Source organism: Helianthus annuus, chromosome 11, assembly GCF_002127325.2.
Source record: "Helianthus annuus cultivar XRQ/B chromosome 11, HanXRQr2.0-SUNRISE, whole genome shotgun sequence".
In the NCBI taxonomy this organism is placed as follows: domain Eukaryota; kingdom Viridiplantae; phylum Streptophyta; class Magnoliopsida; order Asterales; family Asteraceae; genus Helianthus; species Helianthus annuus.
In genome coordinates, this window is record NC_035443.2 from 45,997,337 (window position 1) to 46,069,425 (window position 72,089).

The following is a 72,089-nucleotide window of genomic DNA, read 5'->3' on the forward strand; positions in this document are numbered from 1 at the left end:
ACGGACGGACGCTAAAAACGATCCAAATTACGCGACGAATGGAATTTTATCAAACCAAACACTAAAATAAAATATTTTAGTGCTTACATAAATATTTGGGTGTCCGGGGATATTCAAAATGCAAGATATGCGCGAAAATGCAAACTTGTGCATTTTTTGACACTTTTAGTCCCTGCATGACTTAAAAGTTTGTTTTTGCGCACCAAACACCTCTAAGCCTATCTCTAAGCTATATAAAGAATAAATATGGTATGGTTAACTCATGGGCGTATTCCGGAAGGTCCGATACCCTACGAATAGGTACACTTTTGTAGTTTGACACAATTAGTCCTTTAATTGCGCAAACTAGCGCGGAATGTCGTTTAATGACATCCAAGCCTTACATGGCCAATAATGGGTATTCCCGAGCATATACTTAAATATTACTACGCTCCCGTTCCCTTAAATGGTCACCGAAAGGCGTAGATTCAAAAGTTGACGCTTTAGGCCCCTCTATTGCGCAAACTTGCGCATCTCATCATTTAATAGCATTGAAGCCTCATCTAATCCATATTAGGCATTCTTGAAAATACTATTAAACATCACGATGCTTCGGGTTCGCCATAAGGTCATTCAGAGGTATAATTAAACATATTGACACTTTTAGCCCTTCTAACTTGCAACGTTGCGCGTAACTTTACTTATAGGCATAAAAACCTTAGACGGCCATCATTTGGCATTCCCGAGAGTATAATTAAATATCATGAAGCTCTCGGTTTGTTAAAAGGTCACTCAGAGGTTAGAATTAACATGTTGACGCTTTTAACCCTTTATTGCGCAAACTTTCAATTAATTACGCAAACGGCTACACTTATTCATCAAGTGGCACATTTGTGAATATAAACATCGTAAGAGGTTATTTAGAAACTTATTTTAGGCATGCTAACACTTCCAGTCCTTTCAAAATCAAAGTTTTCAATTTTTCAAAAAATTAGTCCCTAAATTTCAATATTGGACTTTATTAGGGTTTATTACACGTGTCAATACATCACTGGTCGTGATTTTACGAGGTGTTACAGAACAAGTTCAAAAGGCAGTCAATATAAAACTTAAGTCTGATATAACCGATGAATTAACAGAAAACATTGACGTCACTTTCACATCGTCTGACACTGATCATGAGTCTGAGTTAATTAAAAAGGTGGTCGATCAGGTGTTAGATACAGATGAGGAGTCTGAGTCAAAGTCTGAGTCTGGAGGTTCAAGTTCGTCAGTAAACAGTCCAAATACATTGGTTAAACGGGCTTACAGTAAAGAGTTTTTGTTATCAAAATCGAATTTGAATGATGAAACTTTTGAAGTACCATATACTTTGAATGATTCTGACAAATTATATTCTGATAAAGAGTTTCCAATAAGAAGTGTTAGATTTGAAATGATCAACAAGGTTTTCAAAATGACAGAAATTAATATTTCTGAAATAAAAGATTTAAATCTTACTGAAAAACCTAAAAAATACACTTCAAGAGTTCAACAGCGATTAAACAAGAAAAAAGGTTACAATTCTGGTTCTGATTTTCAAAAGAAACCAAACCATAATGGTAATTTCAAAAAGAAATGTCTTGGTTTTATTTCATCAGAAAATTATAAAAATGATAAAATTTCTAAAACAAACACAAAATTTGTTTCAGGAGGAAGTGCTGAGGAAGAACAGAAGAAACCTTTCTGGAGACAATCAAACCATGAGTTTCTTGCTGAGAGGAAAGGAACTGGAGTTTTTCATAGAAAGGAGACTAGAACCTGTTACAAGTGCAATGAAGTTGGTCACATTGCATGGAATTGCTCTCGAGCTACAAAGACAAAACAGGGAGTCTCTGAAAAACTTAAAGAAAAAGTTGTCGATGTTGAACCACCAAGTGAAAAGTTCAAAATTTTTGAAAATTCAACTTATGAAGTTGGTGAGTGTTCTAAGAAAAAAATTTACAAAAAGAGAGCCAAAGACAACCAAATGTGGGTTGTTAAGAAGTCTGATGTAAAATTCGACGATGAACCTGATTCCACAAAATCGGAGGAGCCATAGGTTGAGGTTAAAAAGGAAAAATCAGTGCCTCCAATGGATGATGTTAATTTTCCACCATTAAGGGCTGAGAATTTTAAATCAAAAGTTGGTAATGTTGAGATATCGAATCAATTCTATTCTGAAAAGAAAGAAGTTTACGTCGATAAAGCATTTAATGGAAATGTGAAAAAGATTTTTGGAAAAATGGTTGATGGTAAGGTGAAAGGGGTGAAAGAATTTTATGAAACAAAGAAGGCAACATACACCCTGACTGAAAGTGAACTTGATAAGCTGACATCCAAGCTTGCTGAGGCTTGGATGTCTATGTTTAACTGAAAAAACGGACATGCCGGAGATCCCAAGTTTGTAATTGTGGATCAAGAATCGGCATCATTCTTGTTGAAATAGTTTTTGTGAAAGATTTTAAAATGGTTGAAATTTTTACAGGTTGTGGACTTGCTGGAGCTTCCAGGATGGTAAGTGTGAAGCAGGAATCGACATCTTTATTGGTAACATGAATTTGTGTAGAATTGGTACAGATGGTAATTTTTACAAGTGATTCGTCAAGGTCATTAAATTGAACTTGATGTAATCCTCATACATGTGGTTAAAAATGGACAATGTGATGAGTTTACCCCGAACCTACAAGTGGTTAAAACAAAACTTATTTTCCAGAAAAACCATTTTGATTAAAACAAACTTGAGTGTTTTGAAATCTTAATGGGAAAATAGTTTGTTGAAAGGGAGAGTTCTGATTATTTATGCCTAGTGGATGGCGAATTAAAGCGATGTAGTGTTATCCCTCGGATCATCTTGATTCTACTGCTTGAACTTTGAATATGAAGATTGAATATGAATTATGAAGATTAATACATCTGTTGTTGAACACAAATTTAATTGTTTAACATTCAAAGAAATCTAAATATGATTAAATAATAAAGTCAGCCAAACCGCCTTACTGTTACTGCCGTTCATTATTGGATCATTATTAATAATAGGCATATTGAAATCACTTTTTTGTTGATTTAATTGGTTTATTAATAGGCACAATGAGTAAGGATGTTATGGCACGATTTCTCAACAAGAGGAAAGCGGTTGAAATTGAATCATCTTCCGATTTTGTTGATGTGAATGATCTTCCCTCGGATCCTCATAGAGAAAGACTTGCCTAAGAAAGTACCTCTAGATGATGTTTTTGATAGATTTCAAAAAATGAGAACCCGTAGGGCGACATTTTAAATATGTTTGTAACAACGTTTGACGTGTTTTTGATGATTATATAAATTTTAGTTTGATGTTCTTTTTTTACATGACCTGACCCGAACCGACCCAACACGACCCGAACCGATTTTTATGTATATATCTAGATGCCTAAAATTTTTAAAAATTTTCCTCACCCTATGGAAAAATTCCTGGGTCCGCCAATGGAGACTAGATAAGTCTAGGGAGGCTTGCCCTTTAGCTCCAGTATCAGCAAAGCAAGTGAAACCAGATTGTAGATTGTGAGCTAGTATCTAAGACTGAGACTGAGACCTGAGTGAGCTGCATAGTTGGCTTGTGGCATCACACTTGATTGATTAGGCTGATTCTAGCACTAAGATGAGAGATGACCCATGCCACAATGGTTGCAATGACTATAAACCATATTTTGAGTGGAAGCCCAAGCAAATTTTCACTGTGTACCATTATTATCTTGGGTATGATTGTTGCGGTTGGCACGATTGTTTCCTTGTGAAGACCCTCGAGAACCACCGTTGTTGTTGAAGGACCGGGAAGTAAAGAAGGAATGTGGTTGTGAATTTGAAGGAACCATAGGGTTAAGTTGGTACTGTTAGTGCATGCATCTGTCGACTTCGTCTTGTATCGAGTCTTAGTCTTAGAATACTAGATTAGGGCACGTTTTACGAGAAAATATAAGAGTGTATGTGTATTAGCTTCTGATTTCGCTCATAGGGTCATAGACAAGAGATTTCGCTTATTTGGACATGTATGATTTCGCTCATAGGGACATGTGGTCCTTGGAGCGAAATCATCAACACTATATATAGTGTTCTTGAGCGAAATCAGTTAGACGTCTTCTTGTTTTCCATACCGAGGTGCTGCCGGTGTGAGATTTGGTTGTAAACGCTGTAATATCAATCAAAAGTGTGATTTAAGTGAAGATCTAGCTGTGTCTACATTGGTTACTTGTTTTCCACACCTGTAACTGATCAAGACTCCTCTGATAGACTCGTTCGGGTCAGAATACGATCCTACAAGTGGTATCAGAGCTCAGGAGGAGGAGTTCTACAAAGATTTGCTGGATTTCATCATAAATTCTTACTTCTACACCTTCTTTCTTCATCAGAACGAGTTTTTACGGTCGAAACCTGTTCAAATTTTCACAGACTGTAGGAAATTGATCACAGACAAATCCCTGAAAGTTTGAGCTTAAAATTCACAGTAAAAATGGACCAAAATGCTTCCCGAGTTGATTTCGCTCATAAGAAGATTACCTGATTTCGCTTTTGTGTGCACTTTAAACCCCTGATTTCGCTTTTCCGGACATCCTTAAACCCTAATTTCGCTTTTAAGGACACACCATAACCCTGATTCGCTCAAAAGGTTCACCAATAACCCTGATTTCGCTCATAGGTGCAACAAAACTCCTATTTCGCTCATAAGAACACTGATTTCGCTCATAAGGTCCATACAGAACACTGATTTCGCTCCAAAGTCAATCCAGAACCCTGATTTTGTTCCAAAGCTGATTATTGGTTAATTTCGCTCCAAAGTGCCTGTGTTTAAACAACGTGCATTGAAAAATGGATACTGAGTTCTACAACGCTTTTGCTACAACCCCGACTAATCCATCCGACATTGCTAAGACCATGACAATGGAGAATGAAACCGGAACAATGCAAAAACCCCCGAAACTTATGGGAATTGAAGATTATCATGGATGGAAGAAACGGTTCGAGAATTGGGTTCAGGCGAATCATTTGAAAGCTTGGGAAATATTGAAACTCAGTATGAGAGGCCACAGAATTCAGTGGGAGTCGGTAAAATTATTTCAGAGTTCACTGAGCAAGAAAGAGAGAGTTATAAAGCAGAAAAAATGATGATCAGTCTGTTACAACAAGCTGTTAAAGAGGATATATTTGTGTTGCTTCCACATGATGAAAATGCTTATTCTATCTGGGAAGCTCTTAAAAAGAAGTTTGAAGGAAGTACTGAGATGCTACAGAGTAAAGCAGCATTGCTGAAAAAAGAGTTTGAATTGTTTACGTGCATGCCTGGTGAAACAACAAAGACTCTTATTGAGAGATATTGTCATCTTGTACGCACCATGTCACAGTTGAAGATTACAAAAACTCCAGCAGAATGGGTTGAAAAGCTTGCTGACGCCTTACCTCAAAAGGAATGGGGTACATATCTGATGATACTGAAGAATTCCGGACAGTTTAACAGGTTATCAATTGCACTGTTTATTGAGAAGCTGGAGGCACAGGATCTTGAGCAGCAGAAAATTGCAAGAATGAACAATTCAAGCCATCAGCAAGATATCAAACTGTATTATAAAGGAAATGTTCAAACTGCTGAAGTCAGTCCAAAAATTCAAACAGCTTTTAGTGCAGGAAACTCATCCGGAACACCTAGTCCAAGCTCGGTCAATACTAGTGGATTTTCAAGTGTGAATCCTCCAAGTGTTCAAAGTGCATCTGCTGGAAATGGGCATTTGATTCAATGCAATGTAGCTCTACATCTTCAAAACAGACAAAATTATTCTGAAGAAGTTGTAAAGCATCATATGGGATTATTGGTCACGGCATTAGAGTCTTATGAAGGGTTGATTGCTGGAAGAATTGGCAATCCAATGCTCACAAAAGAAGATTATGACCAAATTGATGGAGAGGAGCTGGAATTGATGGATATTAAATGGGCATTGGCGAGTGTTTTGAGGAGAGCAGAAAAGTTTAGATTGATTACAGGAAGAAATGACTTCTTGGATGCAAATCTTTCTAATCTAGGATTTGATAAATCTAAAGTTGTCTGTTTTCGTTGCAGGGGGGAATGTCATTTTAAAAGAGAATGCAAGAATCAGGAGCCGAGAGGAGCAAAGGAGTCGTCTGGGAAAGATGATTATTATAGGAAATCCATTTATCAGCAAATCACTCATCAACCGCATCAACAAAAAGAAGCTCAAACAGCACATGGAAGAATGATCGAAGATGCAAACAGGAAAGCTTATTATGGCATCGTTGATCAAGATGATGAGAAAATGGCTGAAGGTTTTAGCTGGGACAAGTTTATTCCAGCTGATTTAAATGTTGAAGCATTTATTGCACATATTGTTCGAAAGCCAGAAATGTTGAAGGATTGGATAGATGTGTTATCTGATGAAGAGAAAAGTGAAGATGAAGGATCTGTTTCATCAGAAAACAGTTTATCAGAAACAAGTGATGATGAAGAGATGGAACAGATAAATCTTGGAAAAACGCATTTATCTTCTGACACTTTTGAATTTTATTTTGCAGAAAAATTGAAGAAACTGAAAGAGAGGAAAGCTGCAAAAGATTTGAAAGAAGTCAAAGTGATTGAGAAAATTGTGGAAGTTGAAAAGATAGTTGAAGTCGAGAAGATTGTTGAAGTCACAAAACCCTGTCTTACATGTTTAGAGTCTTGTAAACAATGTATAGAAAAAGATGAGAGGTTTAGTGAGTTAGAAAAGTTGAAAGAACAATTGTTGTTTGATATAAAGAATTTGAAAAAGTCGTATGATGTATTGAACAGAAATGTGAATAGTCTGGAGAAGACTAACTCTGAAAGAGAGAAAGCTTTGAAGATGATGAATGCTACCATGATGACAAAGCAGAAAGAGATCAACTTGTACATAGAAGAATGTGCAAAGTGGAAGAAAGAGTTAGATAGTGAAGCAGCTGAGAATGAAAGAATCAGAAGATTGCTGCGAAGTAACACAAGTTGTGACTACATAATCGATAGAATTTATCCAACAGTTGAAGGATTTGAAGCGTTTAAAGGTGAAGAAACAAAGTCAAAGAAGAAGAAGGATACTGGTAAGAAACAGGGTGTTTGTTATAATAAGTGTCCGCCTCCGATTTGGGAAGGGTATTCGCCTAGAAAACCTAACGAGGAAGAACTAAAACAGGCAGTCAATATTAAGTTAGAATCCGAGATAACCGATGTTTTACCGGACAATATTGACGTCACGTTCACAACGTCCGACACAGATCATGAGTCCGAACTGATAAAACGAGTGGTCGATCAGGTGTTGGATAAGGATGAGGAGTCAGAGTCAAAGTCCGAGTCCGAAAGTTCGTGTCAGTCAGTCGGGAGTTCGGGTTCATCCGAAAAGAGTTCAAAATCATCGGGAAAACGGGTTTATAGCAAAGAGTTTTTGCTGTCAAAATCTAATTTGAATGATGAAACGTTTGAAGTTACATATACTTTGAATGATTCTGACAAATTATATTTTGATAAAGAGTTTCCAATAAGAGGTGTTAAACCAGAAATGATCAAAAAGGTTTTCAAACTAACAGAAATTAATATTTCTGAAATAAAAGATGAAAATCTTACAAGAAAACCAAGATCTTACACCTCAAGAGTACAACAACGATTAAACAAGAAAAAGAGTTACAATTCTGGTTCTGGTTTTCAAAAGAAACCTAACCAAAATTGTAGCTACAAAAAGAAAGGCTTAGGTTTTATTCCACCTGAAAACTATAAAAATGAAAAATTTACTAAAAATACAAAATTTGTTTCAGGACCATCTGCTGAAGAGGAAAAGAAGAGCTCATTCTGGAGACAATCAAATCAAGAATTCCTTGCTGAGAAAAAGAAGAATGAAGTTCAGAAAAGAGAAACCAGAACCTGTTTTAGATGCAATGAAGTTGGACATATTGCATGGAATTGTCCTAAATCAACCAAGACTAAACAGGGAGTTTCTGGAAAACTGAAAGAAGTTGTTGTTGATAAAACCGAACCACCAACTGCAAAATTTAAAGTTTTCAAAAATTCAACATTTGAAGTTGGTGAATGTTCGAAAAGATTTTACAAGCGAAGTGTGAAACTTGACAACCAAAAATGGGTTGTTAAGAAATCTGAGGTAAAATCTGGTGATGAATCTGATTCCACAAAATCAGAGGAGCCAAAATTTGATGAGAGTGATGAAAACTCAGTTCCTTCAATGGATGATGAGAATTTTCCACCATTAAGGAATGAGAATTTTAAAAGAAAAGTTGGAAAGGCTGAAAACTCAAATCAAGTTTATTCTGAAAAAGATAATTTTGATGTTGAGAAAGCGTTTAATGGGAAAGTTAAGAAGATTTTCAGAAAGATGGTTGATGGGAAGGTGAAAGGGGTAAAAGACTTTTACGCTAAAAAGAAAGCAACTTACACCCCCAACAAAATCTGAATTGAAATCACCCAAGACTGGTCAGGCTTGGGTGGACATTTTCTTTGCTTGAAGCACCTGACTTGCCGGAGATCCCAAGTTTGTAATCGTGGATCAGGAATCGGCATCATTCTAGTGTTTGAAAAATTTGTTTGAAAATTTTTGAAAGTTGTTAAAATTTTACAGGTAAAGGACTACGCCGGAGCTTCCAGGTTGGTAAGTGTGAAGCAGGAATCGGCATCCTGATGTGTTGTATGTAGATGGCTCATTCCTACAGTTGGTATTGTTTGGTTATTTTTTTTACAAGTGGTACAGGTTGCTTAATTGCAAAATGGTAAATCAGGGACATTAATTTGTACTTGATTTACTACACATGATAACACAAAGAACAAGATGATGAACCATATCCCCAAATTTTAACATGTGGTTAACCTACAAGTGCCTACAAGTGGTAAAAACAAACTCATTTTCCGGAAAAATCATTTTGATTAAAACAAACTTAAGTGTTTTGAAATCTAAATGAGAAAATGGTTTGTGAAAGGGGGAGTTCAGATTGTTTATGCCTAGAGAATGGCGAATTGAGGCGATTTGATATCGGTTGTCAAAGTTTCTCTATAGTTTGTTTTGCATTTTATGTTTCAAGTTGGTCAAGAGTTTAGTTTTGTTTTCAAATTTCTTTAATGTGTTTGCATTTTAGGGGGAGTAGAAAATTTCAGAAAATCCAAAAACATTAGAAAATTTGAAAAAGCCAAAAACATGATAAAAATCAAAAATGAGTTTCGTTGAGAAAAGAGGAAATGATAGTACATCAGTGGACTGTTACAACATGCTAAAGAATTGGAGAGTTAAAAATGTGATAAACAATCTCATTGCGGATATGCCAGTAGGTTTTTGCACATTTAGTAGATTGTGACGAGATATAAACCTAAAAATTCGAACTTGCTTGTTCTGTGGGTTAACAACTGCTTGGATATATAGGTAACCCCTGAAATCTTGTTTGAAAGGTCCCTTATTCTGAGATACTAGGTCTTTATGCTCAGTGATATCTGGGGTATTATCCCGGGACTTCTGCTGTATGGAAATACTGACCTAGTCCCCGGATAATGCTCTCTGTAAATGCGTTGAAATATAAGCTCGCCCTCAGCAAGCTGATGAAACAATAAAATTGATAGTCGCTGTTGTTGAAATCAAAAGATCCTCTAAAGGGGACACACCGAAAAGTCGAAGCTGTCATCTCTCTGCGTATACGGAAGTATCGACTTGAGCTCTCACGGCCCTCGCAATTTAACCCCGGACAGATATCATCTGTGGTATACTCACCTGTAAGACTGAATATTGGGATCTGGATACGGGAGTATATTCAAGTAGTGGGACACACGAATAAGTTCAAGAGCTTAAAACATTAATATCGTATCTCGGAACAGTTGAACTTTGTGTGAAAATTTAAGTGGACCAATATACTGACAATCTAAGTGAATTGTTTAGAACTTAAAATGAAATAAAGCTTAACGGTGTTGGTGACTTGTCTCAAAAACTGATATGATCATCTTACACGAACTCACAAAAATATTATTTGTAAATATTTCTTTACTGCATTACATTTTCTTTATTACAAAATCCAAAAAGATTTTCAGTGTGTTTTAGCATAAAGTTTCAGAAAATCCAAAAAGATTTTTGACAACTGGTATTGAAAAGCTGATTTTCAAAATTCTGAGTGCTAAACATGATGAGTATAATTTGAGGGGGAGTTTATTTTTAAAACTGGTTACTTTTGATTAAACCTTCAAGTGGTTCATCTGATTGAAAAATCATTTTCTTTGGGTTTTGAAGAAGAGTCTGAGTTAGTGCAAGTTTATATGTTTGAAATATGTATGTGAGAGAAATTTACTTTGAGGTAGAGTTTTTGCAGGATAAGATGAGTCAGGTTATTCGTTCCTGAGATCTGAGCTAGATGACAGCCAGGTTCTGATACCTGAGGACTCTGATTGGAGGTAGCCAGGCAACGATCTTGGAACATGAAGAGCCAGGCTGATTGATCTTGAGAAGCTGTGAGATGGAAAGCCAGACAACGATCCTAAAGCTGATGATGCTGATGAACTGCAGAAATGCCAGCATATCGCAAGGGGGAGTCTAAAGTCCTGCGAGAAAATATTGAGAGAGTGAAGCCCAGAGACAGATCAAGGCTGAAGATGCGAAGACTCGACGCTTAAGACTCGTCAACATCTGAGGGGGAGTCTGTTAGTGCATGCATCTGTCGACTTCGTCTTGTATCGAGTCTTAGTCTTAGAATGTTAGATTAGGGCACGTTTTACGAGAAAATATGAGAGTGTATGTGTATTAGCTTCTGATTTCGCTCATAGGGTCATAGACTGTAGGATCGTTTTGTGACCCGAACGAGTCGTTCAGAGGTAATTCTATCAAATACAGGTGCGGAAAACAAGTATTTGATTCAGGAACAGCTAGAATATCACTTTAAACACTCTAATGCATTAAGATATAACAGATTACAAGCTGTTCTCGATCCGGCAGCACTTCGGTATGAGTTTTATCCAACCCTACAAATGATCCGCTAATGGGACTATATATAGGGGTTGCTGGTTCGCTCCAAGGAACAAGACCATAAAAGCGAACCCACAATGATCATATAAGCGAACCCCACTTTTGACACATAAGCGAACCTGTTTAAGTCCCTAAAAGCGAACCTAACATAAAACACCTATACAATATCCTATTTTCTCGTACAACGTGTCCTGATCTAACATTCTAATACTATGACTCGATCCAAAACGAAGTCAACAGATGAAGTGCACCAATAGACTCCCCTCAGATGTTGACGGAGTGCCATCGAGTCTCCACACTGTCTTCAATCTTCTGTCTTGACCAGTCACTGGGCTTTTCTCTCTATCTTCGTCTCTTTCTCTTCTCATCAACAGACTCCCCCTCACAATGAGATTGACAACTTTTGAGCTTATCAAGTCCAACTTGTACTCCCCCTCAAATGTTACATATTCTCTCTCAGATGTTGAATTTCCTGCATAAACTCTACCAAAAACATAAGATTTATGACAACATTTAAGCATATAAACATGCACCAACTCGGACTCTCTCATGTGCACCAACATTTAACTCCCTCTCAATTCTCTATCTGTATGATGAACCACTTGAAAAGGTTAGATTATGAAAACATTTTTAATTTCACACACACACTCCCCCTCAAATATTGCTCATCATGTTTAGCACTTTGAATTTTGAAAATCAGCTTTTCAACATCAGTTGTCAAAAATCTTTTTGTGTTTTCAAAAACTTATGCTAAAACACATCAAAACTCTTTTTGGATTTTTCTGAAAGAAAAAGAAAATGTAGAAATAAACTATTTACAGACAAAATTTTTGTGAGCTCGTGCAAGAGGATCATATCAGTATATGAGACATATCACTAACACCGTTAAGCTTTAAACATTCTCAGTTCTAAACAATTTACATAGATTGTCAGTATGTTTGTCCACTTAAATTTTCACACAGACTTCAATTGATTCGAGATACGATATTAATGTTTTAGAGACTTAAACTTAATTGTGTATCACTCCACTTGAATATACTCCTGTATCCAGATCCCAAATATTCAGTCTTACAGGTGAGTATACCACAGATGATATCTGTAAAGGGGTAGATGCGAAACCGTGAGAGCTCAGGTCAGAACTTCCGTTCAGCAGAAAGATGACGGCTCGACTTTTGGTGTGTCCCCTTTAGAGGATCTTTTGATTACAACAGCAGCGACTATCAATTTTATTGTTTCATCAGCTTGCTGAGGGCGATGCTATATTTCAAGCATTTTGCAGAAAGCATTATCCGGGGACTAGGTCAGAACTTCCATTCAGCAGAAGTCCCGGGATAATACCCCAGATATCACTGAGTATAAAGACCTAGTATCTCAGAATACGGGACCTTTCAAACAAGACTTCGGGGGTTACCCATATATTCAAGAATAGTTACCCACGAATCAAGCAAGTTTGATTTAGGTTTATATCTCATTTCAATTTACTAAATGTGCGAAAATCTACTGACACATCCGCAGTAAGATTGTTTATCACTTTTAAACTTTCCAATTCTTTAGCATGTTGTGATAGTCCACTGATGTACTATCATTTCCTCTTTTTCACAACAAAACTCATTTTTGATTTTATCATGTTTTTGGCTTTTTCAAATTTTCTAATGTTTTTGGATTTTCTGAGATTTTCTTACTCCCCCTAAAATGCAAACACATTAACAAAAATATGAAAACAAACTGTACAGAAACATGACAACCGATATCAAATCACCTCAAATCGCCATTCACTAGGCATAAACAATCAGAACTCCCTCTATCAACAAACTATGTTCCCATTTAGATTTCAAAACACTTAAGTTTGTTTTAATCAAAATGGTTTTTCTGGAAAATAAGTTTGATTGATTTTACCACTTGTAGATTTATCAAACAAATGTTCGGGGTTATGGTTCATTATCTTGTCTTCCAACCAGATGTAGGAAAATACAAGTACAACTTAATGTCCTTGATTTACCATATGCAATCAAAACATCTAACCACTTGTAATTATAACCAACAAATATAAACAAACCTCTTTACCGATTGTATGATTGACGTTACCGAATAAAATTCAAGAAAGATGCCGATTCATGCTCCACGCTTACCAACCTGGGAGCTCCGGCAAGTCCTGAGACTTACTGTTCATAATATGTACCATCCCAGTCACAAACCAGGGATGGTTCAACCTTTTCTTTCGTTGTTTTCTTCTCATAAAATTCCTTAACCCCTTTGACTTTTCGGTCAATCATCTTGCCAAAGATGTGTTTTACCTTGGGGTTAAAGACCTTCTCAGCATCAAATTCCTGTTCATCATGATAAAATTGGTTAGAAATTTCAACTTTACCAATTTTCTTTTTATAATTCTCAGCCCGCAGTAATGGAAACTCCTCATCATTAACAATCGGAACTGATTTATCAACTTTTACATCAGCTTCACATTTTGAAACAACTTGTGGCTCAACTGACTTTGTGGAATCAGTTTCATCGCCCGAAGATAGCTCCTCTGATTTTGATCCATCAGAATCATTGCTAGAACTTTCACCAACCTTCTTAACAACCCATTTCTGGTTGTCAGATTTGGCTTTCTTCTTGTAAAACTTGTTCGAACTCTCACCTATTTCAAAAATAGAATTTTTAAACAATTTGGTTCGATCAATTGGTGGCTTAAACTCAACCACTTGTTCTTTGAGTTTGCGAGATACTCCCTGTTTTAATTGTATCGCCTTAGAACAATCTTTGGTAATATGTCCAACATTGTTGCACTTGAAACAGGTTCTCGAGTCTCTCTTCTGCTCAACTTGCTTCTTCGTCAGAAACTCACTGTTTGATTCTTTCCAGAAGTTTGTCTTTTCTTCTTCATCAGTTGATGTACCTGAAACAAATGACATTTTGGATTTAAAATCACGAACATATTTTTCATTTTTCTGTTTTTCTGTAGGAGTAAAACCTAAACCTTTCTTTTTGAAATTACCGTTATGGTTTGATTTCTTTTGGAAACCTGAACCGGAACTGTAATTCTTTTTCTTGTTTAATCTCTGTTGAACTCTTGAGGTGTATTTTTTAGGTTTTTCATTAAGACATAAGTCTTTTATTTCAGAAATATTGATTTCTGTGAGTTTGAAAACCTTGTTTATCAATTCAGTTTTGACACCTCTTATTGGAAATTCCTCATTAGAATATAATTTGTCAGAATCATTCAAAGTGTAAGCAACTTTAAACAATCCATCATCCAAATTAGATTTTGATAACAGAAACTTTCTATCATAAACAAATTTGCCCTGTTTTTCTGTTTGACTCTGTGTGCATGACCCAGACTTTGGCTCTTCAACATCATCACTCTCTAACACATGATCCACGACTTTCTTCATCAATTGAGACTGTTGATCAGTGTCAGATGATGTAAATACAACATCAATATTTTCTGGAAGATTTACTGACGACTCTGACTCCCACTGTAAATTTGTGGACTTTTTGACTCTTTCATCGTTTGGATATCTAGGCAAATATCCATTTTTCAACGGGGGTGGACACTTGTTATAACTGACACCTTTCTTCTTACCAGATGGCGTCTTTTCAGTGTCTTTTTTCTTGTCATTCTTCTTCTTGTCAGCAGTCTTTTCATGAGCACCTTTTCCAACTTCTTTCTCTTCAGTTACCTCATCATCTTCCCATACCTTCATACTTGCAACTGTCGGATAAATCCTGTCAATAACATAAGAAGTACATGAGTAACTTTTTAACAAGCGATTAACTCTTTCAGTTTCAATTCTTTGCAGCTCAAGCTTTTGTTCCAAAGCAGCACATTTCTCAATGTAATTGTTCACAACTTTCTGCTTTGTCATGAATGCTCCCTGAAGTGTCTTCATAGCAACAGCTTGCTCTTCACTAGTTTGATTGTACTGATTCATTGTCTTGTTCAGCACATCATACGACTCCTTCAGACTGTTCAAGTTGTAAATCAAAGTGCTATTCTGCTTCTTCACAGCTTCACAATTTTCACACTTTACAGGAACTTCTTTTGCATCAACTTTTTCTTCAACCTTAAACTTAGGCACTTCTGTCACCTTTTGCCTTCTTACCACCGGCACCTCTTCATCATCACTACTCACCGGCGTTTTGATCTTCTTTTTCTTCTTCTTGACTTTTTCATTTTCACTATCACTCTCAGCAACCAACTTCATATCTTCTCTATATTTTCTAGCCCAATACTCTGTATCATCATCACTATCATCTACAATCTTTGCTGTAAAAGCAGTGTAAGCTGTAGTTTGATCAGGAATGTAATCATCCCAAGTGAAATTTGCCCAGCTAAAACCCTCTGCTAGCTTTTCATCTTCTTGATCAATCAAACAAGCTTTTCCATTATCTGGAATATATTTATCCCAGTTAAACGACTGCTTTCCGTCTTGATTTACCACACATGCTCTCTTTCCTGAATCTTCAATCACATCCCTTCCATGTGCAGTTTGAGCTTGATGTTTTTGTTGTTGAGATGATTGACCAACTTGGTGATAGATGGCTTTTCGATAATAATCATTGTTGTTGTTGAACGGATTTTGAGCTCCACTTGCTTCTCGGTTTGTGCACTCTCTCTTGAAGTGTCCTTTTTCCCTGCACCGAAAACAAGTGACTTTAGATTTGTCGAAACCTAAAGTAGAAACATTTGCATCACGAAGATCATCTCTCCCCGTGATTTGTTTGAATTTCTCAGCTCTCCGTAACACGCTAGCCAGACACCATTTTATGTCCATCAGCTCAATTTCTTCAGCATCTATCTGGTCGTAATCTTCTTTGGTTAACATTGGATTCCCGATACGACCTGCAACAAAACAAGTGTAAGATTCCAAAACCATTCCTAACAAAGACATTTGGTTTTTGGCAACTTCCTCAGAATAATCTTGATCATTTTCAAGATTTAACACAATGTTACACTGTAATTTTCTCCCGTTTTTAGTTGCAGAAATGTTTGGATCATATGTTGAAAATGAAGTAAAGCTGGTTTTGCTGTTGGACCCCGATGATGGACTTCCAGATGAATTCTTGGCACTGTAAGCAGTTTCAACCTTTGGAGATAAATTTGAAGACTTCTTCTCGTTCACCCCTGCCTTATAATACAGCCCGATGTCCTGTTCACCATCGAAATCTTTCATTCTGATCACTTTTCTCTGTTCCATTTCCTGAGCCTCTATTTTCTCAATGAACTTACTAAGCGTCAGATTACTGAAACCTTTCTTGTTTCTGAGCATCATCAAATATGTGCCCCACGTCTCATAAGGCAATGCATCAGCAAGCGTCTCAATCAGCTCATCAGTACTCTTTTCAATACTTAACCTTTTCATATTTGCAAGCAGATTACAATAACGTTCAATAATCTCTCTCGTACTCTCATTCTTCAACCCTCGAAACAAATCAAATTCTTTCCTTAGAAGTGATGTCTTGCTCTTTACCATCTCCTCACTTCCTCTAAACTTCGACCGTAACGCTTTCCAGATCGAATACGAAGTTCCATTATGCTGTAGGAGGACCATGATATCTTCCTTCACTGCCTGTTGAAGAAGACTAAGCATCATTTTCTCATCTTTGTACTTCTTCCTAGCATCAGCAGAAAGATCTTTGATTGGAACAGGTTCTTCATCGTCATTCAAAGGTCGAACATACTTTATCTCCACGCATTCCCAAGCATCAAGATAATTTGCTTGTACCCAATTCTCAAACCGACCTTCCCAACCCTTATACTCTTCAATGTTCATGAGTCTTGGTGGTTTTTGCATCGTGCCCGTTTCGTTCTCGAGCATCGTATTTTGCGCCAAAGTGATTGGGGTTACCGGGGTAGCGAATGCGTTGAAGAATTCTTCGTCCATTTTCAAATTTTTGAAAATATTACACTATCAGCCGAAAAAGCGAACCAGAATGTTGAACAGTTACACAAAAGAGAATCTGTGAACTGACTAATGAGCGGACCCAAGTAAGTCTATATGAGCGAACCGGAATGTAGACTGGATCTAAAAGCGAACCAACTTAGACTTTGGAGCGAATCTATAAGGTAAGAATAAGCGAACCACTTTTGGTTCTATGAGCGAACCAGTCTTGAAAAATGATCACACGAGCGGACCAGATTATGTCTGTAAAAGCGAACCAGACTAAACCTTTTGAGCGGATCTGTATCACAGTGTCACTTCGAGCGAACCTGACCAGAACTTTTGAGCGGATCTCTGAAAGTTGTATCCAAGAGCGGACCAGACACAACTTTTGGAGCGAACCTTGTTTGAAACTGTAACTTCGAGCGGACCAGTTGTGGTCACAGAAGCGGACCTATGACCTGTTCAGAAAAGCGGACCACATTCGGACATCAATTTGACCCATTTTTCCTTCTAATTTTAACACCAAACTTTCAAGGGTTTGTCTCTGTGTAGTTGCGCACAATCCCTGAGATTTTGAGCTGATTCTGACCGTTGAAATGTTTGAAACAGAAAAAGAAGGTGTAGAAGATAGAAATTTTGAAGAATCTCAGCTATTCTTTGTAGAACTCCTCCTCCTGAAGCTCTGATACCACTTGTAGGATCGTTTTGTGACCCGAACGAGTCGTTCTGAGGTAATTCTATCAAATACAGGTGCGGAAAACAAGTATTTGATTCAGGAATAGCTAGAATATCACTTTAAACACTCTAATGCATTAAGATATAATAGATTACAAGCAGTTCTCGATCCGGCAGCACTTCGGTACGAGTTTTATCCAACCCTACAAATGATCCGCTAATGGGACTATATATAGGGGTTGCTGGTTCGCTCCAAGGAACAAGACCATAAAAGCGAACCCACAATGATCATATAAGCGAACCCCACTTTTGACACATAAGCGAACCTGTTTAAGTCCCTAAAAGCGAACCTAACATAAAACACCTATACAATATCCTATTTTCTCGTACAACGTGCCCTGATCTAACATTCTAATACTATGACTCGATCCAAAACGAAGTCAACAGATGAAGTGCACCAACATAGACAAGAGATTTCGCTTATTTGGACATGTATGATTTCGCTCATAGGGACATGTGGTCCTTGGAGCGAAATCATCAACACTATATATGGTGTTCTTGAGCGAAATCAGTTAGACGTCTTCTTGTTTTCCATACCGAGGTGCTGCCGGTGTGAGATTTGGTTGTAAACGCTGTAATATCAATCAAAAGTGTGATTTAAGTGAAGATCTAGCTGTTTCTACATTGGTTACTTGTTTTCCGCACCTGTAACTGATCAAGACTCCTCTGATAGACTCGTTCGGGTCAGAATACGATCCTACAGGTACCCAAACTAAGCAACAATAAGTTGAAGGTTACTGAGTTGTTGTTGAATAACATCCAGGTTGGGTGAGGGGAAGGGTGTGGTAGTTGTCGTAGGTGTAGTAGCAGACACAAAATCCTTAGGTGTGGGGTAGCAAGAGGCACACCATGAAGCTCACTGAATTGGAGGAGACTGTGCCAGTAAGTTAGCCTTGAGACCATTGTATTCTTCATGAAGTCTATAATAGTTAGCATGACAAGGTCTTTGTCTTTCATTGGTTCACCGATGTTGGCTAGAGCAGTGGCATATTCATGAGCCCAACTTAAATAATCAGCAGGTTTTTCATCACCTTTCATGGTGATTCTAAATAGTTGACTTTTAAGGGTAAATTCATGGGTAGAAGAAACTGGTGCATAAGCGCGTTCTAGTGAGAGCCATACCTTGCGAAAAGTTCGGCCTTGAACATGTTGAAAAGATTCTTTAGATACCGTTTGAAAAGATACTTTAGATACCGTTGAGATTTTGAGCATACGTACTTTGGCATCATTGGAAATTCATCACTACTAGAAAACTGCTATTATTCCTACCAAAATTTCCTACGCATTTTTACGAAAGAAAATGCTGACCCTTTTCTACGAAGATGTATAAGAAAGGGTCTTAGTTTTGTGAAAAAAAAAAGACAAGTTGATTTGCATAGGAGAAGTGTCGGAAATTTCCAACAGATTTCAGAAATCCATTTTCATTTTAACCATTAGTCGGAAATTTGTGGAAATCGGCATGCGTAGGAAAAGTGTCGGCAATTTCTGACGCAATCCGTTTTCATTTTAATCATCGGTAGGAAGTAGGAATCCAATTTGTCATAAAAAAATATTCATAATAAAATGAAACAAATAATATTAGAACAAAAAGTTTTATTATTTATAAAAATGTATGTTATATTTAGATTAATTTATTAATATCCGTAGGAAGTGTGTCAGAAATGGGATTGTACCATCCACATAACTGAAAAGATTGTGAGAAGCAAGGGTTCGACCATTGATCTTCGGTAGCCATAGTTTGTGGGTTTTAGGGTAGCGAATTTATGAGAGTTGTGGGTAGTCTTTTTCTGATAGCAATCGGATGGAGATTAGCTGTTTTCATGGAGTTAATTGGCTCTGAGAGTTGACTGGATTTTTGGCTGGAAGTTGTGTCGGTAGTAGGGTTGGCGGCCAGCATGGTTAAGGTTGAGAAATTTGGAGGGAAGTTTGATACACTCTCATACCAAATCAAAGCTTTTGGTATCTATATATACTTAAAAATTTAGCTATATCAACTTTTTTACAACCTTCATTATGAGCCTCTTAAATACATTTGTGTCTTTCAAGTTGATTGTAAAGCAGCATGTACAAGTGCTTAAAGCCATTTGAGATGGGGTAATATTGCAAGTTCTTCAAACTTTTAAGACACTACAGGGTTAAGATTGAGATTTCACATGGAATTCTAAAGGAACCCTAATATAATAGCACGTAAATGAAGAGCTTCAGTTAGATCGTTTCAATTCCTTTTTCCTCGCGAATAATCTGACCCTTCGTTCCAGTCTCCACCCTTGAATTGAATCCACACACACATGAGAGCGAGAAGGGATCCAGAGGAGACGATGACAATGATTCAACGGCGGCAAAGGATCAAACGGTGGCGACGATGGTTTCAATGATTCAACAGTTTGAAGTGCGTTTCTGTGAGAAGAAATCTGCTGTATCTGGATATGGTGGGACGTCAATACGATTGCTTGATTAACCCTCTCGGGGCCGTCCGATCAACGTTTGAGAAGGCGGTGCCAACTGGTGCAGATCCGACATCATTTGACGGTAAAGATTGGGGCGTATCAGATCTATTTCGAGAATATCTTTTTCAAAACGAAGCCGTCATTCAGGTAATTCTAGGGTTTATGAATTTCAAAACGACGACGTTCTAGGGTTTATGATTGTGACTACTTTTTTAAATCACTCTGCTGTTTTGCGGGTGCTGATTTTATTTTAAATATTGTTGATTGATTTGAGTATTTGATGATAATTTTTTAGGTTCCTATTCTGACTCATTCAACGGTTAAATGGGTTCAAGCGAATTTGTTAGTTCGGTTTCGTGGGATGATACAAGATATGTTAGGAAATGAATGCTATGTTGGTCCTTATAAGGTACGATTCTGAATTAGAACGGGTTCTAAAGAGTTGCTAATTAATCAAAGGTCCCACTTTTGAATCTTGTATTAAATTACGATTGTTGTTATTATAATTTATCTTTTGTAGAATGAAGGCACATGGAATAGCAACAAATTCACAGATATTTCTCAATTTCCCATGGGTCATTCACAGATATTTACAGTTTCCCAGTTACACTCAATTAAGGTTTTGTTTAAGCAGTCCCTTATATCTGTAGAAACAGTAAAAGCAATTGCCAAAACAAGTAGATCATTGATACAGAATGGTAATTGTCAGTGGACTGAGAATCTGTCAGTGTACATTTGGGTTCCTCATGATGATGCTTCAAAACGGCACGGGCAAAGCCTGCATAAGCTTCTTATTTCCTATGTTTTGCATTTCCATCTCATGTTTTTAATTAAGTTTGAATTTGATTACATATATGTTCGCTGACATGCTTCTTGTGGTCTATTATTATTTCACTAATAATGTATTGTTATGTTGTGTGGCAGGGGTCTGGTAGATCAGGCATCCTTGGAGAAGTTACAGTAAATTTGTCAAGTCACTTGAGTTCTGAGACTTCGACTACTGTTGCGGAACCACTAAAAAACTGTAGTTATGGGACAATCTTACAGGTTAGTCATTATAAGATGCTTTAAAATTCCTTTTGAAAAACTATAATTATTCTTCTAGATTCTTATGTGTCTTTTGATGACAGGTTTCGTAAACATGAGGCTTCTGATGCATTGACAAGTACAAGATCCACAGGTATGAAACCGGGCATTTGTTTAATAACTTTGTAACATTATGACTATGCTAAAAAATCCGTACATCAAAACTTTACAATTAAGTTATTTATTTCAGGTTCGTGGGCCGAAATGTGCATGCAGACTTGCAACATGGTACTAACATAATCATGCTGGAACGTGGTTATAATGTTTGGGAAGCATCTGGTAAACCTGTTCGTCGTTGCAGTGGAACGACCTACAAAGGAGGGTGATAAATCCAAGCCTTGATAACATTATACGCTATTTGCACTATTTATTATACATCATCTGATAAAAATATCATTGGATATATGATAGCTCGCGCGTAAGGAAGACTACCCTTTGGAGCTAAATATTCCTTAATTCTTATAGAAGTCTTCTCAATTGACCATGGGGGCTCTACTTTTCCTTACTGAATAAACTTGGTCTCGTTATAAATGGAAAGGCAACAAAAAACTTTCAACTATAATTGATTGATTTCCATAAACAATGTAATTGTGCATATTTATTTTTAGATAACCGTCTACATAAATGTTTCGTGCTTTTCCTTCGCATGCCTGCTTATGCAGATTCGGATTCAGAAGAACCAGTTGACAGTGACCCACATGAAAGGTATACCGTCTGCACTTAGTGTTAGTAATGAAAACCCGTACACCCGTACTACTTTTCGATGCATATATACGTAAACATAGTATACCATTTTTAATAGTTTTCTTTTCGTTATTTCACTGCAGTCAGTTTGGCTGGTGATGGGATTGGGGATGATGGTGGCATGCGTTAGCTAAAGTTTGGTCTATGTGTTATCCAATAAGATAGGAAGGCGTGCGAGAGTTTATGCGTTTTTCCTTTATCTGTTTCATGTTTTTTTTCTTGGAAGACATCTTTTTCCACTTCTTTTTGGCCGGCAAGTTTTGCCAAGGAAACAACTTATGGTCCATGGTTTTATAAAGTTTAAGCACGCCCCTTTGTAGGTGTATCGTCTTACATGTTATGCACCGGCCGTGTCAGACGTCTTACCACGAACAAACAATAGCTATTATGCATGTCGTGCATCGCACGGGCTTTCTCCCTAGTTCATAATAATAGATTACAATTGATCATATCTATAAATATGCACAATTCAATACCCTTAATAATAATCTACTTGACAACTAAACACTTAGGTGTTGTTTGTTTTCTAACAGGTAAAATGTATGCAGTCTGCGGATCACATCTACAAACATCTGTAGAAGAAGAGGTGGACTAAACCTCTGTAGTGTGCAAGAAGAAGGTTGTTTGTTTTCTAATGTATGCAGATTTCTAAAATAAACTGGTGGTGGTGTACGGACGGTGGTAGTGGGTGGTGGACATGGACGGTGGGTGGTGGTGGTGGTGGTGGACGGTGGTGGTGGTGGTGATGGTGGACGGTGGTGGTGGTGGTGGTGGTGGTGATGGACGGTGATGGGTGGTGGTGGTGGTAGATGGCGGTGGTGTGTGGTTGTGGTTTTTAACCCTCTGCGGACCTTAGAAGATTTAAGAAGTGACTGGGCCAATTCTGCACCAAGAAGAGCTCACGCAGATGTCTTTTTGATGAAACGTCTTCGGAAAAAACAAATAGTCTGCAGATGGTAATGTCTGCGCGTAGGCTATGCGGCGCGGACAGAAGAGCCTGCGCAGATCTTTTTAGAAAAACAAACACCACCTTAGTCTAATAATGCTTGAATCGATATGATCGTATCAGACTAGTTAAATAATTATCTTATCTAGATAGGTATCCCACTGTGTATCAGACTAGTTAAATAATTATCTTATCTAGATAGGTATCCCACTGAGATGAAGATTGGTTATGAAGATGATGGGTATTTTGTTTTCTGTAATAGTTAGTTCGCACCAGCATCTTTAGAACTATCTTGTTTCCTTTAACGTAGTGCTCAGCGGAAGGTGTTATCAATCACAAATTCATTCAACCATTTTCAAAATTAACAAATTACAGCCTAAATTTAGAGATTGCTATCAGAAATGTAAATGGCATCTCTATTGGTATGTCATACATATTAACTCCTAAGAAAAATAACACAAAGGGATTATCCATGAACAAACTATGTCATCACCATCACCTACCTTCTCCAATGATATTATCAAGCATCAGCCCGGAATCATGATTAGGTGTGGTTGTTGAAATAGTGGATTGACTTGTACTTGGTATAGAATTTGTACCTAAAGTTGAAGCAGTACTGTTGAAGGTGGTAGCATCTTTAAAATTAAAGCCAGTCAAATACTCGGGCCGAGTAATGACACCACCTGCTTCTATATCTCCTGAAAGCATTGCCACCACTCGCGACATTGGTGGTCTTTGCATTGGTGAGGTTTGGGTGCATAGAAGGGCGATTTTCGTCACTCTTTTTACTTCATTCTCATCAAATTCAGACAATTCTTCATCCACCAATTCAACTTCACTATTTGCTTCATGTAGGTTCCATGCCTAAAAAATACACCAAATTGGAACCAACCAGATAGAAGTAATTGTCTATTAATAATACAGATATTCTAAAATTATAAGGAATAATTAACAAAATGAAAGATACCCATTCAAGAAGATAAACTTGCTCATCTTCCAAAGTTGAATCAGAATTAGGCCTTCCACTAACAATCTCTAGAGCTACAACTCCAAACCCAAACACATCAGCCTTTTCTGTAAGGTGTCCACGCATTGCATACTCTGGTGCCAAATACCCTCTACAAATACAAATAAAATCGTAACAACTTCGAAAAAGTCGACTGATACACGCGCACACATAATATTATCCAATATCTTACATGGTGCCTGCAACACGAGTACTCATGTGTGTTTTCTTGTCATCATAAAGTTTGGCCAAACCAAAATCTGAGATCTTAGGGTTGAGATCAACATCAAGTAAAACATTGCTAGCTTTAACATCTCTGTGTATAATCCTTATTCGAGATTCCTCATGCAGATATGCAAGACCGCGTGCTAGCCCAAGGCATATTTCAAACCGGGTTGCCCAATTAAGAGATATCCTGTTGTCTCCTGCATCATAGACCCCGAATGTAACATTATAGTTTTATACTCTGCAATTCATGTCTAAAAATGGCAGTTATGATGAACGTAAAGTGATATATCTTACCGAATAATGCTTGATCAAGACTCTTGTTCTCAAGATACTCGTAAACAAGAAGCCGTTTGACTCCTTCAATGCAGCATCCATATAACTTAACAAGATTGCGGTGTTGGACAGCGGATATTGTTGCTATTTCAGCAATAAACTGAGCCTTGCCCTGGTGGGAGGCTACAGAGAGTTGTTTAACAGCTATTACTCTCCCATCATCAAGTGTTCCCTGTTTACAATAAAAAAATTAAAAACCAACTATGGCTAATCTTGAGTTTATGAAGAAAAAATGATCACTCATGAAAAGTATGGAGTACCTTGTAAACAGGTCCAAAACCACCCTCACCAAGCTTATTTGCAGGACTAAAACCATCAGTAGCATCTCTCAGTTCTCCATAACTAAAGGTATATGGTTTGGCGTCAATTCCCAAAAACTCTGTAAATCAGCAGAAGCATGCAAGTTTAGTTAGAAAGCGTGACAAATATGATTACAATCACTACACTATTTCAACAATAATCTGACTTATGCATTATAATAGACTTTGGGTGATTTTCTACCCATTTGACAAGTTTAGTTTTAAGCTATCTTTTTTTTTTCTTATTTTACCGGTTAAAGGTTAAACATAAACCGAGTTAACCATGCAAAAGTAAATGGGTTGCAAATTCATTTACTCTACAGTTCTATGGAGTTGTTTGAGTGTGTCTTTAGATTGTTTTTGCAAGCATTACTAATTTGTATTTATGTAATCAAAACAAAAACTAAATGTGCTACATATGAAAATGGAAAATCTTTCATCTATATTAAAAACAAAATCCAGAAAAAAGTACCTTCATAATTGTCAGATGCGTCCTGCTTTTTCCTCCACTGACGAAAAATATATAGGGCTAATAATGACAGAAAGCTAACAACTGCAATAGGAATCCCAACAATTAAACCTGTCCTATTCTTCTTCTTTGTGGAAGGTGGAGTGTTGCTCACAGTGGGGCGGAAATCTGTACAAAAAGAGAAGTAAAGTATAAGGTGAAGGGTAGTAGTTGTCAAGTATCAAGAACTCGAGAAAGAATTTTAGTACTTGGAGTGGCACTGATCGCTGAGATAAGAGGTCCAAAAGTCCCTCGCATAGGTACACAACAAGTCCCTTTTCCAGACCAGAATAAATGAATCTCAAGGTAGTTATCTGTAACCTGGACTGATGCTTGCCTTTGAACAGGACTAAAGGTAGCCCCCCCTGCTGCCCTTTTTATATCGAAATCTTGAAACACCCGGTTTCCCTGAAAGAAATAAGATTAGAGAAACTAGTGATAGAAATTAGACAAAACAATAACACTATACTTCATACTAGAGGTGGAAAGAGGACTGCGTCAGGCAGGTTGGGTAACAATTTGAAACGGGTCAATCTTGGTATGGGTCAAAACATGCAGAGCCAGGCCAGATTGACCCATACCTTTTTTTTCTGAGATAATTGATGTTCTGAACTAAAAATAGACCTTGGATGACTCTCAACCCATTTTGAATAACAGTCTTATCTACTCCTAATTTTACACCAGTGTCTACTGCGGTACTAAAACCATTACCTAATTACAAAGCAAATTGACCAATTCATTAGTAAATATCGAAATGTCATATCTACTTCAAGGAACGGTCATATATGGTTTTTAAAAACAGCAAATTCCATGGGTTACGAATAGGGGTACTGTTGACTTATGAGTTCAAAGTAGAAACTTCAATGTCAAACTTGCTACAAATTCTCAATTTAGAATTCATATTTTGCCAACAACTTGTTTAGGAAGAGAAAGAAGTTGTTGATGATGAAGAACTTCATTAAAATTCATTGAAAGTTCTGCAAGCCTGTTGATGATGAAGAACTTCAGTAAAATTCATTTAAAGTTCTGCAAACCTGCAAATAGATGTCAAAGACGCGCCTTCCACCACTTTTCCAACTGGGTCCATCTTCTATCTCTAGTTCTGCAAACTGGAGGGTCACTGTGTAATTACCATTTTCCAGCCCTAAACCGTAATATCTTAATGATCCAGCAGAGACTCTCGCTGTCTGGAAAAGTTCTGGATCTAAAGTGCCTGTGAATTGTCTTAAAGAGGAAATCGTATATCGTGGGTTGTCCCTCTGACCCACATTGCTGACACCCCACCTTCTTTCAGAACTCACATAATATGTTGCTGCTCCAAGTGCTTCATTCTCTTCCTCATGAAGTATCCGGTTGGATGAAGTGATTGAAGGACCACCGCAATTTATTCCAAAGCCACTATCTGTAATAACCAACGTTTTAGGGTGTGTGTGAGTTGGCGTTATAAAAAAAGAACTTGAAGCTTCATGTTTTGTCTTACATCTTGGGGACCCACGAGCACAAGGGAAATTCCTTTGGAGACATTCTAAACCTGTAGGCAATTCACTGTTTCCTGAATCTCCTAAAGTGAAGTTGTTCACAACTAAGTTACTGCAAATTGCACATGTTAGAAATATGACATTAGTTCCAAGACCTATGCCAAAAAACAGTTTCAAAATTGGTCACTAACAACCGTTTCTAAAATAAAAGACACAAATCAGAATTCAGAAATAATAATTGTATACTCAACATCATGCACTTACAGTTGTAAGTTTGCCTCATTGACCCAAGAAGGAAGTGTTCCAGATAGTTCATTGTAAGACACATCACTGCATGATGAAAATTGTAAATAACTTATAGAAAAAATATGGAAACCAATGCAGCCATACACTTCACGTACATATTTGTGAGGCTTGCACTCTTTGCATCAGGAAGGGTACCATTTAAACTGTTGTTTCCAAGAAACCTGGGAGTGATAGAAAGGATCATAAGAATACTTATAAGATACTTGAAAATTTCGAGAAAACCACTATTAACCAACAACTTTCTTTTTCACTCTTTCAATATGTTATTGGTCTTTGCCAAACAAAAAAAAACTATATGTAGGTCGCAAGATACACATATGTAGCTGTTAAGTTACATATATATATATATATGTATTATTAAATATATTATGTAACTTCGTGAGCTACATCTATGTACCTTCGCGGCTTCATGAGCTATATTTATATATTTGTTATACAATACTACCCTTTTAATTAGAAGAAATAAAAAAAATGACAGGTTTATAGTGGCTTCCCATGGTTTTCTCATGAACCTAAGGCTATATATTATGTATATTATCATAGAAAGGGATTATGTATGTTACAAGAAAGAGAGTTGACTCAAGTTGAACAACCCTCTTGGAATCTGTCCATCCAAATTGTTGAAACTCAAATCCCTGAAAAGTGTGCACCCAAAGTTAGTAGATGCAGTAAGAGATACCTTGAATTTTTTTATATATCTATAAACTTCTATATCAATGTAGATTACTCACAGTCGAGTCAAATTTGGGTGTCCTCCGATGTCAGTTGGAATTGAGCCAGAAATTCTGTTATTCCTTAAAACTCTGCAAGAAATGATTTGGTTATATTTAGAAATGATTTGGTTATATTTGTTTTCAGGATAGCATGGGTAGAATTAAGAATGATTAATATATATTTGCTCACAGAACACCAAGGGACTTCATATTCCTGATAAAATCCAAAGTTCCATTCAATAAACCACTTATTCTCCTGCAACATTCATATAACCAGAGCAACTGAATTTTAGAGGGTTTGAGTTACAATATCAAAGAATTTGCAAAGTACAAGACTGAAATCTTAATGGAAAAAAGACTTACAAGTCCTGCAAAGAGGTCAAATTATAAAATGAAGGTGGTATTGAACCTTCAAAAGAGTTCCCCTCAAACCTCCTATATGAACATCAAGCATGTAAGTAATTATGAAGTTCATCTCATATATGACACCTTGACCGTGAATATCGCATACAAGTTAGCTTACAATTCCACTAATTGTGTCCAATTCCCTATAAAGTTAGGTATTCTCCCGGTGAATTCATTATCAGAAGCCCATCTGACAGCACAAGAATTAGTATCCATAGTAAATGATGTGATTAATGACAAATAACTAGAACAATAAACATACAGTGCTCCTTCCCTTCAATGGAAATCGCAACTTTTCACTCGGTGTATAGTGTAAATGGTTAATATTTGTCAAATATCTAAAATGCCCATCAGTACAAACCAAACCAAAGGCGTATATAATAAATTTAATTGTAATGATGACAATACAAAACTATGAACTTGTAACATGAACACTTGCTCAAAATATGACATCTTAAAAAAGAAGTACTACTTAAAAATTATCTAAAAAATAAATGCTCTTAAAATAAATGCTCTTACACTGTAACCATGTTCTGTAAATTAGCAAATGTAGAAGGTATTTCACCGCCCACTCCAGAACTATCAATGTAACTAAAAAGAGAACATATATGAAGATGATTTAAGATTTGTTCAATGACATTATGTATAAATATGCACAGCAGAAAGGTAAATCCAGTTAAAAAAAACTCCAAACGTTATTTCATCTTATATTAAGATGATATACGATTTATTGATGAACTAATCGATTGATCTAGAGAAAAAATAGAAGATAACAAACATGAATGTTCTTACAGTTGTTGTAAATTTCGCAAATTTCCAATTTCAGATGGTAGGGAACCATTGAAATTGTTTCCGCTAAACGACCTGCGACAAAAAATTTAACATTTCATTCAACAGAGAATTAAATAATAGAAGTTGCTGATAGATTAAATTAAAAGTAAATAAAAAGAAGATATATACAACAATCTAAGGTCAGAAAGCTGTCCTAGCTCTGGTGGAAGCTCCCCAGATAAAGCATTGAGGCTCACAGTCCTAAAGATAAATTCAAAATCATTGTCATAAATCTCAGCTTTATTCTTAAGGATGCTGAGATTAAAAATGATCAACGTGTCAGAACTACAAAAAGGAAACGCTTACAGCCACTGCATCCGAGTTAAATTACCAATTGAAGGTGACAAGGGACCTGTCAAGTAGTTCTGGGCCAAATTTCTGTAGAAAATACTTGATTATTTAGCAGAATACAAGAATAGATATTCATAAGAACTAATGTACATGTGAGTGTACACAAACACACGCAGACATAACTAGTTGTAGGTTTTATATCCAAAGACAAGTTCTCCATTTTTTAGGGGAATGGTTTGTTGGTGATTTTAGTATCATCACGCAATTGGAGTAATCTAAAAGGCTACATGGTTTTCACAACCATGTTATTTGTACACGTTACAACTAACATAGCATTTGCTAACATGCAAAAAGGAAAACAAAATAAACTAAGTATTCTTTGTATTTTAATGGAAAAGAAAAGTAAAAAATAAAATACCAAAAGCATCTACATTCATTCACTCACTCACTCTTGGCATGTTGTTAAGCTTGCTGAAGTTTGCAACAAAACCAAAATTCTGATGATAAAACAACTAACTCAATCTTAGTTTTATTAAAAAAAAAAGTAAATTTCATCTATACACTCCATGAGTACATCAATATTAGAACATGTTAGTTTCATCAATGACTTTCTTGATAAAATTACATATTAATTTGGTCTAAAGAAAATTACCGTTTATCATATCTAACTAGACATGTTTCTAAGAGATGTCAAAACGTTTTATCAAAACTATCCATATAGCAAATCAAACATAACTCAACAAATTTATAGCACAATGCAATAGTGAAGAAATAGCTGCATACATACAGAGTCATAAGGTAAACCAAAGTCCAGAGTTCTTCTGGGATTGGGCCCGCCACATCCATTGCATAAACTTTTCTGGGGAAGCAACCATTGTCAAGAGATACCGAAATACATGTAAGTATAACAGTTGTAGTGGTAAGAGAAGTTGTTCCTAAAGTTCATTAAAGGGAAGAAATCCAAGAGAAGCACTTACAGTTGAGTAATGTGGCAAGTAGAATTAGGGAAATTACAATCACATATGATGCCAGGATTGTAAGTCGGTAAATCGAAGCTGGTAGCTTCCAAAGCAGCGCCGCTGCACGGTTCTCCGCTTAGGTTCCATCCCCTCTGTGTTGCTACAGTTTCCGGTATCCTCCATTGCCTGAACATTTCATTTATAGCTCGCACTGCAACACGAGTTTCATTCACATCAATATCATAATCATGTTACTACTAACCCAAATCTTCAAATTGACAAAATCGAAAATTCAATACATTAGCGAGACCGAGAATGAGGTCTTGATCTTTAATGCCATTTCCAGACATAATGTTACCCAAACCTAATTGCCAAAAGCCCAAAACTCAACGAGCATTTACCTCGCAACGACCATCTCACTCGCTGTAACGCGAATCAAAATCAGTTTTAAATGGAGTATTGCACTGTCTTACCATCAGGTATCAAGACGAGTGACCTTATCTGGAAATAAAGTCGCGAGTAAGCTTAGGCAGAACCACCTTAAACCAACATACTACCACCAGCGTTATGCTCATTCAGGCGGGAAAAAATCAAAATGGTAGTGTGTGGATATTTGTGTCAACTATTGTCAAACCTAACCCTCTACATTCAGTTTATTATGAAAATGCCGATTCCTGTTACGTAGACGATAATCAAGAACTTCCGGGATCCGAGTTTGGGCCGCTCGTTACCTTACGTTTATTAATTTTATTATGGGTCGAACAATAACTTCTTATGTTTATATTTGTTTCGAATTTGGGCCGTAGGCCACTTTATGTTATTGGGTCGGAAACACTAGAAGTCCATTAGGTTTATTATTGGGTCATTGATGGTTTGGGCCGTGTTTATGTTTGAAACGGTGTGACTGAGGAAAAACTGTATGAGCGGTTATGTGGGAATCGACATATCCCTCCAGCAAACGTGTGACACTCGAGGTTTTTCCGAACGATCACCTTGTAATATTTTGTGTGTATATAAATATTATTAAATGAAAACGTGATTTTTACTTGATATGTGACGTATGTATGTATTATATATGTAAATATGAGAGCCGAAACCACGACCCGAGACCATGACTCGCAACCGGGCGGTTGCGAGTGGGTCACTCGGTTGCGAGTGGGCCTTTGGGCCGTAACCGGTTTGGGTCGAAACCCCCAAGCCCAACCCGAAACACCCTATGAATATATATCCCACCTCCTCCTCATTTCCTTCATTTGTTACACCAAACAAACACACACCTCTTCTATTTTCTCTCAACTAAAAACCCCAAGCCAACAACATCCAAACTCTTCCAAACTTTCGGTTCAAGCTCAAGGATCTCGGACAAGGAAACTCGGTCAAGACCAATTCGGACACTCCATCTTCTCGGTTCTCTTTTCTTTGTTTTCGGCTCCTCCTTTCATAACCGGTTAGTGTTATCTTTGTGTATCTTTTGTGTATAAGATTTATGTGGGTTAAATGAACTAGAAATATTATGCTTGGTTAGAAATACTATGCATGATTTTTAGGAAGATTGTGAAGTTTTGACTATGTGTGTTAAACCCTATGTATGATACTTGCTAACATGCTTAAATGGTTATGGAATAATGGTTTAAGGATGTTTAGGGCCAACCGAGTTATGTTAATGCCACTAAGTGTATGTTTTACTTGTTCTTGCATATTAATCTTGTTAGAAATAGGTGATTTTCGGTCCAAAAATGTGTGATTATGTTAACATGAAAACCCTAGGAAAAACTATGAACTTGATGAACTTGTTGAAGATAGTTTGAAGATTTTAAAATGGTAATGTTTGATCTATTGTTGTATATGGTCAAATTAGGAAAAGTGTTTGTAGAAACCTTATTGGCTGTTTCCAAATATGGGTCTGATTTCATATGTACAATTTGGACTGTCTTTTCTGCATCATCACGTGTATATGAAAGTGACAGATTACGACTCGCAACGACAGCATTCCGACTCGCAACGACGGCATTACGACTCGAAACCACACGGTTGCGACTCGCAACCAAAGCATGACAAGTCGAAACCACGAGATTTCGACTCGAGACTACGACGGTTGCGACTCGCAACCAACACGTGACAACTCGAGACCACGATTGCGACTCGCAACCATAACGAGACAAGCCGAGACCACCTGGTTGCGACTCGAGACAAGCTGGTTGCGAGTGGGCTGTCCATTTTGGTTATTGGGCCATTCTGTGTTAACTTGGACTATCTGTTAAATGGACTATGTGATGCGGTTGACTGTTTAATTGTTTAGGCCGGCCCAATAACCCAATGACTGTTTACTTATATGCTTGATACGTGCCTATATGTGTTTTACGTGAATGATTGTGCACCGAACCTGACCTATACCGGTAACCATGTTAGGACGTGGTGACCAACGTGATTGACAAGTAACCTAAACCTACCGAGCAACCCAAGGTGAGTTCACAACTTAAAAGCATGCGTCCCGGTGGTTTGGGACACGAGACTAACAACCCTATCCCCTGGTAAAAGGGGATACCATTTACATACCTTCCCTAGTTATTGGGAACAAAACTTACTTTTCCTTCCCGGGTATTGGGAAACCTTTTGGTTAATTACTGTTTATACGGATTGCAACTAACGGCACTAAACGAAACTCTATCACTCAAGTCCCTACTACAAATACCGATTAGTCGCCGGGTTAGGCGAACGGGTTATTAGTTGATAGCGCTATTTAGGTGTTTACCAGCCTCACACCGTGCCCTGGTTTGGGACGGGCGTGAACTAATGTACTCAGAAATCCGTCAATGATGATAGAACATTGACATCGGGGCATCCTGCGGATACGCAACGGTTACCTAGTGTTCGGTATTGGAAAAACAGTTTAGTCGCTAACTTTTGGGGTAGCTCCCCAGGGCATGTATAAACGGATAAATTAACCGGTGAAACAAAGTTTTTGGGTAATTAAAACTGGACAACTAGTGAACTCACTCAGCATTATTGTTGACCCCTTACTGCATGCTTTGCAGGTAACCAGTGACGATGGAGCTTGCAGCTTGGGAATGCGTAGTGTCTGTTCACCCCTGTGTTGGGCGTTACCTCATTTTGAATCATGAACTTGTTTTAAACTACCTTACCTATGCTTCCGCTACTTAGTATTGTTTTGAACCAAAACTTTAAACTCTGAACTTAATATTTGCTAAGCTTACGAATAGTAAGTATTACTTTTGTTATCAACTAAAGTATTCAGTATAATTGGTGGCTGGATCCGGGTCGGTCACGCCCCCGAAGCGGGTGTTATCCGCAGGTGGATTTTGGGGGTGTGACAGATTGGTATCAGAGCCATTGGTTATAGTGAACTTGGTTTTAAAAAGGGAAAAATCTTTTTGGAGAAAACCAGACTATAACCCGTGACTCGCAACGACACTACACTCCAAGTGCAAGGCTCGACACTTTTGACCTCATAGCTCGGACCAGTGTTTACTTGTTGCTTACTTTATGTTTCCTGTTATGCTATACGTACTAGTGTGCCTAAACTAGATAGATACACCTCTCTCTTCTATCTCATTCTCGCTACACTACGACATCACACTCATACTGTGTTTTCTGGTTATGAAGACAATGAGTGGACGCGGAAGAGGAAACATTAACATGACGCAGGCTCAGTTCACTAACCTGCTCAACACAGTGGCTGCGGCTTTTGCAGCCCACCCCATAGGTAAGCTCGTTGCTTTAGGATGTATAGATCCTACCGCCACATCGACTTTTCGCCTCTAAACCTATGCGTTTCGCTTCTCACCCTATAGGTCAGCATGCACCTGCGCAACCACCAGTGTGTACTTTCAAAACTTTCATGGATTGCAAGCCTCTCCCTTTCAACGGCACTGAGGGTGCCATAGGTCTTCTGCATTGGATTGAGAAAATTGAAGCTGTTTTTGCCGTTTGCGAGTGTCCCCCTGCAAATTGGGTGAAATTTGCTACTGCTACGCTCGAAGGAAGCGCGCTTTCTTGGTGGAAGGCGCAGATTCAGATGTTTGGGTTGGAAACTGCAAATGCTACTGCGTGGGAGGATTTCAAGGATATGATTAAGGATGAATACTGTCACCGGGATGACATCCACAAGCTTGAGAACGAGTACTATGAACTCAAGATGGTTGGGTCGGAAATTGAAACTTACACCAAGCTGTCCAACGACTATGCTGCTCTCTGCCCGAACATGTCTCGACCAATGTATCGAAGAATCGAACTGTACATCAAGGGTTTGGCTCCTGAAATTCGAAGCCATGTCACTTCAGCCAACCACACTACCATTCAGCCGATTGTTCGACTTGCTCATAAACTTACTGATCAGGCCGTAGAAGAGGGCCGGTTGCCCAAAAGGATCGGTGCTACTGTCGGAACTTCTAGTGACAGCAAGCGTAAGTGGGAAGGAAGTCAGAGCAAGGATGTTAACCCCACTCAGGCCCCAGCACAGCAAAGGAAAACAGAAAACAGCAAAGGCACCCAGCAACAGGGTGGCTACCGGGGAAGCTACCCAAAGTGCAACAAGTGTAACAGACACCACCATGGGGCGTGTAACAAGGGTCAGTGTCAGCGATGCCACAAGATGGGGCACGAAGCCAAGGATTGTAGAAGTCAGTTCCCAGCCAAACAGAATCAGCAACAACCCCAACAGCAACAGCAGCAGGGAAACGACCGAGCATGTTTTAAATGTGGGGCAACAGGGCACTTTAAGAAGGATTGCCCTGAACTGAATCAGAACCGCAACAATAATCAGGGAGCTGGGAACAACAATCAGAACAACAATGCTGGGAATGGTGCTAGAGGAAGAGCTTTCGTGATTGGAGCTGGTGAAGCAAGGAATGACCCCAATGTCGTGACGGGTAAGTTCCTACTCGATGATCGTTATGTTTCTGTGTTATTTGATTCCGGTGCCGATGCTAGTTATGTATCCCTACGTATTAGTAAGAAGCTTAAGCGTCCGCTTTCGTTACTAAGTTCTCCTCATGTCGTCGAGTTAGCTAATGGTAGAAACATCGAGGCCTCACACGTTGTCAAGGGTTGCAAACTAGAGTTGTCTGGTCAGACATTTAGTATCGACCTTTTCCCTGTTACTCTTGGAAGCTTCGACGTCGTTATTGGTATGGATTGGTTATCCAAGCATCGCGCTGAGATCCTCTGTCAAGAGAAAGCAGTTCGTATTCCTCGCCGTTCTGGCAAACCCCTCATTGTACAAGGTGGCAAGGGTGGAGAAATCTCCGGCATTATCTCGTTCTTGAAGGCCCAGAAGTGTTTACGGAAAGGGCACACCGCTATCTTGGCACTTGTTACCAACACGCAGGAAAAGGAAAGGAGGATTGAAGACTTTCCAGTAGTACGCGACTATCCCGAGGTATTTCCTGAGGAACTACCTGGACTCCCTCCCCACCGTCAGGTCGAATTCCAAATCGAGCTAGCTCCCGGAGCAGCGCCTATAGCTCGTGCACCTTATCGACTAGCCCCCGCAGAATTAAAGGAACTCTCTATTCAACTACAGGAACTTTTGGATAAAGGATTTATCCGTCCTAGCTCATCACCCTGGGGAGCACCGGTACTCTTTGTTAAGAAGAAGGATGGCACGTTCCGAATGTGTATTGATTATCGTGAGTTGAATAAGGTTACCATCAAGAATCGTTACCCTCTCCCGCGAATCGACGATTTGTTTGATCAACTGCAAGGATCGAGCTACTATTCTAAGATTGATCTGCGATCAGGCTACCATCAGTTAAGGGTCCGTAACGAAGATATTTCCAAAACTGCATTCAGAACTCGTTATGGTCATTATGAATTCCTCGTTATGCCCTTTGGAATGACCAACGCCCCTGCAGTGTTCATGGATCTTATGAACCGAGTATGCAAACCCTACCTCGACAAGTTCGTGATCGTGTTTATAGACGACATCCTGATCTACTCGAAAAGTCAGGAAGAGCATGAACAGCACCTACGCCTTATCCTCGAACTCCTTCGCAATGAGCAACTGTATGCCAAGTTCTCGAAATGCGACTTCTGGCTTCGAGAAGTCCATTTCCTTGGGCACGTGGTTAACAAGGATGGAATCCACGTCGACCCAGCTAAGATCGACTCTATAAAGAATTGGCCTACCCCTAAGACTCCGACTGAAGTTCGCCAATTCTTGGGATTGGCAGGTTACTACCGCAGATTCATTCAAGGATTCTCAAAGGTTGCACAACCCCTCACTACGCTCACTCAGAAAGGCGTCACCTACAAGTGGAATGAAGCACAGGAATCTGCTTTTCAGAGGCTTAAGGATAACCTCTGTAGTGCTCCTATTCTCTCGTTGCCTGAAGGCACTGACGACTTCGTGGTTTATTGCGATGCATCTATTCATGGGCTCGGTTGCGTGTTGATGCAACGCGAGAAAGTCATTGCTTACGCATCCCGACAACTTAAGACACATGAAAGGAACTACACAACACACGACTTGGAGCTAGGAGCAGTGATATTTGCGCTTAAGATATGGAGACATTACCTGTACGGTACCAAGTGCACCATTTACACCGATCACAGGAGTCTCGAGCATATCTTCAAGCAGAAGGAGTTAAACATGCGACAACGCCGGTGGGTTGAACTTTTGAATGATTATGAATGCGCCATCAAGTACCACCCGGGCAAGGCCAATGTCGTGGCAGACGCCCTCAGCCGAAAGGACACTATACCAAAGCGCGTGCGAGCATTACAACTTACCATCCAGTCTAGTCTTCCTACCCAGATTCGAAATGCTCAGATTGAAGCTCTGAAACCGGAAAACATCAGGGCTGAGTCCCTGCGAGGATCAAGACAACAGCTAGAACAGAAAGAGGACGGCGCCTACTATGTGGCAGGGCGCATTTGGGTCCCACTTTACGGAGATCTACGAGAGCTTGTGATGGACGAAGCCCATAAGTCCCGTTATTCAGTACATCCTGGTGCAGATAAGATGTACCACGACTTAAGAACCACTTACTGGTGGCCTGGCATGAAAGCCCACATAGCAGCCTACGTTGGCAAATGTTTGACCTGCGCAAGAGTCAAGATCGAGTATCAGAAACCAGCAGGCCTACTACAGCAACCGGAAATCCCGAAATGGAAATGGGAACAGATTTCCATGGATTTTGTTACAGGGCTACCTAGATCTCAACGCGGGAATGATACTATCTGGGTGATAATAGATCGATTGACTAAGTCTGCACACTTTCTGGCCATTAAGGAAACAGACAAGTTTTCTACCTTGGCAGAAATCTATTTGAAGGAAGTAGTCTCCAGGCACGGGGTGCCAACTTCTATTATTTCCGACCGAGACGCTCGTTTTACTTCCGAGTTGTGGCAAGCTATGCACAAATCCTTTGGCTCACGTTTGGACATGAGCACCGCTTATCACCCGCAAACGGATGGGCAATCTGAACGCACCATCCAAACCCTGGAAGACATGCTTAGAGCATGTGTGATCGATTTTGGCAAGAACTGGGAGAAGCATCTACCGCTGGTGGAATTCTCCTACAACAACAGCTATCACACTAGTATTCAGGCGGCACCTTTTGAGGCATTGTACGGTCGTAAATGCCGATCACCTCTCTGCTGGGCGGAAATAGGTGACAGTCAACTCACAGGCCCAGAACTAGTGGTAGATACAACGGAAAAGATTTCCCAGATCAGGCAACGCATGGCGGCAGCTCGTGACCGTCAGAAAAGCTACGCTGACAAGCGTAAGAGACCGTTAGAATTCCAGGTCGGGGACCGGGTTCTACTTAAAGTCTCACCCTGGAAGGGTGTGGTTCGTTTTGGTAAACGAGGCAAGCTGAATCCACGGTATGTTGGACCGTTCGAAATTACCGAGAAAATCGGTAAGGTTGCTTATAGATTGAACCTGCCTGCAGAGCTGAGTGCAGTGCACAACGTTTTTCACGTGTCTAACCTGAAGAAGTGTTTGTCGGATGAAACACTTGTGATTCCTTTTAAGGAACTGACGATTGATGAACAGCTACACTTTACTGAGGAACCGATTGAGATCACGGATCGAGAAATCAAAACCCTCAAACGTAGCCAGATACCCCTTGTGCGAGTTCGTTGGAACTCACGGCGCGGCCCAGAGTTTACCTGGGAGCGGGAGGACCAGATGAAGTCCAAGTATCCCCAGTTATTCCCAAACGAAAACCCCAGCACTGAAGCTACAACCGAATTTCGGGACGAAATTCCAAACTAACGGGGGGATGATGTGACACCCCGTTAAAACACGCTAGCTTGGCAGTGGCTGCTTCAACTTTCGGGACGAAAGTTCTTAAAACTTGGGGATAATGTGACACTCGAGGTTTTTCCGAACGATCACCTTGTAATATTTTGTGTGTATATAAATATTATTAAATGAAAACGTGATTTTTACTTGATATGTGACGTATGTATGTATTATATATGTAAATATGAGAGCCGAAACCACGACCCGAGACCATGACTCGCAACCGGGCGGTTGCGAGTGGGTCACTCGGTTGCGAGTGGGCCTTTGGGCCGTAACCGGTTTGGGTCGAAACCCCCAAGCCCAACCCGAAACACCCTATGAATATATATCCCACCTCCTCCTCATTTCCTTCATTTGTTACACCAAACAAACACACACCTCTTCTATTTTCTCTCAACTAAAAACCCCAAGCCAACAACATCCAAACTCTTCCAAACTTTCGGTTCAAGCTCAAGGATCTCGGACAAGGAAACTCGGTCAAGACCAATTCGGACACTCCATCTTCTCGGTTCTCTTTTCTTTGTTTTCGGCTCCTCCTTTCATAACCGGTTAGTGTTATCTTTGTGTATCTTTTGTGTATAAGATTTATGTGGGTTAAATGAACTAGAAATATTATGCTTGGTTAGAAATACTATGCATGATTTTTAGGAAGATTGTGAAGTTTTGACTATGTGTGTTAAACCCTATGTATGATACTTGCTAACATGCTTAAATGGTTATGGAATAATGGTTTAAGGATGTTTAGGGCCAACCGAGTTATGTTAATGCCACTAAGTGTATGTTTTACTTGTTCTTGCATATTAATCTTGTTAGAAATAGGTGATTTTCGGTCCAAAAATGTGTGATTATGTTAACATGAAAACCCTAGGAAAAACTATGAACTTGATGAACTTGTTGAAGATAGTTTGAAGATTTTAAAATGGTAATGTTTGATCTATTGTTGTATATGGTCAAATTAGGAAAAGTGTTTGTAGAAACCTTATTGGCTGTTTCCAAATATGGGTCTGATTTCATATGTACAATTTGGACTGTCTTTTCTGCATCATCACGTGTATATGAAAGTGACAGATTACGACTCGCAACGACAGCATTCCGACTCGCAACGACGGCATTACGACTCGAAACCACACGGTTGCGACTCGCAACCAAAGCATGACAAGTCGAAACCACGAGATTTCGACTCGAGACTACGACGGTTGCGACTCGCAACCAACACGTGACAACTCGAGACCACGATTGCGACTCGCAACCATAACGAGACAAGCCGAGACCACCTGGTTGCGACTCGAGACAAGCTGGTTGCGAGTGGGCTGTCCATTTTGGTTATTGGGCCATTCTGTGTTAACTTGGACTATCTGTTAAATGGACTATGTGATGCGGTTGACTGTTTAATTGTTTAGGCCGGCCCAATAACCCAATGACTGTTTACTTATATGCTTGATACGTGCCTATATGTGTTTTACGTGAATGATTGTGCACCGAACCTGACCTATACCGGTAACCATGTTAGGACGTGGTGACCAACGTGATTGACAAGTAACCTAAACCTACCGAGCAACCCAAGGTGAGTTCACAACTTAAAAGCATGCGTCCCGGTGGTTTGGGACACGAGACTAACAACCCTATCCCCTGGTAAAAGGGGATACCATTTACATACCTTCCCTAGTTATTGGGAACAAAACTTACTTTTCCTTCCCGGGTATTGGGAAACCTTTTGGTTAATTACTGTTTATACGGATTGCAACTAACGGCACTAAACGAAACTCTATCACTCAAGTCCCTACTACAAATACCGATTAGTCGCCGGGTTAGGCGAACGGGTTATTAGTTGATAGCGCTATTTAGGTGTTTACCAGCCTCACACCGTGCCCTGGTTTGGGACGGGCGTGAACTAATGTACTCAGAAATCCGTCAATGATGATAGAACATTGACATCGGGGCATCCTGCGGATACGCAACGGTTACCTAGTGTTCGGTATTGGAAAAACAGTTTAGTCGCTAACTTTTGGGGTAGCTCCCCAGGGCATGTATAAACGGATAAATTAACCGGTGAAACAAAGTTTTTGGGTAATTAAAACTGGACAACTAGTGAACTCACTCAGCATTATTGTTGACCCCTTACTGCATGCTTTGCAGGTAACCAGTGACGATGGAGCTTGCAGCTTGGGAATGCGTAGTGTCTGTTCACCCCTGTGTTGGGCGTTACCTCATTTTGAATCATGAACTTGTTTTAAACTACCTTACCTATGCTTCCGCTACTTAGTATTGTTTTGAACCAAAACTTTAAACTCTGAACTTAATATTTGCTAAGCTTACGAATAGTAAGTATTACTTTTGTTATCAACTAAAGTATTCAGTATAATTGGTGGCTGGATCCGGGTCGGTCACGCCCCCGAAGCGGGTGTTATCCGCAGGTGGATTTTGGGGGTGTGACAAAACGTCACGACTCCTCATACACACCCATTTGATTAGTAATACATGGCACCAACTTCCAGTTCATGTATGCAATTTACGGTTGAAATCAATTGCAAGTTTCAAGTTTATTCAAGTTCTTTCATTGATTCGGTTAGTTGTTATTTCGATTCTTGTTATTTTCGGTTAGGATGAAGTGGTGTGATGCTTGTGGAGATTTTACGTACATGTGTGATCATCGTTCTTCTCGGTCCGATTGGTCCTGGGAACCCGTTAACTGTGATACCAACATTGGTATCAGAGCCAAAGGTTCGGTGAAAACTGAGAAGGATGATGGTGGTTCTGGAGATCGTCTAAGGTATAAAGGAAAATCGGTCGATGCCGATGTCGGTGATGAAAGGGTAAACGCTGGAAAGTGCGGCCGGGGTGCAACAAGAAGAAGTCTGTTGCGTAGGGGAAGCCATCTACGCGTTCGTGGAAATCACCCATCAAGAACTTTCCCAAGAAGATGGTTCCGAAGGGTTTTGCGAAGAAGTTTGGCCGCAAGGGAAGTGCACCGGTCGGGATTCGCTGTTTCATGTGCAAAAAAATTGGGCACATCGCTTCTATTTGTCCGAGTAAGTACATCAACCTTACCCCATTACCTGTAGAAAATGACTATTTAGTTGATGGTACTTGCGGAGGAAGTTGGGATTCAATTTGGGTATTGGATCCAAGTTTTAAGACACACATAATAAGGAATAGGAGTGTGTTCAAGCGTTTTAAGAGGCATTTTGGTGTGACGACGGATGATAAGAAAAAAGAATTCTCATTCGTTCATGGGGTTGGTGAAATTAAGATACCGGTTGATGGAAAGAGTAAAACCATACCGTGTGTTAGTTACGTTTCGAGACTCAAGAAAGTTTTAAGCCTAGAGCAATTGTTGTTTCAAGGAATTGAAACGGTTACTACCTGTGATACTTGTATTTTAAAGAAAATGTTCGGTAGTCAAGTGAAAGGGTTTGATGTTTTTTAGAACAAGTCGGAAGTCGAATTGGAGGAAGAGTATCTAGACAAGTTCTACAATGGTCTAGATGTCGAAAACAGGCACCGCAAGGATAAAGAAAAACTCAAAGAATATGTTGAAGGGTATTACGAGAAGGAGTTCGAGATAGAGAGAGAGAAAAATAGGAAGTTGAACGGTGAAGGCACATTGGGTATTAAAAAGAACGAGATCGTTTACTCAAAAAATGCAAAAGTTGGGTTCATGATTTACTACGATGGTTTGAAAGACAATCCGTTGCAATCTCGACAAGAGTTACGTCAAAGGGCGATGGTCCTTTCCCAAGATGAGGAGGATGTCATTGAAAATGACATGATTGTTGAAAGTTGCTTGGAAGCGTTGGATTTAATGTTGCTACATGAAGAGTTGGCCGGGTATGGCGCCACTTTCGAGGAAATCCTTTTATGGTTTATACCATGTTTCCTCGGGATCTTCAAAAAGAACAATATGCCACCAACACTAATTGACGGTAGAGAAGTAAGTTTGATATTGCTACACCGAATTGTAACCTTGAAGGGTGGAATAAAGAAGGTGATCGAGGATGATCTTTTGGACGAAGTAGCGTTCGAGTATGGTTATGAACCGGACGACACGCATATGGTGGTTGCTTACATTTACTACATAGAATTAATCGAGTGGTACTTCGACTTGATGAAGAAAACGGGAGATAAGAATGCACCGGATGCGGATGGAGCAAGCACGAAGAAGGCACAAGAGGAAGCGGTCGAAACCGAAGATGGGCCAGACTTGGTGATAACCATCGAGGTCACCGGCAACAATGATGATTGAAGTAAGCAAGCGGATCACGGGTGTTCATGCTTAGGAGGGAGATTGAAGACAATAATCAAGAACTTCCAGGATCCGAGTTTGGGCCGCTCGTTACCTTACTTTTATTAGTTTTACTATGGGTCGAACAATTAACTTGTTATGTTTATATTTGTTTCCAATTTGGGTTGTATGCCACTTTATGTTATTGGGTTGGAAACAATAGAAGTCCATTAGGTTTATTATTGGGTCATTGAAGGTTTAGGTCGTGTTTATGTTTGAAACAGTGTGAGTGAGGAAATAACCGTATGAGCGGTTATGTGGGAATCGACATATCCCTCCAGCAAACGTCACGATTCCTTAGACACACCCATTCGATCAGTATTTATACACAGCACCAACTTCTAGTTCATGTATGCAATTTACGGTTGAAATCAATTGCAAGTTTCAAGTTTATTCAAGTTCTAGTTTCATTGATTCGGTTAGTTGTATTTCGATTCTTGTTATTTTCGGTTAGGATGAAGTGGTGTAATGTTTGTGGAGATTTTACGTACACGTGTGATCATCGTTCTTCTCGGTCCGATTGGTCCTGGGAACCCGTTAACTGTGATACCAACATTGCATGGAGCTTTTAGGAGCTTCTAGCTTTAAGCTTTTAAGAAAAAGCTCATACTCAATAAAAAAAAAAAAACTTGTTTGGTTGAAGGAGTTTGAAACTTTTAGGTTAGGAGTTTAAAGCTTTTGGTTGAACGCTCCTACTAGTAGCGTTTAGAAGGAGCTACAAACTTTTAGGGAAAAAATCACTATTTTAACCTCTAAAGATAATGAACTTTTTAATGCACCAACTTTTAATTTTTTTTTTAAACATAATGAAAAATCAAATTTTTAGTTACTAAAAGATAACGACATTAATGATTTAATAGTATTATATTATGTTCCCGACTGTTGTCATTGACTATGTTTTATTTAATTGAAAATGACCATTTTTTATATATTTGAGAAAGAACTTATATATATATATATATATATATATATATGTGTGTGTGTGTGTGTGTGTATGTGTGTGTGAGAGAGAGAGATTACGTTTAATACTATGTTTTTTATCTACGTCCATTTTGGTCATTTTATACATTTTGTTAAAAGTTCTAGCTACTCTGTCAAACACCTAAATATATCTAAAAACTTACAGCTCCCAGCCACCAGCCACTTTTGCCAAACAAACCCGTAATGCACCACTCATGTGTATCTTAAACTTTATAAGTGTATCTTAAACTTTATAAAAATAGAACTATAATTACCTAAAGTACAACACATAAAGCACATGATTAAAAAAATATTTTGGGAAAAATTGCAATTTAAATAATATTACGTATTTGTCTCTCAACTTTACTCAATAAATAATATTACATATTTGTCTCTCAACTTTACTCAATTTTTATTTAATTAAATGATAATTACATTTTTACCTCTTTTCCAAACCAACTACACCTCACCCCACGATTTTTTAGTGGTTATAACTTTTTCATGCATCAATATATTTCTTCTTTAAATACGCCATAAAAATAAAGATTTTACTCTTTTTAATTTGAGTATAGTATTGGTACATGTTTTTTAATTTCAAAAGAATGATATGTTAGCGTTAGTGGTGAGCAATAACTGAACCATTGTCTTAAACGAACCGAAAATAGACGGAACCAAAACAAAATCAACCAAATTAACCAAGGATCAAATTAACTGAAAATCGGACACATGTTTTTTTGTACACTTGATTAATAACCGATATTAACCAAACCAAATCCAACCAATATATTTTCTTATTTCTAGCTTTTATACCTCATTTTCTTGTAATTCATTTTTATACCTCTATTTCATGAATTTATACATTAATTTCATGTATTTATACATCAATTTCAAGTATTTCTAAGCATCTTAGCCCAAGTTTGATTTTGGTTATTCACTGAACTAAAAATCAACAATTTATCGGATAAACAGAACCAATTAACCGAAAACCGACTGGTTAATAAAATACATTAATCGATAACTTCAACTTCGGTAGAGAATAATAACCGAATTGAACTACGGACACCCCTGCCGGTGTTTGTGTTCCCCACCGCATCACGCACGCACTCGTCTAGCAACCTGTAATACGCATACGGCTTTTCTGGTGGAGGCGTTAAAGCCTCCACATCACACATTTAAGCCGCCAAACACAATTATGCGTAGCTAAAGGCGTGCGCCAAGGGCACCCTCCGCCAAGCCCTTTGCGGGTGTTAGAGAGAAAAGATGTAGGGTCCACTAAACCAACCAGTCACATTTTTTTTATTTAACTTTAGTTAAACCATTACACCTAGTTATTGTGTATCTAGTTGAAACCGGTTCAGGACCTCACTGGTTTTCTCGCCTTGAAAGGCAGGTTTGAAACACCGAGTTTCAATTCGTAAACCGATTCTTGCATGCACTTTTTAAATATTTTCTGATAAAAAAGTTTTAAAAAACATAAAATACAAATTTTATAATTTTTTATAGTTTTTTAGGATAAAAATAACCGGCTTTTATACTTTTTTTTTTAAATCAATAAACTAACATTTAATTAAATAAATGAACCAATTTTTCTAACCGGTTCTAAACCAGTTTGGTTCAGTTCTTGGCGTGAATAATAGGAACAGGTCCCAATTAAACTACAGTTTGTATATCAAACCGAACCAGTTTGCACTCAGTCGATTCCAAACTGTCTTCGGTTCAGGTTGGTTTCTTCAAATCGGTTCAGCTAACTAGTTTCTTGCTCATCTCCTGTGACGTAATAGTTATTATTGAACCTTTTAGTTATTTTAATCACATGAGACAATTTGACATTAAATATAGATATATCGGGTAGGTGATGGATGTGTTTGACTGGGACGTCCATTATAATATTACACATGTCGGTCCCAGATGTTTTGGAATATTTGTTCATGAACAAATGGCTACGAAGGCGATTTAATTGTTTTTTAAGAGTTAAAACATGCATATATTGAAATTGTAAAATTATATATATCTTAAGTTACGTTTAGTTTTAATTATGTAAAATTTAAAAGTAATTTATTACATTTCTTTATAAGATGCTAAAACTAATTACATTATAATACAAACTAATGGGGGTGGTCCATTGTGTCTTCTAGTCGTGCACTATGTTGTTAGTTTGCACATGTGTAGTCAATTGTGTTTTTAGTCCGCTGTGGCTGTGTTATTAGTATGTTGTCTATTTTGTTTTTAGTGTATTATCCATTATGTTTTTAGTGTGATGTACATTGTATTCTAGTCTTTTGTGTTTTAAGTGTGATGTCCATTGTGTTTTAATTGTGATGCCCATTCTGTTTTTAGTCTTTTACCCATTGTGTTTTCAATTTGTTGTGTTTTTAGTGTGTTATCTATTGTGTTTCTAGTCTGTTATTTTTTTAGTGTGTTGTCCATTATGTTTTTATTGTGTCATCCATTGTGGTTTTAGTTTGATGTGTTTTTACTATATTGTCCATTGTGTTTTTAATGTGATGTCTATTGTGTTTTAGTCTGATGTCAATTGTATTTTTAGAATGTTGTCTATTGTATTTTCTGTGTGTCAAACTATACATTGCAGTTTTACAAAGTGGGTGTTTGTAATGGGGTTTCACATTTTACATATGGTGTTTTATGATTATACATTAATTTACACATGGTGTTTTTAGATTCGAGTGTCAGATTAAACATGTTGTTTTACATTTTGGTGCTAATATAGACATGGTATTTATGTTGATGACAATTTTACGCATTGTATTATACATTTTAGTGTCGGATTACACATCGTGTTTTATTTTATGGAACTAGGTTTTCGATTTTTTTTAAATATAACAATAGTATACTCATATTAAAGATAAAAAAGACGATTTATTTTATGGTATATGTTTTTTAAATGACGTATAAAAAGTTATGAACGTTTTACAATTATAGAGAAATTCATATGTGACTTGCATGTACTTGAAATTGGCATGTGAGAAGCACACTTATTTTTCTTTTTATCCATCTGGACACATCTACCCTTCCCACTTTGTACCTTGTTGGACCCATGTTATCCTCTCATGGCTTTCTACCCTTTCTGGATTTTAATCCTTTTTACCATATCTCTTCACATTTATATTTATATATAATCTTATTCAGGAATCGGTGATAGTTTTCTTTTTGACCTCAACTTTAACAGTTTTCTTTTCGACACCTAACCTTGTCAAATCTTATTTTCACCACCTCTTATCCCTTAAGTTTATGAAATGTAATTTTCAACCCCTTAACTTTTAGTGAAATTTGTAAAATGTCACTTTAAATCTCTCCATAATATATATATAATATGAATTTTTTCCCTTAATACCTTTGGATTTTAACTTTTGAAAATTTAATTCGTTGCGTGTTTCTCGTATGTACGTATTGGTAAAAATTCTAGTTAGTCTACGTTACCACAAAAATTTGGTTTAGAAACGAGTCGGACCAAATATAATACATTTTCGTTCTTACTTTTTATGTACATTTCGATGTCAATTTTGTTCTAGAAAAGGATTCATGTCAAATATAATACATCTTGATTTGATGGTATAAATTCGAGCTGATCTACGTTTTGAAATAAATTTTCTTTTGAAACGAGTCGGGTCAAATATAATACGTTTTTATACTCACTTTTTATGCACGTTGCGACGTAAATTTTGTTTTCATTTATGATATTTTTTCATGCTTACTTTTTACATTTATGATACTTTTTCATGCTTACTTTTTATATACGTTTCAGCGTAATTTTTCTTTAAAAATGAATCAGGTCAAAAATTCGAGTTGGTCTACATTTTAAAGTAAAGGAGTAACGGGTCGATAATAATTTATACGTAATCATGTCGCATAGTTGTTATAATATTCAAGTGTTTCTACATTTCAACATAAATTATAAATTTGGTATACTTTTTCATTAAATTCGAGTTTGTCTACGTCTCGACTTAAATTTGGTGTACGCTTTTGTACTTTATTTTGTACGCTTACCACGTATAAAATGGGTCGCATATAATACACTTTGACTTGACTATAAAAACTCGAGTTAGTCTGGTCGTATATAATACGTTATGATTGTACTGTATAAATTTGATTTACTTTACGTGTTGATCCAATCATAATGCTTATATAGGTTATATTGAGTTCAATTGAATACGTCAAAGCTCGTGTTTTCGTATAGTTAACGGATCACATAATGTTTGAACTAATCCATTCGACATTTAAAATATATTCGCGCCGCAACACGCACAAGTCTTATCTTATTATTAGTTATAAATTAAAATGATGTTTCTTCTTAGGACAATATTTTACTCATTTATTATGTGTTTTCATTGTGTTTTTATAACATATTAAACTTTTTTTTTCATATACTTCTATTCAATTATTACATTAGCTATTATTTATACTTTTATTATATATAGCATTTTCAACCAATCAAATATTTTTTTTATTTCTTTGATTTCTCCGATCAACCGATAATTTTTTTCACAACTTCAAATAATGAATATGAATATTGTTCAAATTTTGATACAAAAAACTCCTATTCTATCGTTGATAGTTTGAAAATGTTTAACTTACTATGAATAGTCAGGGTTCTTTTGTTTCTTTTTTTTTTTTTAATTAACACTAGCTTTGTATGCAAACCAAGGATCAATCGGTTCATGAGCTGTTTTTTAGGAAGTTCGTATACGTTTATTCATTTAATAAACAAACGAACATAAACATATTTTTTTCATTTGATTGGACGAACGAACATAAACGCATGTCATGTTCATTGTGTTTTCTTCTTTATCATTTCAGTTTCATTCAATTAGAGATGTGTTAATATAATTTTTAATCTTTTTATATAATAGGGAAAGGTGTGTGCGGTGAAGAGGTGTGAGGATGAGGTTCACTGCATGGGCACAATGCCGCCCGCCCCATTGGTATGTAGTGAATGGCAAATATCCGGGAGTAGTCACCGCATTGGGAAGAGGAGAAAGAGGGGGGGTTAATGGTAGGTTTCACTCTTTTTCAACCAATCAAACTTTTATCTTTTTTTTTCTTTTTTTAAGAAAAAATTGTTTACCACTCCCCATACTGGGAGCACCCCTTATGTATGAGTGCAAATGAGAAATGGAGATCGAAGTTGAAAAGACATAAGGTGATTGGCTAGCTTAAGGGTTTATCACTCCACATGTGAGGAACACCCTTTTCACCCTAAAATTTAGGGTTTGGGAAAATTAAATATTTAAAAACATCCATTTGTTGTTACAGTTTATTATTTAAATTATATTATATTTTTAATAAAGTGAATAACGAAATCGAACCACAATAAAAAATATGACTAAAACATACACTATGGTGTTTGTTTTTCAAAAAAGAGATTCGCGCAGCCTTTTCTGTCTGTGCCGCACAGACCAGCGCAAACATTGTCATCTGCAGACTGTTTGTTTTTCGAAGACGTTTAATTAAAAAAGGTCTATGTAAACTCTTCTTGGTGCAAACTTGGCCAGTCAATTATAAGATCTTCTAAGGTCTGCAGAGGGTTAAACTAGGGGTGCAAACGAGCCGCGCCGAGCCCGAGCTCGACCAGGCTCGAGCTCGAGCTCGTTTAACATATGAAAGCTCGAGCTCGAGTTCGGCTCGATTTGAGCTTTATTTCTGAAGGTCGAGCTCGGCTCGAAGGTAATTTTTCAAGCTCGAGCTCGGCTCGGGCTCGACTCATTTACTATTTTTTAATTAATTTATATTAATTATAATTATTATTATAAATATAATTTAGTTATTTTTTTATATTTATATAAATGGTAATTATTATTATATAAATATATGTTTAATATATTAATAAAAAAATATATAAATAGAAAGCTCGATTAGGCTCGCGAGCCGGGTCGAGCTCGATAAGCGAAGCTCGGGTTCGGGCTCGTTTACTAAACGAGCTTGTTTTCAGGTTCGTGCTCGAGCTCATTTAAGCTCGGCTCGTTCGATCTTTTTTTCGAGCCGAGCTCGAGTAGCTCGGCTCGTTTGCACCCCTAGGTTAAACACCACCACCCACTACCACTGTCCATCACGACTACCACCATCGTCCACCACCCACCACCACCATCCACCACCACCACCACCCACCACCATAGCGGGACGGATCGGACCGGTTCATGTAAAACTAGTAAACATAAACAAACAAAGTTTTGCGGGCCGGATCAGATTAGGTCGGGTTGGGTCAATTTCAATTTTCAAACAATCAAACCCTATTTTCTAACTTCCTATCACATAAACAAACAAAGTTTCAAGTAAAACAATAAACAACATAAAAAGCCTTCATAAGTAAGTAAATTAACAACAAAAAACCCTCAAAGTTCAAATGCTACCTACTTCTATTTCCCCTAATCATTAAATAAAGCAACAAATAAACTTATCTAAGACATAACTTGGTCTTTAACTAAAAGAATCCAACAAAAAAAAAGTGGTCCAACCTTTTTTCCTCTTGAGAAATCGCACCATAACTTCTCTACGCATGGTTCTTATAAATGTGCCCCGTAAGTTCATAAAACAATACTAAACACTTAAACAAAATAAACACTCATGTTCAACCAATATCATAGTCCATAATTTTCAATTTTAATTTTCAAACATTCAAGCCCTAGTTTTAAATGTTGATTAGTAATCATTTAAACAAAGAAAGCTTAAAATAAAACAACAAAATATTTAAATACAAGTCTAGAACAAATAAAAAACATCAAAACAAATAAAAAGATCAAATCCTTATACATATATATTTCTCATAATCACCGCATAAAGCAACAAAAAACAATCAATAAAAAAAGGATAAATCTTTGGGTTGGGTTGGGTTTGGCCTTGGGTAGTTGGTTTAATGAAATTAGATTGTAGATTGGATTAACTAAAGTGAATAAGTGGTTAAAGAATAATTATACAAATTGTGTTATAGGGCCAGGATCATTTCAAAACCATAAATATTTACAGAACTCGCAAAACTCCTAATAAACAATCTTTTTATTTATATATTTTTATGTTTAGGATAATTTTATCATTTATTATGTGTATTTTTACGATTACATACATGTTAAGATTAATTTTATCATTTTTATATGTAATTTTATAATTACACATATGTAAACTAGTTTTTTTACATATATGTAATTAGTTATGACACATATATATAATTTTGGCAATTAAACATATGTAAACTACTTTTAACATGTATGTAATCAAAGAAATACATATAATAGATGATAAAAAGATCCTAAATGCAAAAACTTATATATAAAATGATTGTTTATTAGGAGTTCTGAAAGTTTTGTAGTTATTTAGAGTTCTGAAATCAACTCAACCCTTGTGTTATATACTTATATATTCATAATAATCAGTGTTTAATTATTTTTTATAAATTCACAATATTTTTTCTAAGAAGGGCGGTTGAAAATTTTCAAGGGGTACGGTTGAAAAAATCCAAGGGGTGCGGTTCGGATTTTCGACAAAAATTAGCACTAAAAACTTTTTTTTCAAGGCGTGCGACCACCCACCCACTATCATGGATAGGTCCACCCCTGACTATTGGATCAATTAGTAAAAAGTAAAAGCATAAAAAAAACAGGTAGTGAGTTATTTAAATTAATTGAATAAGGAAAATAAAAAAAGAAGACTAATATGTTGGCTTAAAATAAAATACAAACACAAAAGTAAATGAGAAAACATCATTTTGGTAAGGCTAGAGGGTGTGGTTTAAAGCCCTAGGGGCTTTATTACGCCATGTAAGCACCACGTAGATGACACATAAGCATGAGGCTTTATGGTTAACTTACACGGTGTGGAATAACGTCCTTTATAAAGCCGCTTTTAACTATATTAAAAAGGATAAATAAAAAAAAGCTGATTGGTTGACTTTTGGTGGGGCCCCTTGATTTCATCCTCTTGCGCGCTAACCCTTTGGCGGAATCAATCGATAGCGCCTTCTTTAGGCGCTATTGAGCTTATGTGCTGGGGTGACGCGAAGCCACACCCCCTGGCCTAAATAGTTTTCATGGAATATCATTTTAATAAATACTTCTTCACCATTAGAAAAAAAAAAAACCCTCCTACTTTCAGTTTATTATGAAAATACAATTTCAAAATCTTATTTGTTTTATGGTTATTCATGAATATGAATTATGATGTATGAATGACATATATTTAATATTATTTATATTTGTTTGATGACGTACAAAGTGACTCAATTATTTGAGAAAATATCTCAGCTGTGATGGGACTGGGGAGATGATGGTTGTGTTTTTAGAATTTTGCGGTGGGGGAGTGAGGAGGTGATGGTTGTGTTTTTGGAATTTTTGTTCACGTAAGATGGCTACCAAGACGATTTTTATGTTTATTTCATAGAAAAGTTGTAAAAATTCATAGAAAAGTTGTAAAAATGTTAAAAGGTTATATAACGTAAGTTATCTTTATTTCTAGGGTTATCGTATTTGAATAGCCTCAACTTTCATCGTTTGGTCGATTGCATTCTTAACTTACGAATTGTAGCACGTCACTCCCAACTTTCAACTTATTTTCCTCTTGCTCTTCCAAACTAATTGAACCCTAACCTAATTAGTTTTTTTCACTGGCATGGCACTTATGTGGTGACGTGGCCTATTTAATGACGCGGCATCTTATATGACACTTATTTAGTGATGTGATATCTGACGTGGCACTTGTTTATTGACGTAACATTTGACGCTAGATAACTGGGTTAGGGTTCAGTTAGTTTGAGAATGACAGAGGAAAATAAGTTTAAAGTTTGGAGTGGTGTGATAAAATTCGTAAGTTGAGAGTATTATCGACCAAATGATGAAAGTTTGAGTTATTTAAATCTATTATTCCTTATTTCTAATTACATAATCTTTAAACGTAATTTATTGTATTTATTTATGCAATATTAATAGGGTGTTAATAAAGCCACAACCCAAAATTTATTTTCACACTCTCTATATAGGTCGTATAGGGTTATACGACCCGTATAAAAAAATCTGAGATGACAAATATTGAGTCGTATAATGCTTTACATAATGCTTTACAGCTCGTATAATGTTATATGACTCGTATAGATAGAGAAAATATTAAGTCATGTAACATTCTATACTGGCTGTATAACATTATACTAGTTGTATAACATTATATGAGATTTGGGTCGTATAACATTGTATACGGGTCGTATAATGTTAAGGCTCATATACATAAAGACAAAAAATATTCTCTAACATTTTTTGTACAAGATTCTCCTATATTACCCGTATAACTAAATCGTATAGCTGTAAGGGTGTGAAAATAAGATTTTTTGGATGCGGGAATAATGGAAGCCTATTAATTACTACATACTTTATTATAGTAACTTGGTTATGAAATATAAATGTAAAAGTCGATGATAATGTAAAATGTATAAGGATATTTTTCTGGGAATTTTTTTTCATTTCAGTAATGTATATATGACTACACATTTGTGAATAAGCATTATCTATAAGTGGAGATGCTCTAATATATTGGTTTGAGTTACATTTTGTCTCTAGAGGTTCTATCGGGTAATCAATCAGGTTAATTAAAAGTGAATTGAGCTGATCGAGTTGAAAGCCGTTAAAATTATCGTTGGACTGAATGAGTTGAAAGCCGCTAAAATTGCAGTTTTAACTGTTGCAGTTAATGATTAAAACTCGTTCATATAGCACAATTAAGCAAACTCGGTGCATGAGCTTGATTAAACAAAAGCAATTCATGATCGAGGTCGATTAAGCAAACTTGATTCAAGAGCTTAAAAGTTCTTTGGGTTGTCTAGGGGTGTTCTTAATGTGTTAAGACTAGACACCTTGGTAATGGGAAGAATTGGCCCGTCTCTATCCGTATATCAAATAGTTAAGCAAACTCGACTCATGAGCTTGCTTAACAAAAGTAATTCATTCGTCATCAATTATAACTGAACATATATAGAAAAATAAAGATCATAAAATGGGAGAGGGAGAGAAACCTTCAGCTGGATCAGTGTTGGTGTTTTGAGCTTGAGCTACGACTGTCGTGATAATCAACCACAACCACAACCATGATGTCACCTCAAAAACCCTTAACTTGATTCTGCAGCCACCTTCCATCTTAAAAAAACCAGCTGTCAGCTCTTTTATCAATTTTTCTTTTGAGCTCACATATACAAGTGTACAAAATGAAGTGCAAGCTCCTTTTATAATCCTCAAACATGATGAATGGGTAACTACTTAATATCTGAGGTGTAATATCCATTTTTGAAAAGTCGGATTGTGACTTTTCAGTATTTAATATCTGAGGTGTAATATCCACTTGGGTGATGCACAGTTGCTACGGAAAAAAATAAAACCATGGGGTCCAACTTTGGGAAAAATAGAAAAGATTAGCCCCTCTCATTTAATCGATGGGGTCTAAATTTTAAAGCGTACCATTACCGAATACGACAAAGGGATGTTACAAGTTGGAGACAATGGGTGGGGATCTATAAGACTATAGGGTATGGACGCGTTTCTCCCACCCTCACCTCATTGATCGATGTCGTAAGGTCGGTTAAAAATAAAGTTAAAAGTGTCCTATTCACCTTGTACTAGTAAAGGGCAAATAGGGTGTTGAATCCACGGGGAATCAGTTGAAAGTATGAAACTTCGTTGTTTTAATTATCATCTACTTCTAACTAATTGCTTTTTGCAAAAGGTGAGATGAATTATGAAAACGAATATAAATTAGAGTTGTAAACAATTGTGAGAAGAGGGACCAATCTCTGGGTTTTCAGGTTGTGTAGAAACACGGATAACCTAATTACTACCAATTAGAAATCACATAGACATGATTTGCTAACTACTTGTTTTGATAAATAACTGACAGATAATATATTTGATTGCAATGATCCACGATCGAAACCGAAAGATTGATGCAACTGAATAGTAACCTAGATAATTACCAATCCTAGATTGCATAAACATGAACAAGTTCAATGGTTAAAGGTTGAAGACAATGACAACTTAGAATTTAATCCCAATTGTTGATGACAAAACCAAATAACTGATGAACAAGTATGCAAATGATAATCCAACAATTTTTAATAAAAAACAATTAAACAATAAAGATAAACTAACCAAATGATTAGTCAAATCTCAATCCAAAAATAAAGTTAAAAGTGTCCTATTCACCTTTTACTAGTAAAGGGCAAGTAGGGTGTCGAATCCACGGAGAACCAGTTGAAAGTATGAAACTTCGTTGTTTTAATTATCATCTACTTCTAACTAATTGCTTTTTGCAAAAGGTGAGATGAATTATGAAAACGAATATAAATTAGAGTTGTAAATAATTGTGAGAAGAGAGACCAATCTCTGGGTTTTCAGGTTGTGTAGAAATACGGGTAACCTAATTGCTACCAATTGGAAATCACATAGACATGATTTGCTAACTACTTGTTTTGATAAATAATTGACAGATAATATATTTGATTGCAATGATCCACGATCGAAACCGAAAGATTGATGCAACTAAATAGTAACCTAGATAATTACCAATCCTAGATTTCATAAACATGAACAAGTTCAATGGTTAAAGGTTGAAGACAATGACAACTTAGAAATTAATCCCAATTGTTGATGACAAAACCAAATAACTGATGAACAAGTATGCAAATGATAATCCAACAATGTTTAATAAAAAACAAATAAACAATAAAGATAAACTAACCGAATGATTAGTCAAATCTCAATCCAAAAAGTTGTAAAACTAAGTCAACCCGGTTCCTAACACAAACCCTAGTCCCGGAGATTATCACGGGTGGTTTAGCCGCTCATGTTCTTGATTTGATCTTCAGTCTTGATGAGGAATTGCATGATTGATGATTAGATTCAGGTTGAGAACTCCAAAATTCGTCCTTGGGAAGTGGAAAACGGCTAGGGTTAATGATAATTTCGTTTGGGGAATGTTTGTGCTTAAATATGGTGGAAAAACAAGAAATTCGCAAGTCAGGTCTGGGTTCAGCGCCCAGTGCGCCAAAAACAGCGCCTAGTGCACTAAACTATACTTTCCTTCTGTGGTGCGCTGAAATCAGCACCTAGTGGCGCCGATTGCTACCGAACTTCCCGTTATTCATATTTTGGCCTTCCAACTTGTGTGTATGCTTTCAATACTCCATAATGCTCCCCGAAAACCTTCAGTCAAGCTCCAAAAGCCATCCGTTATGCTCCGAGTACCTGTAAATCAAAATCAACCCAAAGTAAACTGTTTCCATACACAAAATCATATAAAGCCTCAGAATTAAACACTTTAAAACACAATTAAACACCCTCACATCACATCCCCACACTTACCCTTTGCTTGCCCCCAAGCAAACCGATACGGAATTACTCACCATAGTAACAACACCTCTAAACCCCTAAACCAATGCAACCGTTTAAGTCCCAAGTCATACCCATTCCATAGACTGACACAATCAAGATTGACAGTCCGACAAGTAATTGATGCACTTTCTAAAACATAAGACTTGTCAATTCAAAACTAACATGCTTAGGATTATACACATGCTACACGCCCCTCACAATTAACTCTCCACTCGGTTTAAAAACTGAACTAGCGTGTAATGTGCTAGTATGTATAACACTCAAAACCAAACATGCAATTATGTAATCATATGCTTGTATGACAATCACACCTCCACTGTACCATATAACATGACACATATCAAAAAGGACTTTCGGTTTTGGGCTTAGGCTAAGGGTAGGAAGATTTTTGGCTTATATTTATATTTTTATGTGGCGACAAATAAACGACCAAACCGTGACAACTTTATTTGCAAAACACATAACGACTAACATCTTTTGGGTTGGTTTCTACCCAAGAACATAAACGATATTCACAACACATCTATTTTTTTGTTTTTTTTTCTTTTCTATTTTTTTCTTTTCTTTGTTTTTTTTTCTATTTTTTTCTATTCATAATCTGTCGTTCACGGTCGGTATCAACACATTGGGTGGACAAACAAACGGGTAAACAGGCTCAACAGGGCTACTAAGGGTAATGGTTCGGTAAACATAAAACAAACAGACAGGTGTACGGGATATCCTAATGCCTTTATCATTTACGTGCACATATCAAACCACAATCTCGGCATGTATCAAATCATACAAGTTCTAACACAGAATAACACACGTCCTGCTCTCAACAAATGAATTCAATATGTAAATCATTCTATCAGTCTACAGGCTCAAAATTCTCACCAAAGAAGGGTAAAAAAGGCTGCCGACATGTAGCATATGCAATCTAAAGAATGTTACCCCTAAATAGACATCTCTTCTCAATTCTTTTATCCTAAAAACACATGTCGAACCTACTCTCATGAAACATAAAGGAACGACCATGACAAGGGACTACATTAGTTTACTACCGGCAAAGAACCCATTAGTGATTGAAACATTCGGTTTTCATATCCATTTAGTTCACTTAAGGCGATGAAATTTTTTAAAAATTTCAAAATTTTCAATTTTTTTTCACTTTTCATCGTTTTCAATCATTTTTCAACCTCTTTCAAACTTTGTCCCAAACCTCTCCTTCCCGGGTTTCCATATCCCCACACTTGGGTGACATTGTCCCCAATGTATAGTGCTTTTGAAACAAACCCGGGAATACCAACTAACAAACCTCATGAGCGACCGTTCCTAACACAATTAGCAAAAACACATTCCCTACAAACATAGTTTAACACCACCAAGATCACGAATAAAAAATTGCAATAAAAATGCGATAATAAAAGTGGAACAGACTCCCCTGGTTTAAAACGTAGAATCCTCGTGCGCCCTGTTCCACCACGACCATATAGCATTTCATTTGCGGCCATGTCCAACAAGTACTCGGGTCAATCTCTACAATTAGTGTTCAAATCATCCCCTTCCAAATGGAGATTGAGTATGGACAGTTTTGACTGAACTCTAATCCGTGCATTGTTCGCCACTGCAACTAGAACGTATTGGGATTTCACCAAACATCCCCACACTTGGACCATTGCATCAGTAGAGATAAATAACCTGATAACCTGCAAAAATTCTCACGCAAAAACAAAACAACTATACACTACTCTACATCCTCAGGCTGCCTCCCGAGAGCGCTAAGTTTATAGGTCTTCAGCCAGAACGTACCTGACGTTCATTCATGGGAGTCGAAGTGAACATTTACCCTTGGAGTTTCCTACATATGCTCGGTAATTGACATTCCAAATTCCTATATGCTCTCTTCTGCCAACGATATTTGTCGAATCAGTACGGAACCAGTGAAATCCACATTTGCCTGCCGAATTTCCACGGTGTGTTCGATAATTGACCTGTCGAGTCTTCACCTTCTTTCCTATAATGAATACGTTTGTTGGATCACTGCTTAGCCACTTCAATATACCTTGCCCGGGATCTTCTCTACTCACCTTTCTCTTATTCCCACTCGAGCCATAGTCCCCAACTTTGTTAGTTGGAGTAATCAAAATATGCAGCGGTTCGGGATAAACTTGGACTATATCAGTCTCTAGTTCTTCAGTAGGTGCTAAGTCTTCATGTAGGTTTAAATATATAACTTCAAGTTCAGGAAGACTTTCAATCTCTTCTTCATCTTCATCAACCAAATCTGGTATTTCTTGTGTTTCTTCAACAAATACCGGAATGGATGTGGTGTTATCTTTCACAGCCTTCAATGTTGCAATTTGTTTGTCTATTCGATTCGATCGTCGGACCATAGCCTCAGTTCTTGACCTGCTCTCTTGTGCCATCTCCAGCATAAAATCCATGATTTCATCAAGTTTAGAATTTTGGTGGTTACCTTGACAATCATTTTGACTTGCATAATGCTGATCTGAACTCCCTTGGTAATTACCATGATTATTGTATGCTGACTCAGAGTAGTCATGGTAACGACCATTATAATCTTCTTGATATCTTGAGAAGGGCACCACCTCGGACTCGTACTCATCATAATCCAACTTTTGCTCATACCTTCGGTTGACATTTGACTGATAGTGTCCCTCATATGAAGGTGCCTTGTACCCAGACATCAATTTTTCTTTCCAAAACACTGGGTCTGTCCAAAACACTAGGCAATCGTCATCTGTGTGAATTTTCCCACAACAAGGGCATGATTGATGAGCTCTATCCATGACCCAAAGATTTCACTTCCTGCACAAACAAACTAAAATATCCGCGTAGAAAACTAATATATATAAAAAAGACTAAAAACTAAAAGAAATATTTTTGGATTTTTGGTTTTTTCTACTTTTTTTTTTAATTTTTTAAGAAAAACAACTTACTAAGCACTAAGCGCACCGATTCCCCGGCAACGGCGCCATTTTGATAGATGTCGTAAGGTCGGTCAAAAATAAAGTTAAAAGTGTCCTATTCACCTTTTACTAGTAAAGGGCAAGTAGGGTGTCGAATCCATGGGGAATCAGTTGAAAGTATGAAAGTTCGTTGTTTTAATTATCATCTACTTCTAACTAATTGCTTTTTGCAAAAGGTGAGATGAATTATGAAAACGAATATAAATTAGAGTTGTAAACAATTGTGAGAAGAGGGACCAATCTCTGGGTTTTCAGGTTGTGTAGAAACACGGGTAACCTAATTACTACCAATTGGAAATCACATAGACATGATTTGCTAACTACTTGTTTTGATAAATAATTGACAGAAAATATATTTGATTGCAATGATCCACGATAGAAACCGAAAGATTGATGCAACTGAATAGTAACCTAGATAATTACCAATCCTAGATTTCATAAACATGAACAAGTTCAATGGTTAAAGGTTGAAGACAATGACAACTTAGAATTTAATCCCAATTGTTGATGACAAAACCAAATAACTGATAAACAAATATGCAAATGATAATCCAACAATGTTTAATAAAAAACAAATAAACAATAAAGATAAACTAACCGAATGATTAGTCAAATCTCAATCCAAAAAGTTGTAAAACTAAGTCAACCCGGTTCCTAACACAAACCCTAGTCCCGGAGATGATCACGGGTGGTTTAGCCGCTCATGTTCTTGATTTGATCTTCAATCTTGATGAGGAATTGCATGATTGATGATTAGATTCAGGTTGAGAACTCCAAAATTCGTCCTTGGGAAGTGGAAAACGGCTATGGTTAATGATAATTTCGTTTGGGGAATGTTTGTGCTTAAATATGGTGGAAAAACAAGAAATTCGCAAGTCAGATCTGGGTTCAGCGCCCAGTGCGCCAAAAACAGCGCCTAGTGCGCTAAACTATACTTTCCTTCTGTGGTGCGCTGAAATCAGCACCTAGTGGCGCCGATTGCTACCGAACTTCCCGTTATTCATATTTTGGCCTTCCAACTTGTGTGTATGCTTCCAATACTCCATAATGCTCCCCGAAAACCTTCCGTCAAGCTCCAAAAGCCATCCGTTATGCTCTGAGTACCTGTAAATCAAAATCAACCCAAAGTAAACTGTTTCCATACACAAAATCATATAAAGCCTCAGAATTAAACACTTTAAAACACGATTAAACACCCTCACATCACTCATCACCTTTTTCTTTCTCTTCCTCTTCTCCTATCAACAAGAAATGTTTTTCCCATCCATCATCATCTAATAATATTAAGAGAGAGAGAGAGAATCAAGTGAGAGAGAAGCATTTCAGGATAAATAGGAAGAATTCCCCGAGCTCACTGATGGGAGGACGGGAGGTGCGGTGTTCCCCATCAGGGTACCTAGGGCCGGCCCTATTGGTTATTCATACTAGGCTTGGGCCTAGGGCATTCGATTTAAATATATAATATAATATAATATATATATATATATATATATATATATATATATATATATATATATATATAGGGAGGAGCTCATGCGAGAACCACCCTTATTGTGAGAACCTTGAGAACCAATGTGAACACAACCTAAAATAGCTAAAAAACCTAAAAAAAACCTAAAAAAACCTAACCCCCAACCCCCCCCCCCAAAAAACCTAAACCCCCCACCCCCCCCCCCCACCCAAAAAAAACCTAACCCCCCCCCCCCAAAACCTAACCCCCCCCCCCAAGCTAAAAAAACCTAAAAAAAACCTAAAAAAACCTAAAAAAAACCTAACCCCCACCCCCCCCCCCAAAACCTAAACCCCCCCCCCCAAAAAAAAAAACCTAACCCCCCCCCCAAGCTAAAAAAAACCTAAAAAACCTAAAAAAACTAAAAAAAACCTAACCCCCACCCCCCCCCCCCCAAAAACCTAAACCCCCCTCCCCCACCCCCCAAAAACCTAACCCCCCCCCCCCCACCCAAGCTAAAATGCTAAAAACTAAACCCCCAAAAACCTAAAAAAATCTAAAAAAAATCTAAAAAAATCTAAAAAAATCAAAAACAAAATCTAAAAAATTTTTTTTGATTTTTTTAATATTTTTTAGGTTAAAATCGCTACTTTTCGAAGCAAAAAAAAAATTTTTTTTTTTAAAAAAAAAATTAAAAAAAAAATTTTTTTTTTTGCTTCGAAAAGTAGCGATTTTAACCTAAAAAATATTAAAAAAATCAAAAAAAATTTTTTTATGTGATTTTTAGCTATTTTTAGGCATTTTTGGTGTGTTCACATTGGTTCTCGCGGTTCTCACAATAAGAGGTGGTTCTCGTATGATCTTCTCCCTATATATATATATATATATATATATATATAGCAGTTATTGTTTATCTAATAAACACATGCCATTCAATGCTAACAGATCAGCAACACAACTTGTTAAAGTCCTTTACCTCTAAGACCACATGTAGTGGGAACCAAATTGGGCGTTTTTTTGCCCCATTCACGCCCAAACACGCCCGCGCACCGCCCCCTAGGCGTTTTTTTTTTTTTGCATTTTTTGGTTGGGCATGTAGATTAAAACGCCTCATTGTTTTATTTTTGACCAATAATAAATCTCCAGCTCATTTATTTGTTTTATTTTTCTAAAAAAAATAATAATTGGGTGTGAGGACCGTGAGTTCGGGTCTTCGAACGCTCAGACCGGATCTTAACACCTATTGTCGTGTGCGGAATCCATCAAAGTAGTAGAGAGAGTAACACCGTAGATACCGTTAAACACCATTCTCATTGATATAGAAACGATTACAAGAACCTGAGAGAATTTTGACAAGGCTTCGCCTTGGGCGCCAAGAGTTCAATGCAAAATCAGGACCCAAGCACCTCTATTTATAGAGGCTGCCCATCCGGGTGAAACACATCTACTGCCCATCCGTCCGGATGGGGACGGCTCGTAAAAAACCGGGTGATAAAATGGGGCATAAAAACGGCGCGTTAAAAAACGTCACGTAAAACCAGGCGTGTAAAAAAATGGCGTGTAAAAAAACCAGGTGGAAAAACGGTACACAAAAAACGGGGCGTAAAACGGCCAATAAAAGAACCGCGCGTAAAAACGGGGCGTAAAATAACGGCTCGTAAAAACGTTTTTTTTATAATAGTCTTGAAAAAAATCTGATTTTAAAATTTTGTTTAATAAAAAAATCTGATTTTTAATAAAAAAACAATTAATGTAATGAGACAAAAAAGGTAATAAAAGCAATAAATATAATAAGACAAAAAAGCAAATTTAGTTAAATACCCTTTTGACATTAAAATATTAAGAAAATAATAAGACAAAAATAATTTTTTAATGGTTTTAATTACTTTTAACCTCATCCATCCATCTCCAAGATCTATCGGTTGGAAAGTGATTTCTCACGGTTTTCGCAACTGGAGCTGGTTTCTATTTTAAGGGTCATATATATATATATATATATATATGTATATATATGGAAGGGTTTAAATGAGAACACCCAATTTTTGTGAGAACCATGAGAACAAATCTCAGCCACTCATCTTTATCTCTTGTGTTTTAATGAAAAGGGCACTTTAGTAAAAATACAATTCTCTAATATTGTACTAGTCGTATCTAAAAAAACCCAGATCTGAATCATAAGATGAAATCACCCATTTACCAAATCAAGAAGATGAAGATGAAATCACCCACTTACCAAATCAAATCAAGAAGATGAAATCCTCCATGACTTCTTCAATCGTTTGATTAATTCAACGATTTTAGGGCTTTTTAATATTCAAGCAGTTCTGTTCTGAAGCTATATTCATCATCGATTTCTCAGTGATTTGCAGGTATGAACTCAGGTTTTCGATTATTGTTTATTCAATTCTAATCTTTGTTGATTTGTTGTTTTTGTTACAAGTTCATTGAATTTCGATTTTCAATGACTGTTGATTTTGTTTATATGTTTCACAATCTCAAATTGAATCTATGGATTTTACATGTTTGCTCATAATTTGCCCTAATTTGTTGTTGTTTGGTGAATTACAGTTATCGTTTGTCTTACAACTTTTGAGAGCAATAGTGATTCGAGTTGCATAAATGTTGTTAATCATGAGGAACTTTCTGAAGGGCAAGGGCTGGTTGAAGTAGGTGGTGTAGCAAATATGAGGAATCTACAATCTGGTAAATCAACTGTTCAGGAGCAAAACAACATGATGTCGAATGTGTCCGGCTCTGATGATGCACTAAACAATAGCTCTGATGATGCACTGAAAAATTCCATTAATACCGATGTTGTTGATGAAGAAGGTACTACTACTCTAGATGTTCACAAGACGATGGATAAACGTTATTGTACAATTTGTGGTGCTTGGGGTTATCATGATGCTAGAAATTGTCAAAAAAAAAAAAAAGTCTAGGGTTCAACATGTTTTACAAGTAATTTTAGTGTGTATGTATTTGTTTGTATTGTACTTATTTGTGTAGTTGTTTCTTATTTTAATGCAATATCACTATGAGTGTTTATTCTTCTGAATTGTGTGTGCCTTGATGTTTTATCATTTATGTTGTATTGTTTCGACTTAAATTAGTTTTGTGACTTGTTGTTCTGCTTTACACATGTGTAATCGCATACAAACAAATGAGGCTTGTGTGGTTGTTTAAGATCTTGAAAGCAGACATGTGTAAAAGCATCCTGTTCAGATTTACACATATGTAACTGCTGATGGCTTTCTTTTCATCTTGTTCATATTTACACACGTGTAACTGTTTGTGCTATTCTTTGTGTTATTGATGCCAAGTCTTTATCATATCATAATCCGATGTTCCATATATTCTATTTTATGTTATTGTAGACCCACATATACAAGATTTTCAGGAATCGGTTTGTAGTACTTTTTATCATTCACCGAATGGCACTAGATATTGGATACCCAATGTATTGGAAGCGTATAGACCTGTTTTGGGTACGGTATTTGCTAAAGAGGAAGATGCAATTTCCATGTATGAGTCATATGCTGAGAAAGCTGGGTTTGATATTAGGTTGTTGACAACTAAGAAATCAAAAGATGGTACTGTTACACTTAGGTATATTGTTTGTAGTAGATCGGGAAAGCCCAATTGCCAAAATGTTGATTCAATGCTTTTGAAGTCATCTTCCAAGTTGCCTCGTAGCAGTAATTACAAGGTTTCAGACTGTAAAGCTAAAATAAAGGTTAAAGTTTTCAAGGGTTATCCTGGTTTACGGTTATATGGATTTGTTGAGTCTCATAATCACCCGTTAGTTTCAATTGAGAACATGGATTTGACGCGCTAGAGGCGGCAACTAGAATTTAGCGACCAAGATTTCATTCATAGGCTAAGTTTAGCTAAAGTTGGCCCGTCAACTGCCTTTAAGATGCAAACTGTTTTGAAAAATCAAAAAATCTAGTCAACAAGTGACTACTAAAATGGATTTCATTTTCCAATTCAATTCATCGACGAATTGTGTCGACAATTATCATGTAGAAATACCTACTACATCAAAAGCTTTTGTCATGGCATCTTTTGACAAATACCAAAATTATGAACGATTGTTTGATTGAACAAACCTACTACTACACAAAAGTCAACAAATGATGACTATGTTAGTAATCAAGAAATTACTACAACTATTTGCTAGTAACCAAAAAATTACTACGGTGCCTTTAAGATGCAAACTGTTTTGAAAGGGGGACAACACAACGTCCGTGGTACCAGGATAGAATATAAAAATTTCAGCAAGGATTTAAGAGCTTTCATTGGTAAAGGAGATGCTCAAATGGTTGTAAATATGATGGATAAACGTAAAGTTAATTTAGAAAATTACTTTTTCCATTACATAATTCGTCATGGAGAGCTTAGGTCCTTATTTTGGGCAGATGAGGTTATGAAGTGCAATTACAGAGTTTAAGTTTTTGGCGAAGTGTTAGCTTTTGATGCCACCTACAGTACTAACCAGTAAGAATTTGTTTGTTTTTTTTCTATTTTCAGTTGTGTATTTTTTGATTTTTTATTTATCATTATGTTGTAGGTATAATATGATTTTTGTTCCTTTTACGGGGGTTGATCACCATAAGAATTGCGTAACATTTGTGGCTGCTCTTCTTTATGATGAAACTATTGAATCGTTCACATGGATGTTGGAACAATTTCTTGAAGCACATGGTAAGTGTTTCTGTTTTACACATGTGTAACTTTGCTTCACAAAGTTTATGTTTTACACCATAAGAATAGCGTAACTTTGTTTTTAAAATTCTCAGGTAAACAACTGAGGCTAGTGTTAACCGACCAAGACCCGACAATGAAACAGGCCATAGCTAAAGTTTTCAATGAATCTGTCCACCGTCTATGTATGTGGCATATTATGGATAAACTTCCTCATAAGGTACATTTAATTTAAAAATAATTAATCTTGTCAGTTTTACACATGTGTATTTATGTTTTTCTAGTTTATGTGTTTTTATTAAACGTGTGTAATAATGGTATTTTATTTTTAAAAATTGTATCTACAGATTGATGGCGATGTGTTACAGAATACCAACTTGAGGGTACGTATACATAAGTTGGTCTGGAATGTTTTTATCACTCATGCCATGTTTGAGAAGCGATGGGAGTTATTGATAAATGATTGCAACTTGCAGCATCACAAGTGGTTGTCTGATATGTTTTCTATTAGAGATCAGTGGGTCCCAGGTTATTTTAGGGACATACCAATGTGTTGTTTAATGAAAACAACGTCTAGATGCGAAAGTTCAAACGCACTTTTTAAGGTAAACTCTAGCGCATCGAATACTTTGGTTCAGTTTATGTTGTGTTTTGAGATAGCAATTGCTTGTCAACGCTACCGGCAACGGGTTTCTGAGCATAAAACCGAATCAACATCTGCCGCCTTATCCACTTCGTTACCTATAGAAGCACATGCAGCACTTGTATACACCAAAAGCATTTTTAAGGAGGTCCAAAAGGAGATATCTAAAACCTTATTATCATGTATGAATGGTAGACCTGATGTTGTTGATGGTTATGAACATTATACGGTTTCTCACTTTGAAAAGGGACCGTTATTGGTGATTACACGGTAATTTTGTTTGTTTCATATTTTTATTTCTGATTTATTCTTCATTTGTTTAGATATATACCATTATCGACGTGTCATAATAGAGAGTTATTATATTTGCAGGTTAAGATCAATCTTAGTGATAACTCAGTTACATGCTCATGTATGTTATTTACACGCATTGGATATCTATGTCGTCATGTTTTTTCTGGCATACCGATTTCGAGGCATAAACAAAATTCCTGACAAGTATATAGCTCCAAGGTGGAAAAAAAAATGCATTGCCTAAGAAAGTGTTCAACCTTGAATTCCGTTATGGTGTTGACAGCTCAGAAAGCTTTAAGCTTAGGTCAGAGGCGCTGAATTTAGCTCAGCAGTGTGGTGATCGATTACGGGGTGATTCAGTAAAGCTTGCTTGGTTTGTGGAACAAATCAAGGCTATTAAGAACAAAATTTTTGAAGAGGTCCCAACTGATCCAAGTTCTAACAATAAAGGTGGTGTCTTTGAAGAATTGGTTGGAGAATCACAACTTGATAGTGTTTCTTTTATGGCTCCCCAAGGTATTAGAAATAAAGGATGTGGGACATCTTGTCATTTGATTGGCCCGGGAGAGAAAGCCAAGGTTAAGAGCAAGAAGAAAAAAAAGGAATTGCAAATTGTGTGGAAAACGTGCCTACCATGATTCTCGTAACTGTCCTACAAAAAAAAAGAAAAAACAAAAACGTAAACAAAGTCACAGTGACGAAGATAATGATGAAGATAATGATGAAGAAAATGATGAAGATAGTGATGAAGATAGCGATGTAAATGGCGATGAAGATAGCGATGAAGATAGCCACGAAGATAGTGATGGTGAATGAAGTTTTTCTTTTATATTCTTTTAGTTTTGATATTGGATTTTAGAGGTTTATATTTTTTTATTTCAGTATTTTAATATACACATGTGTAAGTTTCTGTTTTACACACGTGTAAGTGTTCAGTTCGACTTTTTTTTGTTTATGATTTACATATGTTAAGGGTTTTTACATATGTGTAAGTTTCTTGTTCATACAATGCCTGCAAACATGACACCCCTAGTTACCGACACTGGTCCTTCAGCCGAGTCGTTGCTTGGGTCAGTTGTGGTCCACAGAATCTGACCATTGTTTGCATCTAAAGCCACCTAACCAGTTCCGGTTGTGGTTCGGTTAGATGGTGTGAGCGTGAACGGCATAAGAGTCGAATGCAATTCTCTTGGTGTGATTAGGTTTGGTTCGGTTAACTTATTCTAGTCGAATTATTGAATTAAGTTTTTACAACTATAATAATAAAACAAGTTGTACCAGTGACTTTTTATTGGTCTAATCACTAGTTCAACACTTTCACCAGAATGAGTAAGAAGCGGCATGCAAAAATTCATGAGATCTTCAGTTTTATACCACCCCACCATCTCATTCTATTACCACAGAAACTTCTATCTCATTTTCATAAAATCGTTTAAGTTGCCGGCGAGTAAGTTCGTCCTATTGAACACGTTCCGTATGATCACTCATAAGCTCAAAATCATTGGTTTGGTATTAAGGTATAAAGTCGAAACCTAGTCTAGTCTTATTCGGGTTGGGGGTGCAAGTTTAGAGACGTTATCCGCCTTTGATCTAGTGGAAAATGGTATCACAAACGTCCCAGTTACAGCTTTCGTGTTTGGTTCACCACAATTGGGTAACCGTGCATTCAACAATCGTCTCAATCAATTCCCGAATGTTAAACTTCTACACATAAGGAACAAGATCGACCTCATTACGCTTTACCCAAGCAGGTTAATGGGGTCTGTCGATGCTGGTATACAATTCGAGATCAATTCCTAATCATCAACAAGTCACTAATCTTCAAAAGTAGCAGTTCAACAAAATCTTCAAAACTATTAGTTCAAGTACACTTACAAATCATCAAGTCACTAAATCTTCTAAACTATGAGTTCAACTGGAATAGGGGGTAGTGATCAGGTCAAGTACACTTACAAATCATCAACACGTCACTAAAAACATATCAACGTAGCCGAAGAAAGTTGTTTGGTAGGACCGATAACCTAAAACAAATGGTTCAAAATATCAACTAGCTTTCTGGATCACAGTATCTCTATGAAGATTTGCTTTCGAAAGCAAAATCTTTGCAGCGTACTTTTGTCTAAGCAAGCTAATTTGTGCGCTCTGTTTGTTGCTTTTTTCTGTTTTGAATCCACATTCCCAGTTCTTGACACCGCTTTCCTTGTATACCTCCATATGTCTCATAACAAATACTCCACAGTCTATGCTGTTTTTCTTTGTTTGCCAAGTCAGCTTCAGTTTTTTAGGTTCCACGGTTTTCATTTCCTTCCATTTTGCATTATGCATTGCTTTTAGGTAGGCTACAAACATGTGTTTCTGTTTCAACAAAGAGAATTTGTAAGTTTTATTATTTATATTTTTGACAAATCAGAAAAACTAATTCTGTTCACATAAATATCCGTTCAATTCACAGAAACAAATCAGAAACGCATCTGAACCAAAGATTTAACATTGAGTATTCGGAAAAATCATAAACTAATTCAATTAAAGCCCTAACTACTTCTTTCATCAAACAAAAAGTACATGACAGGAATCTGTATTCATTATTAGAGATAAAACACAACTGACTATCGATTCAAATATATTGAACTTAAATATTAATCACAAATTTCAAGCAAGATATTTATCATAAATAGCTACAATCAAATCCGAATAGTATGCATGTTACCAGATTCACAACTTCAAATCACATATTTTAGATAAACTCGTTCGATTCACAGAAAAACTCGTAACTCTTTTTATTCACATAAATACACATTCAATTCAGAGAAATACCAAGTAGACTATAAACGAATAAAAATTCTATTTTACACATGTAAATAAGACTTACCACTTTCAGCACGGTATCTTTCTTATTGTAGTCATCATTATCTTGCAGACCAACAAAGCTTTTGGTTTCATGAATGTTGTCAATAACTTCAATTGCTGGATTTTTCAAATCGAAACATATAAGGTAGTAGTGGCCATTCTCAGCGATCGGAATTAACACCACTCTAAAAGGCTTTAAATTCGGTTTATCTTCTGATCCTTTTAACAACTCCTTAATGCTTGATGCAATCACATCCAGTCGTCCAGCTTCATCCATTTTTTTTGTGTTCAAGAATACCTATATTCTGTGTCGACAAAAGTATTATTATTCTAAACTATTTTATTGGTTTAAGATAACGTTATACAAAATGAGTAAAAACGTTTAACTTACCATTACATTTGTATCACAAAAAAGTCTCTTATCTGAACCTTGGCTTCGTAATTCTTCATCATGATTCAAAGCTGTAGCCTAGCAATCTATGACATTGCTTAGCAATGTCTGACCTGGTTCTAAAGATCTTAACAAAAACTTTTTTGTTGCAATTCCAGAAGCACTCTCGAACACATCATCCCTGTCATAGCATATCCATCAAAAAAGTATACATATAGCTTTAATATAATTGATTAAAATTGATTATGCATACCCGAAATCAGTTTCAATCTCCATTGCTTCCTGACATAATTTGGATGCATCTTTTTCCGTATCACCATCAGATTCCTTTTCAGAGTTGTCTTCTTGAATCCTATATCCAAAGTTTCATAATGTGATGTTAAAACTTGCATAAAATATTCAATCTAGCGTATTTTAGAACTGATAAAATGCTTACAGTTGTTGTTTCTCTAAACCTTCCATCAAATAATCCCAGATCTTCAACTCATCTTTGGTTAACGGTTTGCAAATGTCAACTACTCTTACAAAATATGGAGATTTGGATGCATATGTTGGATGCTTGATTCTATGCGGTCTCTCCGTTACATCCTCCGCATTTTGCTTTTCAGCATCAACTTCTTCATATGGAACTTGTATAGGGCTGATTCCTAAACTGAAACTCGGTTGACTCGATACTTTCTGCTTGCTTTTGTCTTCTATTCCATCGAGATCAACCTTTTGCATAGGTGTTTGAGCTTGTATAGGGCTGATTCCAAAACTAAAACTCGGTTGACTCGATACTATCTGATTTGACTTGCTTTTGTCTTCTGTTCCATCGAGATCAACCTTTTGCATAGGTGTTTGAGCTTCAGTTTCTTTTCGTACAGCTACTTCAAGAGGTTGATCATTTGTTGTTTTTGTTTGTGGTGTCGGCGGTGTTGTTTCATCTTCTTTTTTATTGAAAAGCTTTTTGAGCTTTTCGTGGTAACTTTCTACAAAATTTTTTACTCCCTCCCTTTCTGGGAAGCTTGCCAACAACTTTTCTACTGCTTTCTCGAAATTCTCCTTATGCGTTTTAATCCAGTAGTAATGTGTACCAACCTCTCTAAAGTGTGCCTGGTCAAAGTGATAAATGCCAAAATTATTTAATTCATTTGTTTTACATGCCATTATAAAGAAAAAAATTAAAAAAAAAATCTGTTTTACACATGTGTAAATTCTTAGTTTCCGTTTTACACATGTGTAAGTTTCTGTTTTACACATGTGTAAGTGTGTAAATAAGAAACATAAACAAATAAAAAATAACTATGACTGGAATCAAACTAAAATTACAGTAAACAACTTATTTACAATAGTAAACAACTTATTTAGACATGTTTACTATTGTGTAAACAGATTACTTACACGTGTAAACATCTTATTTACACATGTGTAAATATCTTATTTACACATGTGTAAACATCTTATTTACAGTAAACGACTTATTTACACATGTTTACACATGTGTAAACAGATTACACTTTCACATGTTTGTGTAAATAGATTACTTACACATGTGTAAATATCTTATTTAACAACTTATTTACACATGTTTACACATGTGTAAACAGATTACTTACACGTTTAAACATCTTATTTACACATGTGTAAACTTTTATTATATATTTTTTATATTACAAACCTTCACATGTGGCAACTTCGAGTTTATCTGTTTTTCAGCAACCTTTTTCACCATCTGTTTTTCCTTTTTTTCTGTTAAAACAATAGAAAGCAGTTAAAAACATGTATAAACAGCCTACTTACACATGTGTAAACAGCTTACTTACACATGTGTAAGTGTCTTAATTACACAAATTCAATATTAACTATGACTATTTACACATGTGTAAATATCTAACTTTATGATGTGTTTTATTACAAACCTGCAAGCAATTCTTTAATCATCTCATTCCTTTGTCTTCTTAAAACCATCCTCAGATTCACTGAACTTTCTGTTGAAATCAAAGAATTTAACCACAAGTTTATTTTATTTTTTAATGATCTATGAAAATGCATTTGTCTTACCTAATTGTCTTTCTAGTTCAGCATCCATTTATGATAATGTATTAACTCGATCTACATTCAATGACACTTCAGAATCTGTAACCAAAAGTCGACAAAATTTATTGTTTGCTTTCAAAACTGTTATTCAAGTAATTATTTGATTTAAAATATTTTTTGTTACTTGCCTGTTTCGTCATTGGTCTCAGAACTATCGTCATCAATTATGTCTGGATTTGTTTTTGTATTTGAGAAACTTTTTGCTTTAATCCTTAATATACGTGGACTTTTCCGACCTGTAAATATAGTGTATTAATACATCATATTCTACAATATATCTTTATAAATCCGAGATTAATGTTTTAGGATGCTTACTTGCCATTCTTCCTTTTTTTTCCTGTAGAATCTTCTGATAACAATACCATTAGACTTCCAAAAGCAGTCTATTCAAGTCGAGTCATCAGTAAACAAATGAGTAAACTCAGCAAGAAAGTAAAATAGCCCAACGAATACAAATATACAACAATCAACGCATCAACCAGTCCAAAATTAAACAGTATTACAATGCACTATAGCAGTTGCAAAATAAGCTTCAAACCCTAACTAATCAATAAACTCTTCACTAGTTACCAAGCAGCCGCCACCTCATTCATCGCTTTATTATACACAAATCCATAACTTCAGATAACT

At 36.9% G+C, this 72,089-nt stretch overlaps 1 protein-coding gene and 1 long non-coding RNA gene across 2 annotated transcripts; one reads left to right on the forward strand and one right to left on the reverse strand.

Moving 5' to 3' along the window:
- Positions 1-20,208: 20,208 nt before the first annotated feature.
- Positions 20,209-21,238, forward strand: LOC110890178. Its single transcript, XR_002564293.2, has 3 exons — positions 20,209-20,467; positions 20,579-21,105; positions 21,189-21,238. It is a non-coding gene; the product is annotated as an uncharacterized LOC110890178 (long non-coding RNA).
- Positions 21,239-23,158: 1,920 nt separating this feature from the next.
- LOC110890177 (probable LRR receptor-like serine/threonine-protein kinase At1g56130) lies at positions 23,159-53,920 on the reverse strand. Its single transcript, XM_022137745.2, has 23 exons — positions 53,712-53,920; positions 30,210-30,402; positions 30,020-30,091; positions 29,248-29,319; positions 29,071-29,142; positions 28,903-28,974; positions 28,630-28,701; positions 28,229-28,300; positions 28,069-28,140; positions 27,896-27,961; positions 27,724-27,795; positions 27,556-27,627; positions 27,088-27,153; positions 26,951-27,016; positions 26,689-26,798; positions 26,243-26,610; positions 25,418-25,616; positions 25,173-25,337; positions 24,662-24,780; positions 24,363-24,573; positions 24,034-24,265; positions 23,802-23,952; positions 23,159-23,698 (listed from the first exon to the last, which is right to left on the reverse strand). The coding sequence occupies exons 1-23, from the start codon at positions 53,830-53,832 to the stop codon at positions 23,330-23,332; spliced, it is 3,084 nt and encodes a 1,027-aa protein (XP_021993437.1). The 5' UTR covers positions 53,833-53,920; the 3' UTR covers positions 23,159-23,329.
- Positions 53,921-72,089: the final 18,169 nt, after the last annotated feature.

Coding starts and splice junctions, on each gene's coding strand:
- LOC110890177 (XM_022137745.2), bottom strand. CDS start 53,832: ATGGAAGGTGGCTGCAGAATCAAGTTAAGGGTTTTTGAGGTGACATCA. Junction 26,799..26,950: donor AATGAGGCAAACTTACAACT/GTAAGTGCATGA, acceptor TGCAATTTGCAG/TAACTTAGTTGTGAACAACT. Junction 25,617..26,242: donor TCTTTGACATCTATTTGCAG/GTTTGCAGAACT, acceptor TATTTCTTTCAG/GGAAACCGGGTGTTTCAAGA.